General features: G+C 33.4%; 1 protein-coding gene, 2 long non-coding RNA genes and 1 pseudogene across 6 annotated transcripts; 1 reads left to right on the top strand and 3 right to left on the bottom strand.

Moving 5' to 3' along the window:
- The first annotated feature begins 24403 nt into the window (after positions 1-24403).
- On the top strand, positions 24404-53873 carry LOC120127343. The gene is made up of 3 exons (XR_005516529.1): positions 24404-24416; positions 31289-31294; positions 53720-53873. It is a non-coding gene; the product is annotated as an uncharacterized LOC120127343 (long non-coding RNA).
- On the bottom strand, positions 46315-53826 carry LOC120127350. Its single transcript, XR_005516530.1, has 3 exons — positions 53697-53826; positions 48597-48605; positions 46315-46325 (listed from the first exon to the last, which is right to left on the bottom strand). It is a non-coding gene; the product is annotated as an uncharacterized LOC120127350 (long non-coding RNA).
- A 3618-nt stretch (positions 53874-57491) lies between the features above and the next one.
- Positions 57492-60288, bottom strand: LOC120127307. 4 transcript variants are annotated; one of them, XR_005516528.1, is made up of 3 exons: positions 58125-58277; positions 57808-58043; positions 57492-57684 (listed from the first exon to the last, which is right to left on the bottom strand). XR_005516528.1 is itself a non-coding variant. In XM_039145246.1 (3 exons), exons 1-3 carry the CDS (start codon positions 60235-60237, stop codon positions 57677-57679), a joined length of 279 nt encoding a protein of 92 aa, XP_039001177.1. In that variant the 5' UTR covers positions 60238-60288; the 3' UTR covers positions 57492-57676. The 4 variants fall into 4 exon arrangements, 3 of the variants coding, with proteins under 3 accessions (XP_039001177.1, XP_039001169.1, XP_039001173.1); XM_039145246.1 differs by lacking the exon at positions 58125-58277 and adding an exon at positions 60079-60288 and having other exon boundaries at positions 57804-57915; XM_039145238.1 differs by lacking the exon at positions 58125-58277 and adding an exon at positions 60079-60288 and having other exon boundaries at positions 57808-57915.
- A 5497-nt stretch (positions 60289-65785) lies between these two features.
- Positions 65786-72089, bottom strand: part of LOC120127333 — a 10024-nt pseudogene continuing 3720 nt past the window's right edge.

Genomic DNA, 72089 nt, shown 5'->3' with positions numbered 1-72089 from the left:
AAATATTTTAATAATAAATAAATTATTTTAATATTTTAAAAATAATAATATTAAGTTTTATGATAAATAATATTATTTATTGTATTTAATATTTGTAATAAATAATTTTTAAAAAACCCATCAACTAGTGGAAAAAAGGTTTAAACATCTTTCAAACATTGTAAAAAGTTTTTAAGAAAATGTTTTTCAGAAAATGTAATTTATTTTACGGAAAATATTTTCTGGAAAACGTTTTCAATGAAACAAACGGACCCTTAATACTTTTAAAAAATAAATAATAGGATATTTGCATCATCTTAAATACTACTTTTGAGATTATTTTTGGCATAATATTAAAATTTATCTTTAGTGTTTGTTTGAATAATCACTTTATTTTTTAAATATATTAATTCTCGACATTTATTTTAAGATAAAATGATCGTCATTTGAGAAGAATCAATTAATTGAATAACAAAGAACATTTATTACTGACTAATTGAATACATGTAAGCTAAAATGCTGATATAACATTATCATAAGGTTTTTTTTTCAGTTAATAGTCTTTCACGTCATTCTATTAGAAATTGTTTATTGTCGTCAGTTTTTGCTCATTGTACTTTGCAGGCATTTGTTGATTGGATAATCGTAGTTTATTTTATATACAAGTTATCTAATTCATAATATGCATGAAAATATCCATCAATGTTCAATGAACTACTTTGCCAAAAGTTTTAAAAAAGATGATCAAGTAGAAACGAAGGTTTACCAAAAAAAATAATAATAAATTAAGCAAGTTTTGTTTCTGTTCCATTTAAATTTTTTTTGTCAAATATTTTTAACTTTGACTCATTATTATTTAAAAATTAATATTGATAAAATATAAAAAATTATATTTTAGAAATCATTAGTTAAGTAGTTTCCAAAAAGATATTTAATAAAATTTAAACTTTTTTAAAATAATCGTAATCAAAGTTTAAAAGATTTAACTTTTAAAAGGTCGATAAAAGATATTTTTAGTGGGATGAAGGTAATATTAGGGATTAGACAAAACGAGTCAACTCAACAAGCACCGAGATTGCATTTAAACAATGCCCGCGATGATGATTATTGGCTCATTGAATTTGGAACTACCAAAGTATTTAATTAAATTGGAAAATGGTGATTTGCAGCAGCACCTAATTGCTTTTTACATTCGAAGACGGTCCTAATTCTTCAATCTCATTATACAATTTTGGATTCAAACTTTGAGCTCAACGCCTTTATTCTTTCCTTGTCTACCAAAAACACTTCTTCACATACTTGCATTCCATGATTTCCATCCATTTTTCCTTCATCCTTATTTGTTATGTATTTAGGCTCCATAGATCTTGTATTTTTTGGAATACATTCAAGTGTGTATGGTTGAGTTAATCGATCGTATGAATCGGCCAAGAGGGGGTGAATTGACAATTAAAATTTTGGTGGAAGCCTTGACAAAAAATTGCAAATATTTGCACAGCGATTTAGAGTGGTTCGACTTTCTCAACCAAAGTCTACGTCCACTACCTTAGCTATCCACACTAAGGATTTTCCACAAATTCACTAATTTGTCTTTCTTTTGAGGACAAAGAGTAACCTTACAACTCCCTAAAGAATTATACCCTAATTCTTGAGAACAATCTCTTCTCAAAGAGAAACTTACAAATTTTGCAAACTCACAGAAAAACCTCACAAGGTAGAATGTTTGCACAATTCTAGAACAAAGAAAGAACACTCAAAGGTAATACAATTGAGCACAAAGTGTGTTCTTGAAAGAAAAATGAATATTGAAAGGATTTTGGCTTGAATTGCTCAAACTTGAGGTTTGATGCTTTCTCTCTTGTTTATATCTCAATTCTTGTGTAATTCTTGATCACCAATGGCTTCAGAACTTGTTTAAATACACCTCAAATGAATTCTGAACGTTGGAAATCTTGGTGGAGTCAATAGAGCCGTTGTGGTGTGAAATCCACTTCAAAAAGTTGTTGGGAGCGTATGGGTATCGGTACTCCATAGGGGTATCGATACTACCTGTATAAAATTCAAATATTTCGACCGTTGCAAAACCAATGGTATTGGTACCTCTCAAGGGGGTATCGATACTACTATGTAAAGAGGTATCGATACCTTTCATGGTATCAGCACCCATTTTGCATTCTGTTATTTCTCGAAGTCAAAATCAAAATGAGGGGTATCGGTACCTTTTGGCTAGGTATCAGTACTACTATATAAAGGGGTATCGATACCCTATAGGGTATCAGTACGTCTTTTACGTTTTAGGGGTAACAATACTCGTTAAGGATGTATCGGTACTTCCCTATTAAAAACTCAATTTTGACTCGATTATAGTTCGAAATACTTTGTAAAAATTATTTCAAAACTATTTTAAGATTGAAACACAATTTTTCATTTAAGTAAGGAGTAAAATTATATTTGAAAACTTGGAGTAATATTTGTGATATTAGAATAAGTGAATCGAATATTATATTTTAAATCGAATATAAAATCTTAAAATTACTTAACACTTTATTTGTTATATCGAAATATCAAAATGTTTTAAAAAATCTCCCCCTTTTTGATATAACAAAACATTTTTGAAATTTTAAGATTTTGTTTTGAAAAATCATTTTTGTAGAATTTACTCCCACTCCCGCTTACTATATTCTCCCCCTTTTTGTTAAATCAAAAAGACTCTATGTATATAGCTGCTAAGATCAAAGTCAAGAGAAATATTAGCCATTAGTCCATAAAATCAATATTCATAAACAATATATGATAGTAATTGGTCATAATTTATCTAAAATGTAAATTATGCATAATCTAACATAAAATTTAATTTTAAGTTCAAAATACTAAAAATCATTCGTAGTAATTCAAACAAATCACACCAAAAATCCAAAAACAATCAAATATTCAAACATCCAAAGCATCAAAATGTTTAAACAATAGATGGTTCAAAGTTCAAACTAAGAAAACTAGCAAGATTGGTTAATCATCCGTAGGAGGATCAGGATCGAATCGATGTGCTCTAAGGAAAGCTACATCGCGAGTGAGTGCGTCGAGTCTCTCATCTACTGCATTGAATTGAATATCCATTGCTTCACGTTGAGATCGAATTTCCCTTTGATTCTCCAACTGTTGAGTTCCCATAGTAGTCAAATGAGACTCTAAGGATGTGAACCTTAAATCAAATATCTCCATAAAAGACTAAAAGTATGGAGGCATTGAACTGTCTTGACTGGCTGGCTCATCATTGGTCTGGTTTACGGGATCATCGACATCCCGTAAAAGGTATTCTAGCTCTTGAGCCGGAGCCGAAGCAGGAGCAGCTTGTGAAGAGCTAGCATTGGGGGTTTTCTTTGTTACTCGAACCCATTGGTCTTTGTCTCCAGTCCATCCCGATTTTCGTAAAGATTTGTTGATTTTTATGGTTAGAGGGATTGCTATGTCTAATTCTACCTTAAGACCAGTTTTCATAAACATATTACTAAGTAGACTGCCGTAAACTAATGTTTCAACCTGTTTAGAAGGAATGTTGTTTACGGTTTCTACGAGTTCCCCAAAGATAATTTGAGGGAGATTTATTTTCTTATTTTGTTGGATACAATGTATCCACCATAAGTCAATAGCTCTAAGAGTGGACTATTTTGATCCGGATGGTCTAAACCACCAAGAGATAATAAGATGAAGAAAACGTTCGTGATAATCTAAAACATTCGCACTAGACTTGGCTTTATAAGGGGTAGGTACTAAATCTCGCTCATTATCTAACCCTCGATTATCTAGACCAAATGCGTTAACTATATAGTCCGAGTATATAAAGATGTATTGCCCCAAGAGATAAGAGCGAATACTTTCGGTTGAGATTTGGGACTCATTTTGTACACACACCTCATTGGAGTAGAAAATACGAACTAATTGGTGATAAACAACTGGTTCTATCTTAAAAAGTTTATCAAATTTCCATGATTTGAGGGTAGAGAGGTATTTGAATTTCATCTCTTTCATATCTTGGAGAAATGGGATACGCTCTTCCCTAATATTATATGAATCAAAATGATTTACGAACCTAGAGTAGAGACCTCTACGGTTAGGTTCGTTAAAGCAAGAGTTTAGAATGGTCATCTCGAGTTCATTAGGGATAGGATTTTGTGGTGGGTTTGGAGGTGGGTTTGATCAAATAGAAGATGACCTAGCTCGTTTAGACATGGTTTAGGAAATCGGAATGGTAAACCTATAATTAAACAATATGTATTCAACATAATTAATCCTAAAACTCAATATGAGTCCTCAATATTCAAGGTTCTCTAACTTAGTGTCTAATGGGCAATTTTGAAAACTATTTTGAAAAACTACGTTTGAAAAATTAAAATGTATATAGTTTTCATGAAAAACAACATAATTTAATCAAAAGCAACCATTTGAATCAAAAAAATTATTTCGAATTATAAATTTTTTTATGAAAAATAGTGTTTTTGTTAAAATTTGTTGTAGATTCTAGTGAAATACCATAATCTAAGAAATGCCCGATCACTAATTCGAACTAGAACTAACTAAAACTAGTCATATGTTCAAAAATCAATAAAACAGTGGTTTAGAAAAATTACCTTGAAAAATTGGAGATTGAGTGGAATGTAGTGTTGTTTGCACATTTTTAATGAATGTAGTAGGATTATGAGTTGAAGAACTATCGAAGTTCGACTTGAAATCGTTGGTTTTGAGTAATGTGGTTAATTTGGGGTTGAAAGAGAGATGAACGGAGGAGTGCTTGATGTTTTTGGGGTTTTTTGGCCAAATAAAATTTTAGGGATTTTAAAGCCTAAACCCGACAAGGGGTATCGGTACCCATCGAGGGGTATCGATACATATTCAAGGAGAGTATCGGTACTGTATGAACAATATTGATACCTATTGAATCAGTATTGATACTATGCTAGTAGTATCGATACCTAGCAAGAGGGGTATCTATACTGGGTGGCCAGTATCGATACATAGTGCACAAAAATGTCAAAAAATCTGCAACTTAAACACTTAACATGCAAAATTAATCAGCTCTAGTGGTATTGACAACTCATATTATGAAAATTAACTATGTTCAATCAATCAAATTTATACTTAAGCATAACTTGAACATCTTATTAATTTTCACTAAACATCATAAACTCCCCCAACTATTAGAATAAAAGACATTCAAAAATGTTATTTTTATATGTATTTTTCTTTTTATTCATTAAAAGTGCTAAAATTACTCTAAACACAAAATCAAGGTAGGTTGGTTAAACCTAATTCTCTCCTAAGTGTCCAAAATCTTTCTTTGTCTAAAGTTTTTGTAAAAATGTTTTCTATTTGATGCAAAGTATCTACAAATTCTAGAACTACATCTCCTTTTGTGACATGATCTCTAATGAAATGATGTCTAATTTCAATGTTCTTAGTTTTAGAGTGTTGGATGAGATTTTTAGTGAGACAAATAGCAACAGTATTGTCAAACTTGATAGGAATGGTACCAACTTCAATTCCATAGTCAAAAAGTTATTGTTTCATCCATAAAACTTATGCGCAACAACTACCGGCTGAAATGTATTCCGCTTTAGTGGTAGATAATGCAACACTATTTTTCTTCTTTGAAAACCAAGAAATTATAACATTTACTAGGAATTGACAAGTACCGGAGGTGATCTTCCTATCTATTTTGCATCCTCCATAATCCGCATCCAAGAAGGCATGAAAGCTAAAGCTAGAGTCCTAGGATACCAAAGTCATATACTAGGTGTGTCCTTAAGGTATCTAAAGATTCTCTTAATGGCTTGTAGATGTGATTCCTTAGGGCATGATTGAAATCTAGCACATAAGCAAACACTAAACATAATGTCCAATCTACTTGTGGTTAGATAAAGTAAAGAACCAATCATTGACCTATATAATTTAATATCGACACATTTACCTCCTTCATCTTTGTCAAGCTTTGTAGAAGAACTCATATGAGTGGCTTGGGGTTTTATATTCTCCAATCCAAACTTTTTGAGCATATCTTGAACATACTTTGCTTGATTGATGAAGATGTCATCTTTCCTTTGCTTGATTTGGATCCCCAAGAAAAATGAAAGCTCCCCCATCATGCTCATCTCAAATTCACCTTACATTAGCTTAGAAAATTCTTGGGAAATAGCATCATTAGTAGAACCAAATATTATATCATCAACATAAATTTGAACTACTAATAAATCTTTACCTTTTCGTTTCAAAAACAATGTAGTGTCAACCTTCCCTTTTGAAAAACCTTTTTCAACTAAAAAGTTTGACAATCTTTCATACCAAGCTCTAGGAGCTTGTTTTAAACTATATAATGCTTTTGTCAATTTAAAAACATGATTTGGAAATTTTGAATCTTCAAAACCAGGAGGTTGTTCCACATACACTTCTTCATTTATAAAACCATTTAAAAATGCACTTTTAACATCCATTTGGTATAATTTAAATTCATTGAAACATGTAAATGCCAACAACATTCTAATTGCTTCCATCCTAGGTACAAGAGCATATGTTTCATCACAATTTATACCTTCTTCTTGAGTATACCCTTGAGCAACAAGTCTAGCCTTGTTCCTTATTATATCCACTCTCATCTAGTTTGTTCCTAAACACCCATTTAGTACCTATAGTATATTTATTATTAGTCCTTTCAACTAATGTCCATAATTTACTTATCTCAAATTGATTTAACTCTTATTGCATAGCCATAATCCAATTTTCATCGGTTAATGCTTCTTTAACATTTTTAGGCTCTATGCATGAGATAAATGCAACATAATTATAAATGTCCCTAAGAGAAGAGCGAGTAGTTACCCCTTTGGATGGATCACCTAAAATATCACCATCCTTGACATAGTTGCACTCTCTTGGGTATGTGATTTCCCTTTCTTCAATGGTTAGATTCTTGAAGGCATCTTGAGTTTCCTCATCCTTTACTTCTTCCTTTGATGATGGTTCTCCAATGTCAATCGTATTTATAATACCTACATCATCATCAACACAAGAATCCTTCCTCAGAAGGGGATTATCATCGAAAACAACATGAATAGACTCTTCTGCCACTAAAGTTCTTTTATTAAATACACGATAAGCTTTAGAATTTAAGGAATAACCCAGAAAAATTCCTTCATCACTTTTAGCATCGAATTTTCCAATATTGTCTTTACCGTTGTTTAAAACAAAACATTTATATCCAAAAGGATGAAAATAACTAATGTTATGCTTTTTATTTTTGAAAAATTCGTAGGGAGTTTTCTTTAAAATAGGCCTAATCATTACTCGGTTAATAACATAACAAGCGATATTTGTGACTTCCGCCCAAAAATATTTTGGAAAATTATTTTCACAAAGCATGGTTCTAGCCATTTCTTTTAAAGTTCAATTTTTCCTCTCAACAACTCCATTTTATTGAGAGGTTCTAGCTGCTAAAAAACATGGCTAATTCCATTTGAATTACAAAATCAGTAAATCCAAGATTTTCAAATTCAGTACCATGGTCACTCCTAACACTTGAAATAGAGTAACCTTTTTCATTTTGAATTACTTTTGAAAAAGTGATAAAATTTTCTAATGTTTCATCTTTAGTACTTAAAAATAGAACCCAAGTAAATATAGAATAGTCATTTACCAATACAAAGGCATATTGTTTTCCACCTAAGCTAGTAGTTCTAATTGGCCCAAAAAGATCTATATGGATCAATTGTAATACTCTACTAGTTGATACATCATTAATGGATTTAAAGGAAACTTTCTTAGGTTTACCTCTTGTACATGCAATGCAGATTTTATCAAGATTAAATTTTAGTTTTGGCAAGCCTCTTACTAAATTACCTTGATTTAGTCTTTGTAAAACACTCATGCTTGTATGTCCTAGTCTCCTATGCCATAACCAACTATCATGTTCATCATTGGCAACTAGGCATAAATTAGTCATATTAATAGAATCTAAATACACTAAATATATGTTTCCTATTATATGACCAATAAGCATAATCCTACTAGATGCAATGTCGATAACTTTATAACCATTTGTTTCAAATAAGACATTGTAATACTTATCACATAATTGACTAATACTTAATAGATTATGCTTTAACCCATTCACATATAAAACATTTTCTATTTGTATGGAATAGGTATTACCTATAGTACCTATACCTTCAATGTAACCTTTTGAGTTGTAACGAAAGGTTACCACTCCTCTATTTTTGTTGTTAAGCTTAGTAAACCGGATCTTGTCTCCTATCATTTGTCTCGAGCATCCACAGTCAAGATGCCATGAATTTGATCTTGAATTTCGTGCCTTGAAGAAATGCTCATTTTCCTATAAACATAAATTAATTTTTTATTTTTGGTACCCAAATTCTTTTGGGTCCATATTCATTAGTCACTAAAAGCCTTGTCCCCTTGGGTATCCATTGTTTAGGATATCCTTATCTTTAGTAGTATTGAGTCCTTTATAAACCCATATACTCCTAATAATTTTACCATTTGAGGTTCTTTGGGGACCTCTATGATTGTAAGATTTATAATTCTTTCTAATATAGTTGGATTTTGAACTTTCTCATTCTTCAAAACGTTTTGATCAAACTTTATTGAAAGAAACTTTAAGATCATCAATTTCCTTTTGATGATCATCATGAACTCTAGAAAGTAAGTTTTGCAAATCAGAATTTTTCTTTTCAAAATCATCGATTTTGACTTGAAAATCTTTTATCTTACTTTCGAGTTCAACGTTGGTCTTGTATATGAGATCCTTTTCGTTTTTCAATTTTGAAATATATTTCTTGTATTTTGAAAATAATTTCTCATAATCCGAATTCAACCCATTATAGTCCTCTAATAACTCATTAAATGAATAATCTTCTAAATTAGATGAGTTAGAGGTTACATGAGAATCCTCCCCGAAGGCCATCAAGCAGAAGTTTACTACTTCTTGTTCCTCTTCATCGGATGATTCGTCATCGCTCCAAGTAGCTACCTGTGTGTTATGCTTCTTCTTTGAAAGACCATTCTTCTTTAATTGTGGGCAATCGTATTTAACATGCCCAGGATTTTTGCATTCATAGCAAATGATTGGGTCCTTATTCTTTGACTCATTTTTGAAGCCTTCATTTCGTTGGAATTTTCTTCCTCTATTTGGCTTCATTAATTTTCTAAGGCTTTTGGAAAGCAAAACCATTTCTTCATCTTCGTTATCGTCAGAGTCACTCTTATCTTTGGTGGATTTGAGAGCAACACCAACATTCTTCTTTTTCTCAGTCCCCTTCTCAGTGGTGTCATTCTTCTCAAGTTCTACCTCATCTTGAATCATCATTTCATGAGTGAGGAGAGAACCAATGAACTCATCGAGAGTTAAAGACTTTAGGTCTTTAGCTTCGATAATCGCAGTCTTATTCGATTGCCAAACGTTTGGAAGAGAATAAATTATCTTCCTCACAAGTTTCTCGTTGGGGATTATTTATCCAAACGCCTTGAGGCCATTGAAAATCACCGAGAATCTATCCGTCATAGCTTTTATATCTTCATCTGGTTTTATCCTGAAATTTTCAAAGCTATGAGTAAGAAGACTAATTTTGGATTCTTTTACCTCGTTGGTTCCTTTATGTGTAACTTGAAGTTTGTCCCATATTTCCTTGGCGGTTGAACAAGATGATATTCTCCTGTATTCATCTGGTCCAAGTGTACAGAAAAGAATATGGATAGCTTTTGAGTTGAGCTGGAATAATCTCGTCCCTTCTTCACTCCATATTTCTGGATTTATGGATGGTTCAGAGTATCCTCTCATCATGATTTTCCATGCTCCCATATCACTAGCTTGAATGAAGAACTTCATCCTATTCTTCCAATAAGCATAGTTAGCTCATTGAAGAAAGGAGGATTGTTGACGGGCTAAGAATCAAGAACGAAGTCGAAGTTTGATGTAGAGGTCATTGATGACTTGTATATCAATTAAAATCTTCCCAAATCTACTCAAGAGGTGGTAAAACCTTCAAATAAGTATAGCTATGATACCAATTGTTGATTTAATCGATTGTATGAATCGGCCAGGAGGGGGTGAATTGGTAATCAAAATTTTGGTGGAAACTTTGACAGAAAATTGAAAATATTTGTACAACAATTTAGAGTGGTTCGACTTTTTCAACCAAAGTCTACGCCCACTACCTTAGCTATCCACACTAAGGTTTTTCCACAAATTCACTAATTTGTCTTTCTTTTGAGGACAAAAAGTAACCTTACAACTCCCTCAAGAATTATACCCTAAATTCTTGATAACACCTTCTTCTCAAAGAGAAACTTACAAATTATACAAACTCACAGAAAAACTTCACAAGATAGAATGTTTGCACAATTCTAGAACAAAGAAAGAAAACTCAAAGATAAATACAATTGAGCACAAAGTGTGTTCTTAAAAGCAAAAGAAATATTGAAAGGATTTTGGCTTAAATTGCTCAAACTTGAGGTTTAGTGCTTTCTCTCTTATTTCTATCTCAATTCTTGTGTAATTCTTGATCACCAATGGCTTCAGAACTTGTTTAAATACATCTCAAATGAATTCTAAACATTGGAAATCTTGGTGGAGTCAATAGAGCTGTTGTGGTGTGAAATCCACTTCAAAAAGTTATTGGGAGCGTATGGGCATCAGTACTCCTTCATAAGGGGTATCGATACTACCTGTATAAAGTTCAAATATTTCGACCGTTGTAAAACCAATGGTATCGGTACCTCTCAAGGGGGTATCAATACTTCTATGTAAAGAGGTATCGATACCTGTCATGGTGTCGGTACCCATAATGCATTCTGTTATTTCTCGAAGTCAAAATCAAAATGAGGGGTATCTGTACCTTTTGGCTAGGTATCAGTACTACTATATAAAGGGGTATCGATACCCCGTAGGGTATCAGTACCTCTTTTGCATTTGGCGTTTTAGGGGTATCGATACTCGTTACGGAGGTATCGATACTTCCCTATTAAAAACTCAATTTTGACTCGATTATGGTTCGAAATACTTTGTAAAAATTATTTCAAAAATATTTTAAAATTGAAACACAATTTTTCATTTAAGTAAGGAGTAAAATTGATATTTGAAAACTTAGAGTAATATTTGTGATATTCGAATAAGTGGATCGAATATTATATTTTAAAGCGAATATAAAATCTGAAAATTACTTAACACTTTACTTGTTATATCTAAATATCAAAATGTTTTCAACATGTATGAACCCACAAGTTTTAAAAGGTACTGGCCCAACATAGTTCAAGTTAATTTATTTTGCTTTCCATTGTTTTTGGGCTCTGTAGTTCATACCCTAGGTTAAATCAGTAAAATTAGGACAACCACAAGCGAATATAGTCCTAGCCCTATCTAGGTTATGGCTTACAACATGTCTAAAAAAGTAGAATATAACTAAATTATATATATATATATATATATGCCGGGCTAAAATGTTATAATGATTTAGTTGATATATTTTCTCTAAATTAGCATATATATAGCTGTTGTTAAGGGTGTTTATATCTGGATACCTACATTTTTTGTATTTGAAATATTAAATATCAAATATCCGAGATTTTTGGATAAAATACGGCTCCTGAGAAAAATATGGGACATGGTTCGTTTACACCTAATATATATAGTTGTTATTAAGGGTGTAATCACAATGTACGATTTATTTATATGATATTCGGTGAACTGGTATTTTTCTTTAACTTTTGAGTCTAAATGGGAATCATTTTTCTTTATAAATCTTTCCATCGTACTTTTCAACACTTTGAAGAAAATTCATCTTTCAAACAAGACATATTTTCGCGAAGATTAATTCAAGAAATTGAAATGAAATGGGATAGCTCCGAAATCTCCTCCTCTTCCATCAATGTTGCTCTTGATGTGGTTCCACTCAAAATCAAATGCCACATAGAAGAATATTGCACAATTACTCATGAAAAAGGAAAGCTTCACAATATTTGAGTCAATTACAAAAGAGCTTTGCACGCAACAAAGAGGGAAACCTACTTATGTGCCGAACTTGAAGATATTACATATGAATGCAAACCTTGATGGTAATAATGAGTATAAAATGATTAACCTTGTTACAAGGTTTCATGCAAGCAACTTGAATCATCTAGGTTGTTTGACAACTTTAAGATAAGGCAATCGGGATGCCTACTAGTTGTCATTTTTTCTTCCATACATACATCAGAGAAGCTTGTCCCATGTAGTAGGAGTATTCATTAGTTTTTAAATCAACCTAGGAGATCTCTAGCACGATATTGATTTACGATCAAATCCTAGCTCGTCAAAGTAGCAAAGATTTTGGTGAAGCCAAGGTTGAGTGAGTGCCTCAAGATGTGAAGATAAAAGTTAACACTTTCGACCAAGAGTAGAATATTTTTAAATTGAGAACAATGGTCATCTTATAATCAGAAATCAATGTCATCTGATTTATAATGACTACGTCAATTTTGAGGCAAAATTAGCTTCAAGAAATATCGGGGAAGATTAAGACTAACAGAAGAAGATCGAGACTTCTCTTTGAAGATAAAAATGCCAAAAGAAGACACATTTTGCATATGCATTTTAGGCATACTCAAGGACATTACATTACATACATGTATTACAATTTTCCATATTGAACAAGATAATTTCAACATCATGATGAAGAATATTGTGCTCGAAGCACACACGGGATTGACTTAACTCGTGATGGAGTACATAACTTAACTCAACAATGAGGTGTTATCTTTCAACCAAGGGCTTCAAGGCAAATTTCAACTTCACGATGAAAGATATTTGAAGAAAATCCAAAATTGATGGTGATTTATCTTAACTCAATGACGAGGAGATACTCCTTAGCCCATATTTCGAGTAAAATTTCAACTTAATGACAAAAAATATCAAGCTCGAGTCACCAAAGACTGACTTAACTCGTGATGGAAGAATCATCCACAATCTAGCCTAACTCGGTGATGAAGAGCTAGTTTCCAATTGAAGTTTTCAAGCCAAGCTTCAACTTCATGATGAATGATACTTGATTTGGAAGCGTATTCAGAATTGATTGCAATTTGGCCTAACTCAGCACCGATGATCCATCTTTTAGTCAAAACTTTTCAAAGTCAATTTTAACTCCACGACGAAGGATATTGAGTTCAAAATCTAATTCAAAATTGAATACAGTCTAACTTAACTCAGTGGCGAGGAATTGGTTTCCATTTGAAGTTTTTAGGCTAAGTTTCAACTTCATAGCGAATGATACCTGATCAGGAAGTGCATTCAAAATTGACTGCAACTTGGCTTAACTCAACGGCAACAAGTCATCTTCCAGTCAAATATTCTAAAAGTCAATTTCAACTCCACGACAGAGAATATTGTTCGAAAGATAATTCACAATCTATTGTAGTCTAGCTTAACTCAGTGGAAGGAGCTAGTTCCAGTTGAAGTTTTCAAGCCAAGTTTCAACTTCACAATGAATGATACTTAAGCCGAAAGCGCATCCAAAACGGATTGAAATTTGATTTAACTCAGTCAAATCTTTTCAAAGTTAGATCTGAACTCTACGAGGGAGGATATTGGGCTTAAAGAACAATCATCTAGAACTACATCTCAAATTTTAACTTCACTTCAAAATGAAGGATATCGTTCGAAGAAAGTCCAATTTAGCAGAAGTTTGATCTGATTCCTAAAAAAGAGCTAAACGTCTCAACATCATAAGAACAAGCTTGCTTTTGGAATCCATTTACTCTGAAAATCGAATGAAAATTCGTGTCTTTTTATCTGTTTTATGTTGTTACACGATATTAGACAAATATAGGAAGATGTGGATACAAATTTTCGTCTGGGGTTATGTAATATAATGCTTAAATATATATATATATATATCTTATATATCTGAAATATAGTTATATATATATTATATTTCAAAAATAAGGTTTTTTAAATATATCTATTTTAGAAATATATAGTTTCTTTTTATAAATACATATATTTTAAAAATATAATTTTTAAAATATATAGTATAAAATATTATATAATTTTGAAAGTATAAATTATATTGGGTACATTACTATTATTACAATATTATTATCATTAATATTATTTTTAATTTTAATTTTTTTAGGTTATGACCAAATTTAAGCCATAATCCAAGTTAAGGTACAAAATAAAGGTATAAGTCACTGTTCAAGTCTAAGAATAAGACAAGAGTCCAGCACATGTAATAACCCAAGACCAAACTCGGTCAGCCTGACCCAATAAACTTGATTGGTGTTAAGATAGGTGGTCCAGCAAAGAAAGATACGAAGCAAGCCTGTTAGGCCCAACCAAGCAAGCCCAAGGTGTCTAACCCAGTACCCTAGGGTTTTCACATTAAACTTCAGGCATCGTATTTTCGGAGTCGTCTGATGGAAATGGGAATCAAGGCCCCATATTAAGACATGTTAGGGTTATGAAACCTTAGACATAAGTAGACTCGCGCAGACAATCTACAGTAATTGGACCTGGTTTAATGATCTAACAACCATAAATGCACCAAGGGAACTCAAATGTCACAACTGGCCACTAAACGACACGTGAAGACCACACGTCGGCAAAAAAACACTAAATATATCAACACGCACCGACGGAAGCACTATCACCAAATATTTCGGTCATAATTTTAGCAAGAACGACTGGAAAATTTCCATAAACATGAAACCTGAGCATATTAACAAATCAACAATCAAATCAAAGGAAGAGAAGGAAACACATCCAAATAACAAAGAAAACATAAATCATAATCAAGACATGAAAGGGAACAAATCTCTCTACCATCCCGAATGGATCAAAGAAAGCAAAACAACCATATTTCATGCATATTTAACCCCGATGATTTCAGGACCGAACGATGAAATCAATAATCCAGAGCCTTCTATATAAACTCTGTGTCGTAACCGTACTTTGGGTGGTCCCGAGATCGGATTCCGACATGAATTGATGTGTGTGTTGAAGCCGCCACCGATCATTTTAAATTAGGTTGATCGGACACCTTAAACTACCTTTTATTTTATCTATGTTTTACTAGAAAATTTTCAGATTTGGCAGTCGATTACAATCAGGGAAAGATTATCACCCCTGTACTGCCCTTTCGATACCAATTTGATTTCTCGGTTGTCTTGATTGTGAAAATTAAAAGTTAAATTAAAATTTAAAGGTTCGATCCGAATACTTGCCTTTGAGGAATTTGAAATTGTCCTAAAAAATAGTTCAAATTAATGTTAAGAAATAAAATAAAATAAAATAAAATAAAATAAACAAAAAGGATAATAGATGAATAAAAAAAGAAAATTCAAAATTTCTTAAAAAAATAAATAAAAAAATTAGAATTGGGGTTAAAATAAAATAAAATGATAAATAAAAAATATATATTAAATCAAAAGAAAATAAAAATTAAAGAAGGATTAAATTGGAAAACATTAGAAATTAAAGGTCAAATTGATGTTAATTGAAACTGCAAGGAGAAAAATAAAAGTTAGGGGGTTAATTTGTGAAATATAAAAAATATAAATAGGGATTAAATTGAATATATTTAAAATTCAAGAGCAAATCTACAATAAGTGACCAAATTGAATTGCACATCAGAATTAGAGGGACTGTAAAAATAATTAAAATATTTGCTATTTACCCTTCGGTGCACCCTATAAATAGCCAAAAATCCCCAAAAAATCATTTCACCCCCCCACCTGCAAAAAAAAAAAACTCTCCCCGACTACAAAAATTCATTTATGTTATGTGTCTTCCTCCGATGGGTTTGCAGGTATATATAGCCCCTCGTCGAGGTTGTTTTCCCTTTAAATCAAAGATAGTTCAATCTCAATTTTTGTGGGGTTTTTGGTTAGTTGATGCACGTTCGGAACCCTTCATTGATCTCGTCACCAAAAATGGGGGAGAATGTCTCCTCTCTGCTCCAATTCTGCGATTTTTTTGGTTTTGGTTGTTGAGAATCTCGGTCGGTGAATGACTTTGCTGGTGCGTGTCCATCACACGCCGTTGAATAGTGATCGTTGGGTCTCTTGATGTAATCTAGACTGTTATATCACAGGGTCTGATCTAACGGCCCACGTGCGGCTGTGCATATGATATAATTCTTAGGGTTCTACAACCTTAGTTGCCTATGATCTGGACCCTTGATTCACATTCTGATCCAACGGCTATAAGCTATGCGACGCTTCTGGCTTGATATGAAACCCTAGCCCCTGATGGGTCAGGCATATAGGCTTAATTGAGCCTCTGGGTTTGCTTGTTGGGTCAGGTTATTGAACTTCAACCTAAAAAAATAAAAACATTATTAAAAACAAATAAATAATGAAGTAAATATAAAATAATAATACTATAAATAATAAGTACACTATATTTATTTAAAACTATATTATATTTTTCAAAAACTATAATATGTTTTAAAAAATTATTTATATTATATACGCTTTCAAAAACCGTTTTAAAAACTATATATATATATATATATGTGTGTGTGTGTGTTTTCAAAAATATGTTTTCAAAGCTATATCATATATGTTTTCAAAAGCTATACTATATATTTTCAAAAAACTATATATATTATATATTTTTGAAATTATTAAATATATTATCATATATATTATATAATATAATAAAGACCCTTGAAGTCCCGAAAAAAATAGGTGTTTATTATTACCCCTCTTTACCCAATTCTTTGCCCATTTATAAGAAATTGGGCAAATATAAAAGGACACAAATTTTCGTTTGGTAGGAATGGATTCCATGAGCGAATTTGCTCCTATGAATCTGATATCTTTTATTGCAATTAAAATCTTACTTAATGTTCTAGTCGACTCTCTTATCGAATATCATTCATTGCGGAGTTGAAATTCGACTCGAAAACTCTGACAGAAAAAGGCTCCCTGTTGTTAAGCTGAATTACGGATAACTCGTTCGTCATGAAGTTGGGTCGATCTTGGATGATTTTGAACATGATATCCTTCGTCATGAAGTTGAAATCGTGGTTGACCCCTTCGTCGTGAAGTCGAGTCAATCTTAGTTGCTTCGAGCTTGATATCTTTCGCTGTGAAGGTAAAATGTAGCTCGTTTCTTAGGTTTTGCGGCAATCCCTCGCAGTTGATTTGATATTGTGCCTTCTTCTAGTCCAATTTCCTTCATCATGAAGTTGAGATTTGACTAGATGACCTTAGTTGAGAAATAGTTTCTCGTTGTTGAGTTGATCTATATTGTAGATGACTCATTCGCCGTGAAATTGAGTCGATCTAAAGTGTCTTGGGCACGATATACTTCATCATGAAGTTGAAATCGTGGTGACTCATTCATCGTGAAGTTAAGTCCAGATTGAATATTCTTCTGAGTTGGATATGCTTCATTGTGAAGTTAAAATCCCACTTCGATAACATGAGTGTTCTTCGAGTTCAATATTCTCCGTTGCGAAGTGAAATTGAATCTGACAAAGATCTACAAAATTGTACCCATATGTGCAATGCTATAGATGCAATGTTCTTATGTATGCCTAAAATGCATATGCAAAATTTTTCATTTTAGGATTTTCTACTTTAGAGAGAAATCTCAATCTCTATCTGTCAGTCTTGGTTTCTTGACTCTTGCCAATCCTGATATTTTGATTCTTGGTTCTTGGTTTTCTAATCCTTAATAGATTTTGAACTGGTACCATCTTAGGAATTTTTGTTTAAGAAAAAAGTCTTGATTTCTTCTATGAATTTGATTTTGATTTTAATCGATGCCTTTTCTACTCATCAACGAGTTTTGATCTAACATCTGTGTCATTCTTTTGAGTATTGAGAAAGAACCTCTAAATGCTTTCAAACACCTGTACTTCTCAGAAAAGCTTTGTGCAGTAATACGCAATTATCTTTTTTAAGGTGAATAATCGTTCTTATTTAAATTCAATCCAAGATGCTAAGAAATTGGGTTTTCTCAGAAAAATGGCCATATTTATTATTGAGTAAAAATAAAATACATGGCAAACATTCTGAAAAGAGAAGACATTCAAAAAGACAAATAGGTGCCGTAGATCTCGATGATATAGATGCCTATGAACTGTTAAATGACTTTGAGTGTAGCTTTTGTCAAGAGGACTTCGAAGATTGTGACAATTTTTAAAGAGTGCAAAGTTCCTCCCAAATTATTAAGTCTCCGAAGACTTGGTTGCCATGATGCTTTATTGCCTTGATCCAGGACTTTCCCTTGCACGAATCCTATATTATTACCCAAGCAACCCTTTCGGGTTTTCAACTTGGATCCTCCCTTGGTTTCAAGATGCCCTTTGTGGGTTTTCATCTTGGACCCACATTTTATTTTCTTTTTTCCTCTTTCTACAATTTGGAGCACCCTTTCGGGTTTTCACTCTAAACATTTTCCTTTTTTTAATCTTCAACTTAGGGTGCCCCTTTAGGTTTTCAACCTAAGCAAAGTATATTTTGACTGCATCAGATTTAACTGGATTGGGTGGTTTTGGCCCATCCATTTCAGTCAAGATTAATGCTACTCCAGAGAAAGCGTTTTTACGACGTAAGGCCCTTTCCAATTCGGCATCCACTTTCCTCTGAAGCCTTTTTGAATTGGCCAAATCTTTTTCTGTATGAGATATCCTTCATGAAATATTCTTGGGTGCACCTTCTTATCGTATGCTCGAATCATTCGTTTTTGGTAGAGTAGACCATTATGAATGGCTTTCAACCTCTTTTACTCTATAAAGTTCAGTTGATCATAACAAGTTTGTGCCCATTACGCATCATCAAGCTTTACTTCTAAAAGAACTTTGAGTAATGGGATTTCATCCTCAATGGGCAACACAACCTTCATCCCATATGATAATGAAAATGGGGTTGCCCCAGTCGAAGTCCGCATCGAAGTTTGATAAGCAAACTTCTCGTGCCAGTCTTTGTACGTCTTAGTCATTTTCTCCACTATTTTCTTGATATTTTTATTTGTTGCCTCTATTGATCCATTCATCTTTGGTCTATAAGCAGTAGAGTTGTGATGCTTCATGTTGAATTGTTCACATGCATTATCCATCATCCTATTGTTTAAATTGGTTGCATTATTGGTAATGATCTTTTCTAGTAAACCATACCGACATATGATCTCCTTTTTCAAGAATTTACAAATAGTAGACTGAGTGACACTAGCACATATGTAGCCTCGGCCCATTTATTAAAGTAATCAATTGCGAAAATGATAAACCGATGACCATTTGAATCTTTTGAATGGATTTTTCTGATAATATCCTTGCCCCACATAGAAAAAGGCCATGGAGTTGTCATCACATGATGAGGAGAGGCATGACATTTATTTTATATCCATAGACTAGGAATTTATGACATCTTCTAGCATAGATGATGCAGTCACTCTCCAATGTAGACCAAAAGTATTCGTATCTCATGACTTGTCTTGCCATCATATGTCAATTTGCACGAGTTCCATATATTATGTCATGTACTTCCTCCAAAATCATCTTTGCCTCTTCTACATCCACACATCTTAACAAGACTTGATCATGACTTTTTTTGTATAAGACTTCCCCATCAAAGACATATCTTGCTGTCATTCTACTTATTGTTCTTTTGTCAGTTTTTGTGGCTTCCTCTGGATAGCTTTGATTTTTAATACACTGCAGAATATCATGGTACCATGGTTTTTTATCTCTCACTTGTTCGATGTGATAGAAATGTGATAAATATTCATGTGAGTGCATATCAATTGGCATCATGTCAAACTCCACGCCAGCCTTGAACGTTGCTGCCAAGGTGACTAAAGCATCTGCCATCTGGTTCTCCTCTCTGGGCACGTAATGAAAAGTGATTTCATCAAACTCTTTAAATAGATCCAAGATGAGCATTTTAAACTCTATCAGTTTGATATATTTTGTTTCCCATTCTTCTCGTAGATGATAGATCACTAAGGTAGAATATCCATACACCCTTAAAGTCTTTATGTTCTGTCAAATAGCAGCCCGAATCCCCAAAACACAGGCTTCCTATTCTGCCATGTTGTTAGTGCAATCAAAGTTTAATCTGCTAGTGAACCGGTAATGGTTTTCTTTGGGTGAAATCAATATAGCCCCAATATTGTGCCCTAACGCATTCGATGCACCATCAAAGTGAATTTTCCAGGAATCATATGAAGAAGTATTGGTTTCTTCTAAAGATATGACCCTCAAGTTTTCATATAGGAAGTTGAAGTCCAACGATTCATAATTTTCATAAGTTTTGCTTACTAAAAGTCAGATATGGCACTACTTTTTGTAGCTTTCTGACTCACGTACTCAATGTCAAATTCCGATAGTACCATCTTCCATCAGGCTAACCTTCTAGAAAGAGCAGGTACACCAATCATAAATTTAAGCGGATCCAACTTGGAAATTAACTAAGTGGTATGATATAACATCAATTATCTGAGTCTTCGTGTAGCCCATACTAAAGCGCAACAAACCTTTTCAATTGGTGGATACCTATCCTCACAATCAGTAAACTTCTTACTAAGGTAGTAAAAGGCTATTTCCTTTCTCCCATATTCATCATGTTACCCTAGGATAAATCCCATCAAATTCTCAAAGATTGACAGATATAGAAACAAAGGCTTATCTGGGATGAGAGACATTAAAACGTGAGTGCGAGATAAATACTCCTTTATTTTCTCGAAAGTGAGTTGGCAATCATCATCCTATGCCCCAATAGTTATTCTTCCGATTGAGCCAAAAAATTAGATCGAATTTATCTATCAATTGAGATATGAACCGAGCAATGTAATTCAATATACCCTGAAAACCTCAAAGTTCATTTTTTATTCGCGGGAAATGAAAATTTTGGATGGCTTTGATTTTATCTGGATCAATTCCAATGTCTTTCTTGCTAACAACAAAGCCCATCAGCTTTCTGAACGTTACTCCAAAGGTGCACTTGTTTGGGTTCAGTTTCAATTGAAATTTTCTTAATCTTTGGAAACATTTTCTCAGATTCTCGATATGCTTGTCTTCAGTTTGTACTTTTAGAATCATATCACCAACAAAGACTTCAATCTCCTTATCCATCATGTCATGAAACAAGGTCACCATGGCTCTTTGGTATGTTTCCCTAATATTATTTAATCCAAAAGGCATCACCTTGTAACAAAATTTTTCCCACATTGTGACAAATGTGGTATTTTCCATGTCGTCTGGATGCATCTTAATAAGGTTGTATCAAGAGAATCTATCTATGAATGAGAAGAAGGAATTTTCTATTGTATTATCCACCAGAGTATCTATGTGGGCAATGGGAAGTCATATTTAGGACTTGCTTTGTTGAGGTCTCGATAGTCAAAGCACATGCATACTTTTTCATCCTTCTTTGGTATCGACACTATGTTAGCCACCCACTCTGGATACTTGGCTACTTGAAGAAAACCAACATCAAACTACTTCTTGATTCTTTTATCTTAAGGAGCATTTCAGGCCTCATCCTCATTAGTTTTTATTGTACGGGTTTGCATTCAGGCTTGATTAGTAATTTGTGGAACACCATATCTGTGTTGGTACGACCATGCAAACACGTCTTTGTACTCCTAAAGTAAGTTTATCAAACTTTGCCTTACTCCAGATGAAAGTATTGTGTCGATTTTAACTTCTTTCTTTTCTTCTTTAGTGCCTAAATTTAAAATTTCAATTTTCTCTTCATGGGGCAAGATTTGTTTGTCTTCTCTTTCCACCATTCTTAACAACCAAGGAGGTAAGTTGCACCCTTCTTCATTGTCACATTCATCGATTTCCCCGAGACACTTGAGTTGATCAAAGTCGACCTCTGGTCAGAATCATCATTATCCACATCATTAATATCCAAAGACCTGAAAAGAAAAGAGAGGAGTAATACATATATACGAGAGGAAAATATCCCACATAAAATGTAGAAACAAATTTATTATATATATGAAAGAAGGAATGAAAATAAGAAATGTTTACCAGAAAAGAAAATTGCATCTTTTATTGTAATATAAATAAAAATAGTTCATTAACCCTTAAAAAAGATCACTTATTGGCCCAGGTATAGGTAAATAGGGAAAGTTTCAGTACTACTTTTAAAGAGATTTAAAATCAGCAGTCCAGTTGTTTAGCATGAACCCTGGCGGTAATGGATGGATTTTGGATCTATCAACATCCTCAGCGTCATATGTTGTTATGACCTTGATACTTATGTCTTCCAGAGCTTCATCCAGATCAAGTAAGGCTATCCTTGCTTTTTTTCTCTCAAAAGCATATCCACTAGACCTGAATGTACTGTGAAGAGGTGGAAAAACCATTGGTTCCCATTGAATTTCTTCCCCAGTCAATCTTGCCCTTCTTCTTTATTGACATTTCTTAATTTCCTTCATTATTTGTTGATGACAAGACTGATATCCAAGCCCAAATTGATCCAGTTTGGCAAGAGGAAAAATGAGGTTGATTCTTCCTTGTACAAAACTCCCAAACCCTCTTCATATATTTGCACCACTCCCCAAAGTGTGCTTGATTTCTGTTGAACTATATTTTTATATAACAAATTAAGGCAAAATATTTTTAGACTTGAATTGAATTTAATCAAAGTTTCAAAAATAATTTAGTCCATTTATCTTGGAATTGAGCACAAAATGTTTTTTTGAACAAGAAGTATCGATATTGTTGTTACAGACAGTATCGATACCTCATGAACAGTACTGATATTGTTCATATGGTACTGATACCCTAGGCAAGAGAAGTATCGATACTCTCTTGTTAGTATCTATACTACCAGTATTGCTCAAATTCCATAATGCAAAAATGGTACTGATACCCAATGGGGTACTAATACTACTTTACATAATAGTATCAATACTATAGGTTTAGTATCGATACCATCAAGCCCAACGACTAGTTTTATTTAAAAATAACAAAGGTAGTACCGATATCCTCTGTACTTGGCAATTTTATTTTTGTAGAGAAAAACATCCCCAATGGCTCCAGATCACTCCCAAAGGCTAGAAACGACCACAAACTCATTCCAACATATAAATACAAGTTGATGACAATTGAAGAATGTTTAGAACACATATCCAAGCATTCAAACATAATAGAAGAGTTTTTCATTCTTATTTTATATTCTCTTGTATATATATTTGTTCTTGTGAGCTTTATTTTCTAAACAACCTACCTTTAAGAAGTTTTATTTTTTTTACTTTTTTTATCCTTTCTTAAAGGGGATTGGTTCTAGCTTAGACAAGTAAAAAACTAAGGAGTGTAAAGGTTATCTCTTTGTCCTTGAAAAATAAAGAACAAATTAGTGAATTTGTTAAAAAATCCTTATTGAAGAGCCAAGGTGGTGGGGGTAGACTTAGTTGAGAAGTCGAACCACTATAAATCTCTATGCCAATTTTTATATTTTTCATTCTCCTTACTCCCTAAATAATTTTTTCCAATTCACCCCCTTGTGCAAATTTTCAGTTGATCAAATTGAGCTTCAAAAATCCCAATAATTGGTATCAAAGCTTGACTCATTAGAAGGTTAACCACCTTGAGACGTTCCTAGAAGAAGCTCTATCGATTCCCGATGCAATTAACAAAAATATGGTTTCGACCTTTGACTCTTACTATCTTGAAGATTCACAATCGATCAACAAGCCACCATATTTCAATGGAGAAAACTACGCCTATTTCAAGAATAGGATGATTGGAGTAATGGAAAGAAGAAGTTCCAACTCAATGCTAAGGCAATGCACATCCTCTTTTGTGCATTAGGACCAGATGAATATGGAAGAGTCTTCTCTTATTCCAATGCCAAGGAAATATGGGACAAGCTCCAAGTCACTCGTGAAGGAACAGATGAGGTGAGGGAAACCAAGATAAGTCTTCTCAACCATAGCTACAAGAATTTCAAGATGAAACCTGATGAAGTTATCAAAGCTACGACGAATAGATTTTTTGTGATTGTCAACGGTCTCAAGGGTTTCGGAGAAGTAATCCCTAATGAGAAACTTGTGAGGAAGATGATATACTCTCTTCCAAAGTCTTGGCAATCGTAGAAGATGACGATCATTGAGGCTAAGAATCTAAAGTATCTCACTCTTGATGAGATTTATTCTCTTCTCACTCATGAGATAATGGTGTAGAAAGAGGAGAAAGATGAAGAGAAGCAAAATAAGAAGAAGAATGATGTAGGCATTGCCTTTAAGTCCACAAATAAGAGCAATCAAGATTAAAATGATGAGATGGATGAAGATGATAATGAAGAATAAGAGATATCCAAGCTCTTCAAAAGATTCAAGAGATTCATGACTTCTAAGGAAGTGAAGCATGAATCGAGTAAGAAGAAGAGTCCCCCGGTGTGCTTTAATTGTCAAAGAACGGAGCATGTCAAGTATGAATGTCCCCTCTTAAATAAAAAGGGATCAAACAAGAAAAATATATTTGTGGCAGCTTGTAATAATGAAGATCACTCCAATGATGAAGATGAAGTAGCCAACCTATGACTCATGACCATTCAAGAATACTCAATAGTAACTTCTAACTCAAATGACTTAAATTCTTATTCTTTTGATGAGTTACAAGTTTTTTACAATGGGTTGTATTTGGAACTTGAGACCATGAATTCCAAATATAAGAAATTAATTTCAAAACTTAAAATTGAAAATGATTTGGTTTTGAAAGAAAAAAATTGATTTTGAAAAAAAATGAATCTTTGAAAAATAATTTAGAGCTTTCAAAAGTCAAAATCAATGATTTAGAAAAAGAAAATTTTGATTTGAAATTTAAGCTTGAGAGCTTAACAAATGAAAAAGAATTAATTTCTAAAAATAACTCATTATGTTTAAAAATGGAAAATGCTCACATTACCATTTTCATGGTCATATGGAACATACTCATCCTTTGAAGAAAGGAAAACATTTTAAAATTAGACAAGTATGGGTTCCTAAGGGAACAAAGGGCATTGAAACTAACGTCTAAGGATCCAAAGCAATTTGGATACCCAAATGCACTTAAATTACTCTTGTAGCTGCGTGGGAGCAATGGTGATGAAAATGAAGATGTTCAAATGCTCTATCCACACTTGAAAAGGAATGAGTAACCTCTAAGCTTAAAAGCTTTTTGATTTTGCATAATTGGTTGCTCATTTAGTTTATGCATTCATGAGTTTTGATTTTAACTAATTTCATGTTTTCTATCTTATGTATGTTGAAAAATATGTTATGATAAACATTCTAAAGCTTTAATGATTTTTCATAATTTTTAGTTCATCATAATAAATTTCGGTCAAAATTAGTTTTAAATGCAAATGATATCTCTCTAACAATTGATATCAATTTTTCAAATGTTTTGATATTATAATTTTAATTTTTGACCTAAATTTAAATATTTATGCATGTGATTTAAAATGCAAATGATATCTCTCTTACAATTGATATCAATTTTTTTAATTAAATAACATTATGCATATGCAGTTAATTTCAACAATTGATATTGCATAAAGAATTTTGGACTTGGATATATTGAATTTCATGTGTTACTAATATGCTTTCTATTCTTTGTTAAAATTCAATTTCTTTTAAGTGTCATGCTTTTAAAGTCAAATTTTTTTTGGAATGCACTTTTTGAGGGGAGCCTTTGATTTTTCAAATGTTTTTAAAGTCAAACTTACCACTTACTCTCTAATGTTATTTTTGAACTTTAAAGTTGAATTATTTTGATATAACAAAAAGGAAATAAGTATAGGTTTAAAAAATTCAACTTTTCAATGAAAAAGGGGAGCTGAACATTTTCCAACAATTGATATCTTTTTAATTAAATATTTTATTAAGCTGGAGTTTTACCAAAAACAATTTTTCAAATGTTTTGTTATATCAAAAAGAGGGAGATTGTTGAACTATATTTTGATATCACAAATTAAGGCAAAATAATTTTGGACTTGAATTGAATTTATTCAAAGTTTTGAAAGTTTTCAAAAATAATTCAAAGTCCATTTATCTTGGAATTGAGCACAAAATATTTTTCTGAACAAGAAATATCGATATTGTTCTTACAATATCGATACCTCATGAACAGTACCGATATTGTTCATATGGAACCGATACCCTAGGTAAGAGAAGTATCAATACTCTCTAGGTAGTATTGATACTAACAACATTGTTCAAATTCCAAAATGCAAAAAATGGTATCGATACCTAATGGGGTATCGATACTACTTTACATAGTAGTATTGATACCATAGGCTTAGTACCTATTTCGTCAAACCCAATGGCTAGTAACAACTAGTTTTATTTAAAATAACAAAGGTAGTATCGATACTCCCTATAGGAGTACCGATACCCTCTGTACTGGGTAATTTTATTTTGTAGAGAAAACATCCCTAACAGCTCTAAATCACTCCCAACGGCTAGAAACAGACACAAACTCATTCCAACATATAAATACAAGTTGAGGACACTTGAAGAAGGCTTAAAACACCTATCCAAGCATTCAAACACAAGATAAGAGTTTTTCATTCTTATTTTCTATTCTCTTGTACATATTTGTTCTTGTGAGCTTTATTTTGTAAACAACCTACCTTTAAGAGGTTTTATTTGTTTACTTCTTTTTATCCTTTCGTAAAGGGGATTGGTTCTAGTTTAGCCAAGTGAAAAACTAGGGAGTGTAAAGGTTATCTCTTTATCCTTGAAAAAAAAAGAACAAATTAGTGATTTTGTTAAAAAATCCTTAGTGAAGAGCTAAGGTAGTAGAGGTACACTTAGTTGAGAAGTCAAACCACTATAAATCGTTGTGCCAATTTTTCTATCTTTTATTCTCCTTACTCCCTAAATATATTTTTGCCAATTCACACTCTTGTGCAAATTTTCGTTTGATTAAATTGAGTTTCGAAAATCCCAACAATTTCCATTTTGGTGTATTCTGAGAGTCTAGGTGTGGAAATCTTACCTTCTTCTGCCACAAATATGGCATTGACAAATTCCAACGATCGAAATGAACACTCCATAGCTTCCTCGCTCACATCAATGTAAGGGGCATCAGTGGACATGCTTGCCACTATGTCTTCCTCAGCATTAATGATTATAAGAGTCCCATCGATAACAAACTTGACTTTCTGGTACAGTACTGATGGTACTACCTAGGTTTGTTGAATCCATGGCCTTTCTAAAAGGCAGTTGTATGAAGGTATAATGTTCATCACTAGGAACTCTATGTTATATGTGGCAAGCCCAATAGTCAATGGTACTTCAAATTTGTCGAGCACCTTCCTCTTTGTCCCGTCAAAATATCGAACCACACTCTCACTTGTTCTCATGTGAGAAGTATCAATCGATAGCCTTTTAAGAGTGACCAAAGGCATTATATTAAAGGTAGAGCCATTGTCAATTAGTACACTTGGCAAAACATGTCCCTTGCAATTAGCAGTAATGTGTAATGCTTTAGCCCGACCCTTTCCTCCAAACAGAATCTCATCATCAGAAAATGAGATAAGGTTATCGGCTTAAATGTTGTTAACCAGTCGATCCTTCTTATTTATTGGCATATCATTTGGCATAAATGTCTTATTTAAGACCTTCAAAAGTGCCTCTCTGTGTGCTTCCAAACTCAGCAGTAGTGACAACATTAAGATGCGTATGGGCAAGCTATGTAATTGTTCCACGATGTTATATTCGACGTGCTTTAGAAACTCTAAAAACTTCATAGCTTCCTCATCTTTTATGGGCTCGTTCACTGCTGGTTCATCCCCTTTGAATGGTTTAAGCGTTCTCTGGGGTAGGCTAGATTTTTTGGAGTAGCACTTCCCAATTGAATGCCCACTTCATTGACGTCTTTTACAGAGTCCACTTGGCATCCATACTTCCAAGGCACTTGTTTGCTATCTTCGTAGGGGAAAGGTCTTGGTGCTACTATCACCACTTTTGTCGGTACCTTATTTGCCATCTTCACCTTGGGGGTGATTATCAAAGGGCGACCTGTGTCGTATCCCTTGTCATATGAATCTCCAGTTGCACAAACATATGCTTCTGGAGTGTCCTTTACTTCCTCATAGAATTCCAGCTCATTTCGGTCCATCATTAGCTGGATCAAAGCTTTAAATTATGAACATAACAACAATGACTACCACCTTCGTATTCTGATGTGCTAGAATACAGTGCAAGAAATACTGCCTTTATCATTTGCCTCCATACCCAAGCTAAAAGAGACTTTACTTCAGAAATTTTGGTCTTGACTTCCTTGGTTTTCTCCTCGATGATTATGTTAACCCTATTTTCATGGTGATTAGGTAGAGGATTCTATGCAACATTAAGTGATTCTGAATTATTAAAGTGGATTCAGTTCTTGTTGCGCATTCTTTGGACAATCCTCTTAAAAGTGTGGCAATTTTCAATAGCATGCCCCAAGACACCACCATGATATTCACAATGGGAATTTTCATCGTACCACCTAGGGTATGGGGCTTCATAGGTTCCACTGGATATGGTGACACCACATGTATGTCAAAATACTACTAGTAAAGCTCCTTATACATCATGGGAATAAGATCGAAATGCTCTTTTTCTGTCCTTGGTTCCCTCATATCTTGTCTAGAAGTACCTAACAGTATAATTGCAATTGGTTTTGACTTAGAGATTGTAACACTTTTGTTGGTATTAAAAGTATTGATGTTATTGATCTTTTATTCTCTCTTCTGCATAGGAGGTCTTCTACTATACTCACCTCTATCTATCTTTCCTTGTCTTATGGTTGTCTCCATCATTTCTCCAGCCATAATTAAATTAAAAAAGTTACCTGATGTGATCGCAACCAAATACCCAAAGAAGGGAGCCTTCAAAGAATGTACGAAGAGCTTCCTTGTTTTTTTCTCATCTAGAGGTGGATGAACCTGCGTGGTTAAATCCCTCAATCATTGTGCATACTGCCTGAAACTTTCATTTTGCTTCTTCTCCATACTTTTTAGCATAACATGATCTGGTCTCATGTCATTTACATGCTTGTATTGCTCTAAGAATGACTTGGTAAGATCTTTCCACGTCCTGATGTGAGAGTAGTTTAGTTGATTGTACCACCTGGAAGCAGTGAATTAGGAGGTGGTTTTTCCTTACATATCATGTCATCTTTCGACAGAACATGGTGATATGAACTGAGGGGGAAACTATTCTCATCAAACTTCTCAAAATCTGGGACTTTAAACATAGGAGGAAGAATCAAATCTGGGACCAAACTTAGTTCCAAAGCGTCAACTCCATAATAATTATCCTCTCCTCTAATTGTATTCATTTGATCTTCTAACTGCTTGATCTTTTCCTTCATTTTATTTTCTTTGGCTTCCTCGTCAAAATATGGAATACAATAATCATCTAGATTTTGAGGTTTGGTTATAGAGGCATGTGTTTTTGCAGCAGATGAATCCCTTTGAAGTCCTGGTAAGATTTCAGGTGAAGTAACCAACTGTGAATTAGGTGGTACATCCATCCCTTCATATGTCTCTTCCCCTAAGAGAATTCATTTGATTCAGGCCAGACAACCTTGCAATAATTTTGTCAACCAATGAATCTTGGTTCCTAGTGATGGGATCCAATGTATTTTTTTATTCTAACTTATTTTCTCCTAAGTTCCTTTTGTAGTCTCAGCATGTTTTCCTCAAGTTGAACAATATTTGCTTCTATATTCTTTTTTTTGTAAGGGTACTGTGAGGATGATGTGTTTCCAGTGCTTGATGAGGTGTGTTCAATGTTTGTTCCTTTGTTTGATGAGACATTTTCTGTTCGTTAATTTGAACGTAAAGAAATTAAAATGCAAAAAATATGCGGAAATGAATTATGCATGAAATTTTTGAGCTATTGATCCAAAACATGTTTGTTATTATAAATAGTCTTTATTAGGACAAAAGTGTTACTCTAAGAGACTAAAAACAATTCAAAGGTACATTCTAGCTATATCTTCTATACCTCAAACGACTTCTAATAAGTTGACAGTCTTCTTACTTCTTCTGTCACTGGTTTAATACCTTATTGAACCACCCCATTTTCTCTTGCCAAACCATGCAGGTGGCATGCCACTTTCTGTACCTGCTATAAGAAGTCCTAAATGTCTGCATCTCTAGATTTTACCCTTTATTGAGCGTGTCCCCAATGGAAACGCCATTAGAGCACTCCATCAAAACGAACTATTTAGAGTTCATTTGCCTACTTCTTGAATGTCCACTTCTTGAATTGATCCATGGTGACCTTCAGTTCAGTTATAGTTTTACCACCCTGTTCATGTTGTTTTTGAAGGGACTTTTTGAAATCAATTACCTTGGTCTTCAACCGCTTGTTCTGGTGTTGAATTTCTGAGAACTACCTTTGGGAAATCCTTAGCTGATTCTTCAATGTTTCCCTATCATCATGTCTTTCAAATTTCCTTTTCAAGCAGCCAACTTCACCTTTCCAATACTCAGAAGATCTTTTCAAGCTTGTATTTTTTCTGAACCTACTCTTGATACCCTTTTCTAAAATCTTCTAACTCAAAGCTGACTTTTTTTGTTTCTTCTCTAATATGTCTGCTCGATCCTTTTGAGTATCAGTGTCCAGCTTACATTGGAACTTTTTAGCTTCTAAATCTCTTTATTTTTGCTTCAGTTCCTCTTTTTCAACTTTAAATTCATTCTTCACAATTTCCAGCTAAGAGGGAACAAGTTTAAGATGCTCTTCAATGGTCCGAGTGTCCTCATGATCTGGTGTGGGAACAGTTTCATTCTTTCTCAACTTCCTCCATTCTATATAGTATGGGGTACACATGTCATTGGCAGCCACAACATATGTACGTAATATCTTCTTCCATGACTCAGCTATATCTTTAACTCTTTTCTTGTAATTATTTTCATGATATATGAACTCGGATCTAGATATCTCATGTGTAACTAGGATAAACTGAGGTGCCTTATAATGTCGAAGTGCTAAAACTGGAGAATAACCAACTCCTCCTCACAGTTTGAGTAATATTACTATGCTTGAATCTCTGCACCGTACAAAATGTCACTATGAATTAGCCAAGGGGCTCTCCATATGATGTCTTTATCCTGGAGATGCATAAATATCTTCGCCCATGTTTCTTATGGAGCTCCTTCTCACTATTTTTGTGTAAAGAATTCCTCTATCGGTTAACACGTTGTACTGAACTAGTGGTAAGAAATCCCATCAGTTTTCCAAAAATGACTATGGATCCAAACCTGAAGTAGTTGTGTACATCCTATAAAACATCCTCCACCAGTCATTCTACAATGGTTTAGTGAGCAGAAAGTTTCAGCTTGGATTACTGGTGCAGGATTCACTCGTTTTGGCAGTTGTTTAAAAAATTCCACCACAACTGGCTCAATGTGTCCCAAAGTTTTTGGGAAGATAACCAGCAATAGATTCTCAATGAAAAAATATCGATCATCTTCCATTCATCAGGATGATTCTTCATTAACTGCTTGATGTGAATCTAAGCAATTCTTTCACCTTTGCCTTTGTGTTGGATATAGTCAGTTACCAAGTTTTTGTCAACTCCTACGACCTTGGCCAAACTATTCTTGAAAGGCTGACTTTTGATGTATTTGATGAAGACTCGGTCCGTTCTGATTCTTTCGCAATGTAGCAGGGTAGTGCACTCCTTAATTGTGGGCACCATGTCTTCTTGGTTGAATGTAAAACATATGTATCATGGATTCCAAAATAGCACCAGGGCTCAAATTTAGGGTTCATATATCTTGACATAAGGCAAGTTTGCAATATCACCATATCGCTGGCTAAACTTCTATTTTCTTCAGTTATCCAACTGTCCCAAATGTTCTACAACTCCTGAGTATCATTCTATTTGAGGCTGATGGAAGCGTAGGCAGCCAGATCTGACTCATAGTTGTCTTAGAGACTGTCCCCTTTTTCCTTCTGAGTCTTTTCTGACCATAGTTGTACTTATGCATTTTTAACCTCTTGCATTATAACCCCTTTGTCTATTAATGCAAACTATTTAAGTTTTAACAAACACTTTTCATATCAACACCTCTTTGAATGATGCAAATGAAAAAAATGGAAATAAAATATAAAAAATAAAGGAAACAAGTTAGTAAAGTAATAATAATAATTAAAAATAAAAACTCCAACCCCACATAATATTTATCGCACATGCTTTTTACTCTTATCCGTACATGATATTTATCTTGCAAGTTATTTTTTTTGAACAAATCCTAACCGCGTATATCTCTATTTTGAATGCTTTGAACATAAATAGACCAGGAAATAAATCAAGCATCCTAGGTTATGTTGTCACGTCTACCTTGGATCCAAAAGTGATGCCTCAAGGTCCCATTACTAGATCAAGGGCCAAACAATTCAGGGAAGTACTCTTAACTAAGTGTCTTGAAGCCTTCAATTCATTTGACAACATAATACAATCCAATGTTAAGTTGTATAATGTTTTAATAGTTAAAGAGTAACTTAGCATATCCACATCTTTTTAATTAATGCACATTATATTTCAAGTATGTTAAGTATGTTATAATAGTCTTGCATTCATTTAAGCATGATTCATTACATTCATGAAATTGCAACATGCTTAATCATTTATTTGTTAGCTAATGTGCATTCATTTTAGCTCTTAGGCCTTATACATTAGCTTATATATGTTATATCATTATGTACTTAGCTCATGACATGCATACAGAGCTTGCAAGATCATATTCATGCACAAAAGCAAGGTAATTAGATCCTACAAACTCAATGCCTTTGATTTACCTTGTTTTCTTTGCACATATATATACATGGAACCATGGCACACATTGGGGAAGCTTGTTGGAGTATTTAGGATCCATATTTAGGTCACAATTAGCTCATAAACATCATGGAAGCTCGTGCAACACAATGGGAAGCTCAACTCAGTTGGAGGAGCTCAAGGCTAGCTAATCTTAGCTAGTTGTACTATTTGAAGACAAGTTGCTAAAAGTGACATCAAATGTAGTTGAATGTGATGTTAGAAAGCTTGGGAGATCACGGCTAAGAAGATCCTTCACCACCAACCCTTGCATTGCTACCTAGCTAGACATATACAAGCTTGAAGATAGCTCAACTCACGCCCAAGGCTACTGCACATGTTTGGACTTCATCCTATGCATAAGGCTACACTATAAGCCTCCTAGAGTACCATGTGCAAGCCTTGTGACCAGCCAAGCCATGTGTTATGCGTGTGCCTCTTTTAGGTGCTAAGATGAATGGTTGCATAACCATTCGTCCAAACAGCCCTTACCCTTCAAATTGACACCAACTTGAAAGGACTCAGGCACTATTCGGGCATGAGACATGCCCCCTCCATTCAACCGAACCAGAACCTATGTTTTCATGTTAATTTTTTAATTAATTATGCCATTTTAGAGGGACACAAGGGCTGGCAGAACCACCATGTATCCATTTGGCCATGTCCCTCCAAAAACTATAAATAGGCTAGTCCTATTCATTTGTAAACACACATTTCATTTAATATAAGTAAGATTATTCTCTTTTCTCAAGTCCTTGTGACTTTTATCGACTTATCAAGTAAATTAATTACTTGTGGCATCAACCCCTATTCATTGATACTTATGGTTCCTATCTCCTTATAGATAGTGGCTCCAAGTACTTTTTTACCACCCCTTAGAGATATTTGTAAGGTTGGGTCTTTGCTCACTATAGCATTGGTTCTTCCTTAGTCTTTCTAATATATTATCCTCACCAACAATTCTTTCTTTCATAAACCATACCATAGCCATATCAACATACTTTCGCTACCAATCTCATAACATAAATAGCCCTCCATTTTGCATTTACATCTACTACCTAGCCATCTCTTTGAGCCATTCACTTATACAAGTTGTTTTGCTTCCTTCCTAGATCCACAATCAATTTATGGTAGGAGTACCTTACATCACTAGGTTTTGAAATGAAGTTTTGGGTTGGGTTCTAATTCCTTACACCATCACAGTTTGGTTCTAAAAAGAACTACCCGAGCTCTCCTTGTTGGTGCCCCTTTGGCTTACCAGACCCTCAATCCTAAGCCCATTACAGGCTCATGTGGACTGAGTTAAACTCGAGAGGACACATTCTCTTATGTCTATATAGAGAATAAATTCACATGAAGACATAAGGTATATGAATCACGAAAGTTACTTGTTAGGTCTATACATAGAATAAATTCTCACGAAGGCATCACTTACACCCCCACTTAAAAAGGGTTTGGAGCTCGAAAATAGAGCCTGAGATGAGTTTTTTGAAAAAAATCTGAAATTAAAAAAAAAATATGTACAACTATTTATTCAAAAATAATAATAATCAAATGTAAATAACAAGGAATGAAAGGATAAAATATAATCCAAACTTATAATTTTCGCTTAAGAAGACAACTGGAAATCAATTTTGGCCTGACTCTCTTACATGTCCCTGATCGCTTGTGAATGTATATGCTAAGGCAAGCAAATCTGTGCAAGTGTACACAATCGATGCAAGTAATATAGTAGTGAGTGAGTATCGTCTCCACAGGGATAGGAAGGCTTTTAAAAGATTGCTACAGCTAGGAATAGTTGTCACTAACTAATCCTAAGTATCTAAGTCAAATTATATAAACAAGGAAAATATGCAGAAAAATTGTAAAGTGAAGTGAGCAGAAAGTGTTGTCGAGGCAAGAAAAATATGCAAAGATAAATAAATAAAAGTTGTCAAGGTTAAAGTTATCGAAACTCTATAAATAAACTGGAAACCTCACAGAATCAGACTTATAAAGGGGCACTTGGGTTGGATTTGTTATAGTGATAAGTTATTTAATCCTAAGAATGATTTTGTATGCTATGCTGAGGCTGCCCGACAAGATTACTGAGCATTCTTAGACGGTTTCTATGGCAATACCACTCGGCGTGAGCTACAACCCTTAGATTATCATACTGTTATTGTGGCAATACCTCTAAGCGTGAACTATAGTGGTTGTCTATCCTACTCAAGCATTTATCCCTTTTAGTCGATTGAAACCCTCTCCTTATCCCTATGGTAGACAAGTTAGAACATCACCATCCCAGGTCCATTCCATTGTTCACAAAGATCTATCTTAATTCTCTCGAATGTAATAATCAATTTCTAGAAAAAATGGCAATATCTCGAAAGCTCTTACAAGGTCTAGAAATATTCCTCCTAGGCACCAGGCAATCTCTCGAAGCTCTTACACTGTCAAGGCAAAAGGTTAAAACAGTGAACAAAACAACACTTAAAAAAAATAAACTTAATCGTTCATTAACGGTAAAATAAAATATCATCCAAGCATTCCCAACACAAAATAAAATAGTTTATGGTATCGTCCCAAAAATAATCATTAAGTACAAGCCCTTCGAAAAGTAAAACATGAAGAACAAGAGGAAGAAAAACTCTCAGAACAGAGCTCTGTCGTGACATCAGACCACTACCATGACTGCTCCGACGCACCAGCCTCTCTCGAGGGTCTGGCCCTCGCCCCGACGAAGCCTGGTTATGAAGGGCACCAAGGACGGATGAGTGGGGACAGTGGAAAAAAGGACGCCGCGATCGCCTTTTCTAAACCTGAGAAATTTTCTCTGTATGATTCTCCCCTCTCCCTCTTTTTGGCGATTGTGACTAGTATTTATAATGGGAATTTTCCTAGGGTTTCACATCATTAAATGCCCCCTAAATAACCATTTTTCTTGTCTAGCTAAAAATAGAAAGGTGGTTGGCTGTTGTCAGACTTTTGGGGGATTTCTTGCACGTGAGGTCAATCAGGCAGCTGACAGGTGACGTCAGCAGTTCGTCATATTCGTGTCAGACTTGCAAGATTTTCCTTGCCTTGGAAAGGAAAATATGTTCTTCATTGTCTTCATCTTCTGTGTTCCATTGTCCCTATCAAATTAATTTGTGTCGGCAAATAAATTTTTCATCAGACATTTCCTGCATCATCACAATCAACAAACAACCTTTCTCATCAGCAACATTAGTTTAATCAAATAAACTTTTCCTCAACAAAACTTATCCACCATATGAAAATATGTTCTAAATGCAACTATATGAAGCTAAAATGCTTTGTCAATGGCTTTTAAACAATCAATAACTTAAGTAAAAGGACCTAAAATATAGTCTTTTTACGGAGTTATCACACCCCCAAACTTAAGGTATTGCTTGTCCTCAAGCAATGGATAATAAGCAATTGAGAAATAAGTTTCCATGGCAGAGCAATAAATTAAGACAATCATGTGGTTTAAAATTTTAGCCCTTAGCAAAAAGTTTAGCCTCAACGTGGTAGATTGTACGAGAAGTCAAGTACCTTTCCTAGGTCAGGATTCTTTGTCGGTGTGTGTGCGTGATTGTATAGCAGTCTATCCTTTAACGTAGTTAGAAAACTTATAAGTAAGTGCTTCTGTTTTGCCAAGACATCAAATTGTTCATCAAGCATAGTTTCACTCCTAATTTATTCAACATATAACTTCAACTTGTTTTTCATACTTCAAGGAGAGTCAGCTCATCACACTACCATCCCACACTATAGGTGAAAAGGAGCATACCTTCCACCCCCGAGCTAGTCAAGTAGAGTTTTTTTTAACACTACTTCGAGGTGAGTCAGCCCATCACACCTACCATCCCACACTCTAAGTGAAGGGAGCATACCTTCCTCCCCCGAGCTAGTCAGGTAGAGCCATCCTGTGGCTGCTTTCATTCACTCATATGCCGAGGTAACCATTTATTTAAGGGATTTTTCCAGGTCATGCCATCGTACAGAGGAGTGTCCCTCTACAATTTTACCGAGACATTTATTTGTAATTCAACACAATTCAAAACATTAAGGAGTTCAATTTAGCCTTTCAAACATTTAATGCCACGACGAGCAAAAAGTTCTTTACTAAAATTTTCTAAGCACCTTAAGTAGAGAAAACATACAATCGTGTTCAAAGAGTTACAAAGAATCAAGTCCTAAGGTCGGTTCTAGCCTTCAACAATCATGTAAAATAATTCTGGCCTAGGCAATAAATTTTGATTTCATCATTGGGCATCATCAACTTTTTCCAACAACTATCCTAATGAAACTCATGCCATGACAACAAATATTTCAACCAATTATTATAAAAAAAATTAAGTATGGAGTACAACACCTCCCCTAAACTTGAGAGATGTATTGTCCTCAATGCATGAAGATTAAACTAAAGATGAAATGTAATGCAATGTACCTTGACTAACATCTACTTTAATGGTGGTGGGGTTGTTTTGCGCAGATTCATTAGGTGGAGAAGTTAAAACGTGATTGTTTGTCATCTTCAGGTGAATCAAAAATGTTGCAAGTCGCCTTGGCATTTGTGCAGATGGGTGGACATCATCAGTAATGTCATAGTTTATGCCAACACCAATTGAGTCTTCTTTCTAAGTGGGTGCAACATCCACAGGGGCTTTACTCTTGTCCACATGCTTGGGAGATTGTTCTTATAAAAAAAGCTAATATTAAAAGTAATTAAAGAAATAAAGCAAAGAAAAACAAACACACAAACAAACAAAAAATAATTTTCCATGACAAAAAAAATAAAGAGGGTTGAAGGGATGCAAACTCTAAACATCCTGAAATGATATGGCAGTTTTGTCGCATTCTATCGGAGCACCAATATAGACCAAAGTGCCCCACACATATAACAGTTCCACCTTCAAAATATTTTATCCTGCCAGTTTGTATCTTTCACATCTGAATTGTAGGACCTTTGCAGTAGTCCTCTCTCCTTTAAAGTGCTCTCCGCATGAAGTTGAATTGTAGTTGAATATGATCTCTTCGTTATGCTCCTTCAATCGTTGAGGGAAATGTGGAGGGGGCCTGACTTCATCTGCTGCAGGTGGGGGTAAAACTTTTATCGTGGCAATAAATTTTCCACCATCAGTAGGATGACTTGTTAAACCCTCATCCTTTTCCTTCTCCATAGGAAATTCTTCTTGTACAACAAGTTCATCTTGACCTTCAGATTCTACTGGTATAGTGTCGTGGAAAATATTTTCTTGATTCTTCCCCCCCAAACTTGTCTTCTTGATTGAGCTGGGTACCACTCCTCGTTATAAGCGCACTACATTTCTCCTTTTCGTTAGGCTTAGTGACCTCAGTATCACTAGGGAGGCTTCCTTGTAGGCGAGCATGTAATGCCTTGGCAATTTGGCTCACTTCGTTCTCCAATACTCTCAAAGATGAGCTATGACTTCGTAATAAAGTTCTCTGACTTTGCAACAGTATGCCTTAACTTTTAATTATTGAAGAGTTTTCGCGCAGCAAGGCCTTAGTTGAAGTCGTTAAATCTTTTGTCAAGGCCATAAAATCTTGCAGTGAAGCTTCGAGGGAATTAGAATTTGAAAAAGATATTGAATCCTTGTTAATATGTTGCCAGGGCATCTGTTGATGCTGAAAATTTGTAGGTTCAGAAATACTTTGTTGTGGAATGTTAAGGTTGCATGCATGGTTGTTGTTGGTCTCTTGGTTACCCCACAAAAAATTTGGATGTTATCGCCATCCAGGACTTTATGTATCAGAGTAGGCGTTGTTGTTGCTTCTATTAAAATTACCCACGAAATTGATAGACTCCAGGTTTTCTGAGCATTCACTTTCTTGATGGTTTCCGTGGAAAAAATTGCATGTTGAGCTGGTTACCTTGACTTCCATCACCTCGTTGGAACGCTACAAATTTTTCAATATATTTCTTATGGCAGAAAGTTGGGCAGACACTGAATCCTTATCATCAAGTTCAAATGCCCCAGAAATTTTTCTTCTGGTTCCAAGCCTTGTAGACGGGAATTGATAATCGTTATTGGCTATCCTATCAAGAATATCAAAGGCTCCCTCGGGTGATTTGTCAAGCAGAGTACCATTCGTCGAGGCATCCAACATCATGCGAGTGGGTGCGTTGACTCCATTGTAGAATATAACAATTTGAGTCCAGTCTTGGAATCCATGATTGGTGCAATTGCGAAGCAAACTTTTGTATCGGACCCAACACTCGTACATAGACTCTTCATCGCCTTGGTAAAAAGATGCTATGGCATTCCTAAGATGACTGTTCATATTGGGTGGATTATGCCATAACAGAAATTGTTTGCACAAGTCTACCCAAGACCTTATTGAGCCAGAACGTAGTCCATTAAGCCATGCCTTGGCGTGATCTTTCAAAGAATATGGAAATAACTTCAATTTCAGGAAATCTTCATGCACACCTTGCTGTAGAAAGGAGTCACGGGCCTCCAAAAATGCTCAAACAGGTTACCTTGCATCCTCATGGGGAGCTCCACCAAACTGTCCAATCAAGTCCAACATGTCAAGCCTAACTGATTTGAGCTCGAAGTGGTTTGCTTGAATCTTGGGAGCTATAATAGCAGGCTTAAGGTCATCAAAGGTGGGAGCTAAGTGATCTCTAATAGTTCGTGGTCTTGCAACATTCTTCGCATTTTTATTTGTCATGACCTTTAATTCTTCAGGTTCCTCCACTTCATTTTGAACTTCGTATATAGCTTTTTGAGCTCCTTGAACATAATTTCTTTGACATAATTTTTTTTCAATCTCAGGTTCAAAATGAGATAATGGTTCCTTGGGACTTTTACAAGTTATACAACCACTCAACACCTGAAAAGGGTAAACAAAAATAGCGAATAAATCCATAAAAATAAAATAAAAATACAATAATAAAGTAACACGTTAATGCTATAACAAAACTTTTAAAAACACCAATTGTCAATCCCCGACAACGGCGCCAAAAACTTGATCGCTTGTGAATGTATATGCTAAGGCAAGCAAATATGTGCAAGTGTACACAATCGATGCAAGTAAAATAGTAGTGAGTGAGTGTTGTCTCCACAGGGATTGGAAGGCTTTTAAAAGATTACTACAGCTAGGAATAGGTGTCACTAACTAATCCTAAGTATCTAAGTCAAATTATATAAAACAAGGAAAATGCAAAAAAAATTGTAAAGTGACGTAAGCAGAAAAGTGTTGTCGAGGCAAGAAAAATATGCAAAGATAAATAAATAAAAGTTGTCAATGTTAAAGTTATCGAAACTCTATAAATAAACTGGAAACCTCACACAAACAGACTTCTAACGGGGCACTTGGGTTGGATTTGCTATGGTGATAAGTTATTTTATACTAAGAATGATTTGGTATGGTATGCTTAGGCTACCCGACAGGATTACTGAGTATTCTTAGATGGTTGCTATGGCAATACCACTCGGCGTGAGCTACAACCCTTAGTTTGTCATACTGTTGTTGTGGCAATACCCCTCAGCGTGAACTATAGTCGTTGTCTATCCTACTCAACCATTGATCCCTTTTAGTCGATTGAAACCCTCTCCTTATCTCTAAGGTAGACAAGTTAGAACATCACCATACCAGATCCATTCCATTGTTCATATAGATTTATCTTAATTCTCTTGAATCTAAGAATCAATTTCTAGAAACACGAAAATCTCTCGAAAGCTCTTACAAGGTCTATAAATATTATGCCTAGGCACCAGGCAATCTCTCGAAGCTCTTACAGTGTCAAGGCAAAAGGTTAAAACAGTGAACAAAACAAAACTTAAAAAAAATAAACTTAATCATTCATTAACGGTAAAATAAAATATCATCCAAGCATTCCCAATACCAAATAAAACAGTTTATGGTGTGGTTAACATCATCCCAAAAATATTTATTAAGTACAAGCCCTTAAAAAAGTAAAACATGAAGAACACGAGGAAGAAAACTCCCAGAACAGAGCTCTGTCGTGACATCATACCACCACCATGACTGCTCCAGTGTACCAACCCCTCTCGAGGGTCTGGCAGTAACCCCGGCAAAGCCTGGTTATGGAGGGCACCAAGGACGGACGAGTGGGGATGGTGGAAAAAAGGACAGCGACCGCCTTTTCCAAACCTGGGGAATTTTCTCTATATGATTCTCCCATCTCCCTCTTTTTGGCGGCTGTGACTGGTATTTAGAATGGGAATTTTCCTAGGGTTTCACATCATTAAATGCCCCCTAAATAACCATTTTTCTTGTCCAACTATAAATGGAAAGGTGGCTAGTTGTTGTCATACTTTTGGGAGATTTCTTGCACATGAGGTCAATCAGGCAGTTGGTAGGTGACGGCAGCAGTTCGTCAGGTTCACGTCAGACTTGCAAGATTTTCCTTGCCTTGGCAAGGAAAATATGTTCTTCATTGTCTTCATCTTCTGTGTTCCATTGTCCCTATCAAATTAATTTGTGTCGGCAAATAAATTTTTCCTCAGACATTTCCTGCATCATCACAATCAACAAACAACCTTTCTCATCAATAGCATCAGTTTAATCAAATAAACTTTGCCTCGACAAAACTTATCCACCATATGAAAATATGTTCTAAATGGAACTATATGAAGCTAAAATACTTTGTCAATGGCTTTTAGACAATCAATAACTTAAGTAAAAAGACCTAAAATATAGTCTTTTTACGGAGTTATCAGTGCCCAGTGGAGTCTCCAAGCTGTCGTAATTGTCCTTCGGGTGGTCTGGATTGGGTTCTGACTTGAATTGATGTGTGTTTGAGTCGCAACTGATCATTTTAAATTGGGTTGATTGGACACTTTAACTTACCTTTTATCTAATCTACATTTTACCAAAAATTTGTCGGATTTGGGAGTTGATTACAGTTAGGGAAGGATTAACACCCTTGTATTACCCTTGCAGTACAAATTTGATTTCTCGGTTATCTTAGTTGCAAAAATTAAAAGTTAAATTAAAATTTGAAAGTTCGATCTGAATATCTTACCTTTGACGAATTTAAAATTGTCCTAAAAAATAGTTCAAAATAATGTTAAGCAATAAAAAAATAAACAAAAGGGATATTAAATGAATAAAAAAAGAAAATACAATTTTTTTAAAAAAAATATATCGAAAATAATTAAAATTAGGGTTAAAATAAAATAAAATGATAAATAAAAATATATATTAAATCAAAAGAAAACAAAAATTAAAGAAGGATTAAATTGGAAAACATTAGAAATTAAAGGTTAAATTGATGTTAATTGAAAGTTGCAAGGAGAAAAATAAAAGATAGGGGGCCAATTTGTTAAATATAAGAAATATAAATAGAGATTAAATTGAATAAATTCAAAATTCAATGGCAAATCTAAAATAGGTGACCAAAATAAATTACGTATCAAAATTAGAGGGACTACAGAAATAATTAAAATATTTGCTATTTACCCTTGGGCCCCCTATAAATAGCCAAAAACCCCCCAATAAAATCATTTCACACCCCACCTCCAAAAAGCCTCTCCCCAACTACAAAAATCCTCTCAACCCAAATTGACCGGCCTATGGCCAGCCATCCTCCTAACGAGCACGTCCGCCGCTCGGCCACAGCTTCGGCCGAAAATCTAAAATCTACCCTTTTCGAAAGCTCTCAATACCCCTAACCTAAAATTGGAATTAAAATGTCCTAAAAACATCCATACCAACATAGATCTAAAAGTATAACCACAGGTTTACCTTTTTTCGACTAGCTCTTTCGTCTTCCGGCGACTTTTGGTTTTCCCGTAAATGTTCTCTGTTTTTTTTTTTTTTTTTGCTTTTATGCGATGTTGGGTTGCTCAACTTTTATTTCTTTTTTACTTTTTGCTTGATATGTTTCCTTTTTGTATTTCACTGTATGTTGCTTGTGGTTTTTGCTATATATCTTCTTCCTATGGGTTTGTAGATATATATAGCCCCTCGTCAAGGTTGTTTTCCCTTTAAATCGGTGATGGTTCAAACCCAATTTTTATGGAATTTTTGGTTCGTTGCTACACGTTTGGAATCTGTCATTGATCTCTTCGCCGAAAATGGGGGAGAATATCTCATGTCTGTTCTAATTCTTCCATTTTTTCAATTTCGGGTGTCGTGAATCTCGGTGGATGGGTGAATTTGTTGGCACATGTCCACCATGTGCCGTTAAATGGTGATCGTTGGGTCTCTTTATGTAATATGGACCGTTAGATCACAGGGCCAGATCTAACGGCCCACGTGCAACTGCGCATGTGATATAATGCTTAGGGTTTTACAACCCTAGTTACCTTCGATCTAGTCCCTTAATTCACGTTCTGATCCAGTGGTCGTAAGTTGTGTGGTGCCTCTAGCTTGATACGAAACCCTAGCCCCTACTGGGTCAGGCAGATGGGCTCCGTTTTTAGACCCTGTTGGGCTTTTGAACTAGGACCTAAAAAATTAAAAGCATTTTTAAAAACAAATAAATAATGAAGTAAATATAAAATAATAATACTATAAATAATATAATATAATAAATAACACATACACTATATTTATTTAAAAACTATATTATATTTTTCAAAAACTACAATAGGTTTTCAGAAATTATATATATTATATATGTTTTCAAAAACCGTTTTAAAAAGTATATATATATATATATGTTTTCAAAAACTATATTATATATGTTTTCAAAAATCATTTTAAAACTATATTATATGTTTTCAAAAACTATATATATTATATATTTTTGAAATTATTATATATATTTTCATATATATTATATAATGTAATAAAGAGCTTGAAGTCCCAAACGAAAATAAGTGTCTACACTCTGCAATGTCAAAAGAGAAGTCATCATTGATTAACCAAGGATTCGAGAACTAAAACACAAAAAAAGAATATGAGGAGAGACTTATATTTGTTATATAGGAGAGAGTATCCACTAGAAGGAGAAACTCTGCCAAGAACAAGTCATCGTTTCCGTGAAAGGTAATTCCTAAGGCTTGCATGCGTAGATCTACACTAGTAGGGGTTTGTTTTGGGTGAATGGAGCTTGAATTTTGGGTTCAAGGGAGAAAGGGCTTTCGAGTGGTGTAGTTTTTAGGCCTCCGACCATCGTAGCCGGTGGCCACATAGGTGGTTTGGTAGACGGGGTACGGTGGCTGGCCTGAGTGGGCAATCAATTTCTGGGATGTGATGAGAGAGTTGAGAGAAGCTTTGAAAGAGAGATTTTGGAAGAAATATTACAAATGAACTAAAAATTGTAATTGGGGTACTTATAAATGAGGGGTCATTGTATACATACCAAAAGGTTGAATATTTCCTACAGTCCCCGATATTTTGATGTGTAATTTGTTTCGATCCCCATTTTTAATTTAATCCATAAATTTCATTTCTTTTCAATTTATTCCTTTTTATTTTATTTTATAATTTTTATAAATAAGTACCCTCACTTTTTTTTAAAATGTTTTAATTACACTTTTTATTGATTTTATTATTATTATTTTGTTATTTTATTTTTTATTTATTTTAACATTAATTTTATTTCTTTAAGGGAATCTAATTAAATATCAAACAATCATCAAAGGTAAATAATTTAGATCAATTTAAATTTAAATTTAAATTTAAATATAAATTTAAATTTTCATGATTAAGACAACCGCGTAATCGATTGGTACCGAAAGGACGACTCGAGGATGCTCATCCTTCCTTGATCGTAAATTACTCACAAATTCGACAAACCTCTGGTATAACATAGACTTGGTTAATGGTAAGTTTGAGGTGTCTGATCCACCTAATTCGAAAGTGGTCGGTGGAGACTCCTTCACACGATTCCAAGTCGAGACGCGAACCCAAGACCACCTGAAGGATCGTTACGACAGATACCATATAATGTGTTCTCATCCTCGAGGGTGAATTCAAGATTCTTTTTTTCTCAACTGAATTAAGGTGACTCTAGTAAAGGAGACTTCAAATTAAAATATATGGAAGTAATGATTATTGTAGTTGGATTGGTAAAAGGTAGTGGATCTTTTGTTGGAGTTTGAAATGGAGACGAGATGATGTAGAAAGTGAGGAATCATATGATAAACTTGAATCAAATAAAGACTAAGAGGAACCAATATTATAGAAAAAATATTGACTCGAATCTCATAAGCCATTTAACAAACAGAATGTGGATTAAATGTGATCACTATCTATAGATAGAAACCAATAATATGAAAAGATGGGTTAACTCCACACTCAAAAGAGTGATAAGTTTGATAGAGAAGATGCCACAAGTTAGGCATGATAAGCCTATGAAAAATAAGTGACACTTTAATACCATAAATTTTTGTTAAATACCAAAATATAAATTTTGAAAGTTTAGTGATCAAAGTAAAAAGTTGGAAAAGTTTAGGGACCAAAAAGGTAATTTTTAAAAGTTAGGTATTTTAAACCCGTAAATGAATATTTCAACCCCAAGAATGACGTTTTCATGGGAATTAGAATTTTGATATGAAACTTGTGTTAAAAGCTATAAAGTAGTAAAATCTGAAATAAAATCGGATAATCAGATCAAACTAGAATTTTATGAAAATTTTAAGGATGATATATAAGAGTTGTAAATATTATTTCCAAATTTTAGAACAATTAAATTGAATGCGGATCAATGGAATTGAAGTTGATTTTACATATTTAGTTGAAATTGGAAAATTTAGTGACTAAATTGTAGTTTTTCAAAATTTACAAGGGAAGAGGTGGAAAGTGGATTTTTATTTGTTCATATTTGAATTTGGAATATTAAAAGGTATGATAATGCAATGGAAAGTTGTCGACACCGTTGTTCGTCCGGGTGGGGAAAAACTAGTACGACTTAAGGTTTTTCTTTGAAAAGGTTTTGAAAAACGATGAGTCGTCACAAATCATTTTAAGGTGCGATCGAGACATCATAAAAATGGATGATTTTTAATAAAACATTTTATTTTTTTATCAAACTACTAAGTTTAGGGTCTATGAAAATCAAAAAATAAGTTTGGGAGTCAGTTACGCGTTGGGAAGGATTAGCACCCCCACAGTGCCCAAAAATTGGTACCTAGTTGATTACACTATATTTAGAATCGAAATTTTTGAGTTTTGACCTTTATCTAATTTAAAATTCATTTCGGATGCAAAGTTGAAAATGATATTCGTTTATTAAAGCTCATAGCATTCGCCCCTAGCATTAATGCGATAGATCGACTATTATTCCCAATAACTAGACATTGCCTCAATATTTTATAAATCATGGTGCAGTCTTGAAAAGATGTTAACCTATTTCGGGAATCACCAGTAGTCACCCCTGAGCATACTTGCGGGTGATATACTATTGACTCCCTAATAAGTGAACATTGCCTTAAGTTTTAAAACATGATTCAATCAAACAGTTTATTATTAACCCTAACTAAAATAAGGGTAGACTAAGGCTTTCTCTAGCTTAAAGTGTCAAATTATGAATAATTAAAGAGCCTAGAGGCACAAATCTAAAAATGTAAGCTCAAATACTAACTTAAATTAATTTTAATCAATTATGGACTATCGAATAATTAATTCGGAACCTCCAGCATAAGAGAGGACCAAATCGCAAATTCTCCTAAATTAAAAGTTTAAGGACTAAATATAGATTAGACCTAAAATCTAATTAATCTATATTAGTATTAAAATATTCTAAATATAAATCAAAAGGTTTAGATTAAAACCTAAAATTTTAAGACTAAATTAAATAAATTGAAATTAAAGATAAAAATTAAAAGCAATTAATGAATACAAAAGGACTAAATTAAAATAAATAGATAAATAAAACAAAGATGAAATGAAAACATTAAGTAAAGGACTAAAATCAAAGAAATCAGAATATAAAACTTAAATTATGACAATGCAGAAAATTAAAAGCTAGAATTGAAATGAAAAAAATGTAAGCAATTAATAATTTTAAGCATAAATTAAAATAATAGAATTTTAAAGGGTAAAATTAAAATAACATTAATTACAATTGAATATAAAATTATAAGTTAGGGGTAAATTTTTTATTGTTACCTGGAACATGAATAATACAAATCATACCCCAGGGCGGTCATCGCGAGGTCTTAATAATGTCTAATATTCGTATTTTAGCAGTAGGAACCAGAATATAATAAAATAAAATAAAAGTAGCAAAATCAGAATTTAATCAGTGACTAAAATAAAAAAAATCAATGTCAAAATAAAATTAATGAAAACATAAATAATAGTAACTAAGTTAAAACGAAATAAAACAGTGAGATAAAATAAGATAAGGGATGCTCAATTATTTAAAAGGGTCGAGACCAAATCCTTAATAAAAATTAGACGAATTGCCTCGACAAATTTAAATAAAAGAACATTTCCTTTTCCTTTTATTCTTGATTTAATTTAAACATATTCGATTTTTAGGTTGTCTAGTAGAGTAGTTATTTATTTTAAAATATCATAATAGAACATCTAGTTACCTTAAGATGATCCTTTCTTAATATTTTAAAATAAATAAATACTACCTTTAATCCAATTATGAAATTGGTCGAGTTATTCTTAAGAGGCTTTCATATATATTCGAAATATCAAGATCTAAATGCACAAACAAAATTAAACCTTTGAATTAAATATAATATTACAATCTATCTATTGTGAATATAACTAAAGAAGGCATGGATAAACATATTTTAGAGCTTAAACATATTAGACAAAGTGAACAAATATGCTGACAAATCTAATAAATCATGCTAGATGATAAAGGTTTGGACTTTAATGGAAAAATATATACACAATAAAAAGCAAAGACCAAAAATAAGTATCACAAATATAAGTGCTTACATAAAATAAAATCATAAATAGACATAAGGACCAAAATTCAAGATAACAAAATAAGGTATTTAATGTGATAACAAATATGAAACATGCATATATATATTCATGAGACTAAAATAAAATAAACATAAAATAAAGTGCAATAATCAAAGGGCTAAAATTAAAGTTCTAAAATAAAGGACATAAATAAAAAAACAAAAAATTAAGGTAATGAATTAGAGGATTGAAATTAATTAAATAAAAAGTAAGGGTAAAAAATCAAATGTGCATAAAATTTAAATAACAAAAAATAAAAGAGCAATAAAAATAAAATGTTATTGTTAATTTTTAATGTTTAATCCGGACCGTAAATAATGCGAGTAGTACCCCGGGCCAGGTCATCTCAAGGTCGTCATACTGTGGTTAAAACATAAAATAAATAAATAAATAACAAGTTAGCGGTTAGCGGTTAATGGCTAGATGTTGATAGAGTCCAGACCATAATAATGTGAACCGTACCCCGAATCGGGTCACCACAAGGTCGATTCGAATAATAGAAATAAATAAATATAACAATGATTAAAGTATAAGAAAATAAAATTTACTGGTTAATTAAAAATAAATAAAAGCATAATTAAATGATTAAATTAAAATGAAACAAAACAGAGGATCAAAATCATAACAAATAAAACAAAATAATATATAGTGACTAATATGTAAAAACACGCATAACTTAGGGGATCATTTTGTGATTTTTCCTTAAATTAAGTGACTAGAATGCAAAGAAGCTCTAAATAGTAGAGAACCTGAGAGTAATTTAACCCTAGATAGTGACTAAAATGCAAATAGGCACCTAAAGTATAGGGACCTAAACATGATTAACCCTTTATTTTGGTGACAAAAGCATGAAATACACCAAAAATGGAGGACCTAATGCATGATTTACCCAAAAGTTTTAAAACTAAACCCCCTATTATTGTCTTACAGAAGCATGTTAAACCAAACAAAAATAAACTTTCCCCTTTCTTTCTTTTTCTCTCCACGCTTTCCCTCCCCCTTCCATGGTTCGACTGAAAACCACCTAGACTAAGAACCAATGCCAACCACCGTCCCCCAACCCCCACCATCAATGGTTGGGCTCTACCCAAAACCGAGAGAGAACCAAACACTCCCTAAACCAAGACCCAAAATCCTAATTTAAGGTTAAAGATCTTGGCTGAAACTCCTTAAAACTACATGCTCACCGACGTTACCCCGACTCTCCGGCGAACTATACTCCGACAGGGTACCCAACCGACCAAAGGTAAAACTTATTCCCCTCTCTTTCTTCTTATTTGTTGTTTTAGAAATAAAAAAAAGGAATTACTAGAAGATAAAATGAAAAGGAAAAAACTTTCAATGTTTGTATTGTTTTTTTTTTTAATCTGGAAAAAATCCCCTCCCCTTTACAAAAAAGTTTTTGATGTGCTTTTATATTACCCTTGTACAAGTATAAAAAAAATATTTGCTGATTTTTTATTCCTTTTTGCTATTGTACAATTGTTAAACTGGTGAGGAATTGTTTATTCGGCTACTGTTGTGGCATGGATGCTGCAGCTGGGTTACTACAAACGGGGCATTGAATGCCCCAAATATTGAGGGATTTTTCACCCTTTTTTATTTTTATATTATTATTATTAATTGGGATAAAAAATGGTGATTACAAAAGTTGAAATTATCATGTTTCATTAAGGGTAAAATGATAATTTCACATTAAATGAATTTTAAATTCATTGATATTAGATTAAGCCAAGTGTATTATGTTTTAATTGTAGAAAAATCAGAAATTTTCAGTTTCTTCTAGCCCCAAAACTTGTACCACCATAATTACAAGGTAACAATTTTATTTTTTATTTTTAATCTTATTTGATTGATTTTTTTTAATTAAGCTATTAGATAGAGAATTAATCCCTTTGAAATTCTCTATCATTTGGTATAAATATTACATGGAGATCATGCTTATATGATGAGTTTGGAAATTAGGGTTTATGTAGGATTTGTTGATTTTGAGGATTTGTTGAAATATTTTCATGTTTTTGATGTTGGAGAATAATTCTAAAGCTTGTATGATGATTAAAACTACTTGAAATTGGGTGAAATTTCATTTGGACATGACCTAGGGTTTTGAGAAAAATATGATTTGGTTAAATTATGTTAGGCTATGATTGTAGAAGCTTTGAAATGTTGTTTAGAGGTGGAATCCATGCTTGAATCAAGTGAAAATCAAGAACCCTAACCACTATGATATTCGGCTCTAAGGAATTAATTGGGGAAATTGTGAAATATTTCCTTAGGCTTAAAAATGATGTTTGAAATGTTCTACAAGCTTTAGAAAGTTATTTGAGTTATTTTGTAATTTTATGAAAGTTAGGGGACCTATTTTAAAATTATGGAAAATATGGGTTTTATGTCAAAATGCTAGAAAGATGTTGTACTATGCTGGAATTGGAAGTTAGAATATTGAATTTGATGTTAGAATGTGAAATTTGACAATTTTGGAAAGTTGGCAAAGTTTGAGTACTAAATGGAAAATATTGAGAAAGCTAGTGACTTAAGTTGTAACAGTAGAGTTGTTGAGGTATTGAGCTAAAAATTAGATGCTGGAAATTTAATTAAGTTTTTTGAAACTTGAAGTGAATCTAAAAGGCAAGGACTATTTGGAATAAAATGGAAAGTTGGTATGAATTCTAAAAGAATTCATAAATTGTAGTTAAAATGGAAAGTTGCAAATATTATGTGAAGTTTGGGTGAATTTGGATAAAAAGGAATTTATTGGTCAATTTTAAGTATTAAGGTCAACATTGATGATGTGATACGAAATTCGTATCGGTTGAACATCGAAAGGTTTTTAGGAACTTATTTTCTATTGTGTGTCTATGTTAGTAAGATTCTAACATATTGTTTGAAATGTATATGTTATGTAAATAGTGTTCATTTTGATTATGATTGAAATCAATATCAAGCAATGTTAAAGCTAAGGAGAAGCTTAAGGACGTAATATGAAGTGTTAGAAAGGTTTACAAGCTAAGGACACCAAGTGAGTGCATATTTAATTCATATTTGTGTTATTGAGCAAACACTGACTTGCGATGAGCCAGTGACGGAATTACTATGGTAAGAAATAACTTCTAACTATTATGTGAATTATTATTCATACATATATGCTCAATTAATATGCTAATAGAATTAGTGAATAAGCTGAAAATATAAGTTAGTGAAATATGCCCAGATTTGTGTTATGAATAGTAAGTTTAGAAAACCATCATAAATTATACAGAAATTATTAGAGGACAATTTTTACACCGTTGGATTTGTATGTCAGTATAGTTTTGGTTAAAACAAACGGATAATGATTTCTATAGGTATACAAAAATATATGAATTTTTAATTAAGAATATGTCAAAAAGCATAACAACATATTCTTCTCAAAACAGCTTATGTAGGTCAACTTCAAAAATTCAATATAAATTGTATAAGATGAACTAGAACAAGTGCCATATATAGTTAGATTTTTATTCGAGTCTAGTTTCTAGTGGTATATATGGAATAATTTTTAAGTGTGTATATTAATACATAATAATATTTCTTTGCAAGTAGTGCATACTATCGTAATATAAAACTTGTCATAAATTATGTTTTCATGTTACTCCTATGTTATAGGTTATTATAAATGCTCGAAATAAGTCAAATTTATTGCATTTGGTATGATAGTTATGATATTTATTACATGATTAATATGATGTTTATATGTTATAGAAACATAATTGATGATGATTATGATATATAAATGTTACGTGGAAATGAAATGTTAGGGTATGAACTGCCCATTATGTTATGATATGAAGAGTTGGATATGTTGATATATTGATATCTTTGATAATTGAATAATATATAATAATTAATGTTAAAACTCATTGTATGTTGCACTGAGAGTCGTAAGTACATTTGGCATGTCATTAAGTTGAGTACTTTCCAGTTATGTTATGGTATATTCGTGTACATTATGATCTGCACCGTTGGTGCTCATGTTATGATTGCACTTGGTGTGCATTATATGTTTCAGTTAAGATTGGCACCATGATATGTTATGTGCACACCTTATGTTCTACTCACGTACCTTGCATTCTCATAAATATGGATTGGGCTATGAATTTGAAGATAAGTTATGAATCTGATAGTAAGCTATGAGTCTGAAAATAAGTTATAAATCTGGAAATAAGTTCTGATTCATAAAATAAATTCTGAAATGTGAAATTATTATAGACATGGAATATGAAAATGATATGTGAATGAATATGAAGTGGAAAACGATAATAAAATAGAAGTCTTTAAAAGTATTGAATGAAATAGAGAGATGATGATTTTCAGGTCTCTAATGAGGAAAGACGACTTGAATAAATCGGTTTGGATATTTAATGATTTTATTTGAATTTAAGTTTAATGCTTTGAATTGTTATGATATTTTATGTTAAGTTTTAGATAAAGAAAAATAATGTTATGATGTTGTTAAGTTGTTTAATATTTTATGTCACCTTAGTTTGTTATGATTTTCACGCGTAGGTAAAGAAAGACAAGTGAAGTAAGGAGTCGAGTTGGCATCAATCAACAAAGAACAACTACAAGTATTAGTAATGGCATCCTACTATTTTAAATTTTCTAAATGGCATGTATACGAATAAGAAATGTCTAAGATATATTACTAGGGTTATAAATATGAATCAAAGTTTTATAGTTTAGATAAGAAAAATTATATTTTACGAGAACAAAGAAATATTTTAAAATTAGGTAATTTTTATGTAGTATTGTTTACTATTGAACTACTAAACTTCTGCCTAAAGTTAAGCTTGATTTATATGATAATTATTATTTTATGATTTTACACTATTAATGGAATAATTGTAAAGTTAATGATGGAATGTCTTATAATGGAACAAAATTTTAAGCATTTAAGATCATTGAATGTTTGTAAATTTGATGTTACATCTTTAGCTCATATTTTGAGACGTACATGGGCTATGGGTGTAATATTTTTTGTTACAGAGACAAACTCAACTTTCAATTGATAATTTCACTAAGATAATTGTTGTTTACAACTGGAAGATGATCAATGTTATATAAGCATGCAAGAAATGTGAATAGTTGATAAGAAATAGAAACAAATACTAATAACATGGATGAATATTGAATCCATGATAATTAGGATGAAATTAAGATGCATTTAGGGTGACCTACAATGTATGTTCAAAAATGAATGATTCTTTGAATCTTCTTGGTTCATGAATGTATATGGTTGTAATCCATTGCACTTGGTGAATGGATGAATGACTTGAATGCTTCCTTGAATTTTTTTTCCTTTTTTGATTCAATCAAAGAAAAAAATAAATGCTATAAATATCAAAGAGGAAGATATTTCGACCTCAGATGACCAACCAACCCCTATGATGCTATCAGAAGAGAGGCTATGAAATAGGTGAAAAGGTTCAAAAAGTTGAAGAATAAATAAAAACTTGTGATAATAAGAAAGCACTTAAAATATGCATTTAATTTTCATTCAAGTATGTATGAAATAGGAAGCCTTGTGATGTGAACAAAAGCAAGCATGGTTACATTTCATGTAATAACCTTTTAGATTGCTTTTTTTTTAGTGTCAACACAAGAAGGCATGTCCATTCATACGTCCAGTACTTTTGCAGTGTGAACATAAGCAAGCATGTCACATGCAATCACCTTAATTCATATGTAGGCCTATAAATGAACTGAACATTCAGCGAACCGTTCATGAACCGAGCGGCGGGAAGTTCGTTTATGTGCGTTTATTTATTAAATGAACGAACATGAACACGATTTTGTGTTCGTTTAATTAAATGAACGAACATGAACATAGGTCTCGTTCGTTCATTTACGTTCGTGAACGTTCGGTTATGTTCGGTTATGTTCATTCATTTATGTTTAACCCAATCTTCTTAAATAAATTTTGGTGACCAATTTGTAAGTATCTTAAAAGTATTAATTAATCTGATATTCTGATGACCAACTCCATAATTAACCCAATTTTATTTGGAAAACCCAACAATATTAACATGGTTTAGTTCTCTTTGAACGATCCATAAGCTGCATACCCAGCACCGTCAACATCCACTGCACCGGAACCCTATGTGACTGCGCCACCAGCTGGTTATCCGATGAGCAAAGAGGATTCCCAGAAACCGGTTGCTTTTGAAACCAAGTCAAAAGGTGATGGATTCCGTAAGGGATATTAAGTATTAAGCACTGTTTCTTCCACTCAAATAATCTTCTTTTCTTTCATATATAATGGAGTATTCAAAATTTACAAGTAAATAGTGATCAACCAGCAACTCAAGTCAGCTTACTTTGAACTCAAGAACCCAATAATGGTAAGTCCTTATTCCATAGGTTGAGAAGTTCTTTAACGCATTTCATCAAATAAATTTTTTGCGCCATCCGGATATGGAAGTTTAGCCAACCTAATTCTCTCATCTCCCAATTTTCAACTTCTACATAGAACGAAGCTAAGGACATGTTTGTTTGATCCCCAAGGATTAAGGTCAGCAATCACATGAAACACAATTTGTGTTCATCTCGACTGTTGTTGAAGGAGATAGGAAGAAAGAAAGTGGAGGAACGTTATGCAATCCCACATCAGTAGCAAACAAGCAGCTTAGGGTTAGTAACTTATATAAAAGAAGATAAGGGAGAATAGGTTTAAGCATCTTTGCGCTTGGGGCAATGTCGAGCTTGAATCGAGCTCTGAATCGAGTTTGAATCGAGCTTCAATTGAGCTCGAGTCTCGAGTTTTAATTGAGCTCTTAATTTTTTTTTGAGTTCGAGCCTTTTCGAGTTCGAGTCGAGTTTCAATATTATATTTCGAGTTTGAGTCGAGCTTGATAATTTTAAGCTCTCGAGTTTTCGAGTCGAGCTGACTTTGAAAGTTTTCGAGTTCGAGTCGAGCTCAGCAATACTCGAGCTCGACCTCGGCTCGTTTACACCCCTAGGTAGGGTCTCCAACGTTTATGTTTGTTTATGTTCGTGTTCATTTATGTTCGTGTTCGTTTATGTTCGTACGCGTTTATGTTCGTTTATTTATTAAATGAACGAACATGAACAAGTTATATTCCTTAATAAACGAACATGAACAAAAACAAATTGTTCGTTTATGTTCGTGTTCGTTTATGTTCATTTATTTATTAAATGAACGAACATGAACATACCTCCGTTCGTGTGCGTTCGGTTCGTTTACAGGCCTAATCATACGTCTAAACCCAAGTAAGCAGCTCAAGCAAGTATCCCTCCAAAGTCAAGCAAGTATCACAAGGTTGCAATGTAGCAAGCCATTGTGGTAACAATTAAAATGCAACAATATGGGTTAAAATAACTAATTGGAACTCCAAGCATGTGATCACATCAATATGATGAAGGAGGTTCTTCTTTTAGCTATAGATAGGCTTTCATAGATTTAACTTTGCTTCAAATATCTCGGATTAAGCTCGGATGAGCTTCTTGAAGCTTCTTGAATGTAAACAGCTTGTCTCAATCAAATGGTTTCGAAAAGGTTGTCAACAACAACACATGGCGCATAGTAAATGTATGTTTCAATGACAATATTTCCAACATAAAAAATAAACTTTTTTTTTTTGCAGTGAGAATGAAAATCATTTTCAAGCAAAAATGAGTCTTTGTTGTTGGTGGAGTAATCCAATTAAACCACTCGTAGTGGTCCAACAAAATCCTGAAATAAGATGACACAATTGGAAAATATTGGGTTTTCGTTTGGCAAATTTTCTTTCACTTTCAATTGGATTGGAGTGTTTTCCATTTGCTTTGGAGTCTTGAGAATGAGATTAGTCGGCCTTCCATTAAACTTGATTGGACACTTGATTGAAATTTCATCAAGCAAAATCTTCCTCTCGTATTACCAAGGCCTCTCTCAGAAAAACTTTTCTTTCATCAACCAACTAATTCGAAAGGTTGAGGATGTCTTTGATCAAACTACAAACAATCTCATCAATGTTTCAATTAGTTTCAAAGACATTTACTCGTTGTTACTCGTCATTTATAATAATGCAAACGATCATGGGTTGTTCAGATCTTGACGAATCTCCTTCAATTGGATAATTGTTCTTGTTTGTCTCTGTCTTCGGAATCATCCTTGGTTACAAATTTGCTTAATTCTTTTTTCAGAATATCTTACTCGCTTGCTTATTCTTTGTTCTTGTCTTTCGGTTCGTCTTAGGTGACAACTTCCGTAACACCTTTAGACATCGCGGTGCTCTAATTAGAATATTGACTTGGATTGTGTCCTTTTCTCAAATACCGGTAACAACCAACACATTGAACATGTAGAGACTTGATCTTGTTTCCACTTGAAGAAATTTTCTTCTTGTGTTCTTTCCTCCTAAAAATAATTTTTTCAACTTTCTCCTTCAATAAAACTAATCGACGTTGTAGAAAATTTTCCACTTCTTGAAGAAAAACTTGATATAATAAATAAAACTCTCAAAACTGCGTACCTTAATTAACTAGCTATGATTGGATGAAGTTGAGACATTTGTGTTCTTGATCGATTAAGGTGACCTGAGTAAAGGAAACTTCAAATTGGAATTTCGATTGAAATGAGCAAAAGAAGTTATTATTATGATTGGATTGATAAATGGTCGTGGATCTTTTGATGGAGTTTATAATGATGACGAGATGATGAAGGATGTGAGGAATCGAATGATAAACTTGAATCGACTAAGGACTAACATAAACAAATATTATAAAACAATATTAACCCGAATATTATAAGTCACTTAACCAACACAAGATAAATTGGATGGATCGTGACCCGCTATCTATGAAAGAGATAAGAACTTATGATATAATATGATGGATGAATGTCACACTCAGGAGAGTGACAAGTTCGGTAAAGAAGACTCAAAAGCTAGGTTTGATAAGTCTGATAAATAAGTGACACAAACTCAACTTTCAATTGATAATTTCCCCACGCAAAATAGATTTTTAGCGGCGTTTTTATCTCTATAGCGACGTTTTCAAACGCCGCTAAAAACTTTCCCGGGCGTATAAAAAACGCCGCAAGAAGCGCCGCTAAAACTAACATCGCAAAAGATAGCGACTTTTGTGAACAAAAAACGTCGCAAAAGGTCCAGTTCAATAGCGATGTTTTCTTTAAAACGCCGCAAAAGGTCAAGCTCATAACACTGTTTTTAAGAAAAACATGCAAAAGGTTATCGCGGCGTTTTTAAGAGCGTCGATAATTACCTTCTCTTTAGTGGCGTTTGTTTTCTAAAACACCGCTACATGTTATGATATTTAGCGGCATTTATGATAAAAACGCCGCTATTAACTATGTATTAATGGCACAAACGCTGCACATGTATGGTCATTAGTGGCGTTTCCTTCACAAAACGCCGCAAAAGAACCTGGTGGCTTTTATTTACAAACGCCTCTATATTTAACTGATTTCGCATATATCATTTTCTACTTTGTAATACGCAAATTTAATATTCTCTACCATTATCTAATAACAATAAACTTAAAATTTAATTATGACATTATGTAAAAAAAATCAAAATTTATAAAATTAAATTAAAATGTAACATAGTTCAACATTGTTCACTAGAATTTAGTCTAGGTTCTTTCTCTTTCAATTAAAAAACACATTGTTCACTAGAATAAAAAACAATCTTCTAGTAGCAATTTGTATTGATCTCCAACTTCAGTTGATTCTTTTAATGAGGAATGTACCTTCAATTCAAACAACAATGAAAACAAAGCATTCAGAGACAATATATTACAAGAGGATAAAATAAAAGAAAAAGCAAAATAAGATATTTACTCGTACCCACTAGGAAGCAATTCTCAGACGAGTTACAACAGAAAAAACTAAACAAAATACTTTCATAGAATATACTATATCAAAATGTCCACCAATCCCAATACGAGGGACATTTCCCCAAGCCAGTGTGTCAATGGTCCCCTGAAAATCATCCAAAACTTCAGCCTTAGCAGCTTTGACAAAGCAAGCACTAGTATTCTGCCACAAATTGTATAAAGTTAAGTTGACTATAAAAATGTCTTACTTAAGCATCAAAGTAGAAAAAAATGACAGAATTAACCAAAAAGCATCAACGGAAAAAAGAAGATGAATATCACCAACTTGTGTGTCAGTACTGGACATGTCCAGCAGATTCCTGGAATGAAGCACATACAAATCGCTAAAAACCAAATTAATCTCCTTCCTCAAGATAATTGCTGATAATATATTCTGCAAGCACATTTGCAGTTAAATCCTTCAATTATAGATGAAGAAGGAATATGAATTGCCCATGGCTTTTTCAAAATTTGCCACAAACTGATCTTCACAAACTTCTGTTGTCAAAATAACACATTTTCCTGTCATTTATTTCGAAATAAGTTTTCAACTTTCAGGAGACCATATATTAACTAACTGAATAATGAAAGGGAAAGGCTTACCTTCACTCTTAACGTAATATTCAAATTCAGTATCTCCTTCAAGTTCACCATCATCTAAATATTGAAATTCAAGTTTCCGAACAGAAGTAGAGCATCACACTATCAGAGACCAAATTCACTGTTGGTGGATGACATATAATGTTTGAAATTATTAATAATACTACCACTAACAAAATCAGAGACGTACAGAAATTTAAGCAGAAGCACAGCTGAACAGAAGTAGAGCATCACACTATCAGAGACCAAATTCACTGTTGGTGGATGACATATAATGTTTGAAATTATTAATAATACTACCACTAACAAAATCAGAGACGTACAGAAATTTAAGCAGAAGCACAGCTTTTCTTTTGTGTGACCAAGTTAGCATCTTCATATGTTTTCTGTGACATAACTGAATATTCATGATATATAATGAGGCAAATAATAAGAAAAGACACAACAGAAAGTCACAAGTACAACTAAGAATATGCCGCACAAATCACCTCCAGAGAACTGTTTCAAAGTGGAACACCCTTGCTAACTGGAACTAGAAAAAAGGGCCAACAAGTAAAATGGTGTCATGCCCGATATGGAAGTGCATAAAGTTTTAAATTCATTACCACTTTCTATTCTTCTACCGTTACACAGTTAGCACCCTTACTGCAAACTTCTAAAACATGCTTAAAGCACACAGACAGTCCACCATGTTTATTATTATAAAGCATTTTAGCTTGCAGGAAAAGCAATATCTTGAGAAATTAAATATTCCGAAATTAACAATAGACCAAATCTATCTTAACAAGTAAAACTGTAAAAACAACCCTTCTAAAATCAATAAGCAACATGCAATCACATATAATTGATTGGTCTCTCTTTATAAATAAAGATAGTAGGAAACAATCCTTCAAAAAAAAACCTAAAAGGAAAATGTATAAGAATACAAAATTAAATATGGTTTCACATTTTATTTATTTATTTATTTTTACCAAAGTTTTGCCTTTTATTGTTGCTGTACATTATATCAAATATATAGAAGAATAAACTATTTAGCACCAGCACATCATGTTAGAATAGAATGTTTCAATCATGTTAGAAGTGTAGTTACTAGTTACCGCCTTTGATGAATTGAGATAATAATCACAATGTAAAAGCAAAAACTTTCAATGCAAAAGTAAAACCCTAATTCTGTTAAATTCTTTGATATTCCTCACTAAGAATGAATTCCTAGGAGAAATAATAAGTGCCAAAATCTACAGAAAACAATAGAATTTCTCCACAGGGTCATCTATTTATCAACCAAGTATATAATGGTAAGCAATAAAATGAAGGGAATGGAAGCCATAAGTTGTACTATGCCTGCAGGGAAATAAACGAGGCCAAACTGAATTCCCAATTAGGATGGCTTGGCCAGTTATTATCATAGAAATTTAGGACAGAATATTGATTTTAATAATGCATGAATCTTAAAACATGTAGCTCTCACAAACAAGTTTCTTCCACGTAAACAATTAAACTTCACCAGTTAAATCATTGATCTTACATACAGCACCGATGGCCATTTATATTAAATCATAATTCTAAAGCTTTTCCAGAAGAGTCGGCAGTTAAGAATTTGATGGTCAAAAAAATATAAATTCCATTCGAGTAAATGAAAGCTTGTAAAACTAATTAATTCAGCTTTACACAAACCTAAAGATGTTCTTATATATAGAAACTTGATTTCTAATCAGACACAATCAAAGGGGGAATAGGTAAAGCTGATCAAATTATAAATATTAAAAAAGCAAAGAAATCAACCAAGATTTAAAACCCTAGGATAAAACATTAAAAATTGTAAAGCACGACCAGAAGATTTAAAAAATGCAAGCATCTTCCAAAAGTAAATACAATTGAAATTGAAAAAAAAAATCAGATTGAATGAACGATAAATATCTAGAGTAAAGATGGGAAGGGAAATCGGAATCAAGCATACCTTGATCCGAGACCGTGGATTTGAATGTTTTGAAGACGAAGCGGGGGGAGAGAGTTTTGGGAGAGGGGCGATCAAAAAATGGGGGATAAAGGGAGTAAGGAAGGAAGAGGAAGTTTGTTGAAGGAGTGAGAGAGATAGCGCTAGCGTAGGAAAGCCCATGTCTCCTTTTCCCTGCTGCTTCAGTTGCTTCTAGCGTTGTAAAAACAAGGATTTTAGATTTACCCTTCTTTTCTTTTCTTATTTAGTGGTTTTTTTAAACTTGCCTAATTAAAGATTCTTTTATTATTATTTTACGATTTTTTTACTAAACTTAAAAAAAACATTGCATTAAATACTATTTTTTTATATTAAACGCATATTTTTAATTACCTTAATGCATTTTTAATCCTTAAAAATATTGAAATTTTTACTACTATATTGCGGCGTTTGTTGAAAAAACGCCACTATAGATGAACTCTTTTACGACATTTGTGTAAAAACGCCTCTAAGGTACAACTATGTTGCGACGTTTGTAGAAAAAAAACACCACTATAGATTATAACTATTGCAGCGCTTGAGTAGAAACGCCGCTAAAGTACTACTCTATTGCGGCGTTTGTTGAAAAAATGCCACTATAGATTAACCCTATTACGGTGTTTATATAAAAATACCGCTAAAGTATTACTTTTTTGTGGCTTTTGTTGAATAAAACTCCACTATAGATGACCACTATTGCGGCATTTGTATAAAAACGCCGCTAAAGTACTACTCTTTTGCGGCGTTTGTGTATAAACGTCGCTAATTGTACCATTTTGTGGCGTTTGGAATGAAAATGTTGCTATACGTTTAAAGTTAGTGGCGTTTACTCTAAAAACGCCGTTGTAGAGCAGTTTTGATGTAGTTACAAATTGAAGATGATGGCCTTTATATAGGCTTACAAGGCATGTGAATGGTTACTATGAAATAAAAATAAAAACTAAATACATGGATGAATATTAAAGCTATAATAATTAGGATAGCATTAAGATACATTTAGGGTGGCTGACCAAATATGTTCAAAGATGAATGGTTCTTTGAATTTTCTTGGTCAATGAATGTATATGATTATCATCCAATGCACTTGGTGGATGGATGAATATCCTGAATGCTCTCTTGATTTTTTTTTCCTTTTTCGATTTAATGCATTCAATTTTCGTCCAAGCATGTATGAAATAGGAAGACTTGTAATGTGAACACAAGCAAGCATGTCACATTTCATGTAATAGTCGTTTAGATTGCATTTTTAGTGTGAACATAAGCATGCATTCACAAGAAAGAATGTCAATTCACATCTCTATTGCTTTTTTAGTACAAGCATATGCAAACACGGAAGCTTGTGGTCGTGGGATTGAGTCTCACGGTGGGCAATTCATAATTCTGACTGCTGGAGGTCTTTTACGGAAGCTGCTCTCAACCTGGCGTTGGAGGCAGCCTACTATCCTACCTCCCCCTCACCCCATTACATATGAGAATAGGGTCAGCTAATTTTTTATAAGCAAGCACGTCACATGCAAGCACCTCAAGCAATGACCTTTTCAAAGCTAAGTAAGCACCTCGAGGTTGCAATGTAGCAAGTCATTGTAGTAACATATTAAAATGTAATAATGTGTATTAAACTAACTAATTGGACCTCCAAACACGTAATCACATCAAGTATGATGGTGGAAGTTGTTTTGCATTGAAATAGGCTTTTATGAATTGACACTGCTTTGAACAACTCGGACTAAGTTCGGATGATCTTCTTGAAGCTTTTCGAATGTAAATAGCTTGACTCCATCAAACATTCTTGAAAAGTGTGCCAAAAATGATGTAAGGCGTGTGTTGTGTGCACACATCACTATTGGTGATGGAGTCCTCTTTGGGTGAAGAGGATTTGTGCTAGATTGAAAAGGTCTCCAGATGATCAGCGCTTCAGAAGATAGAGGATAGACTGTGAATTTTGATGATCTTTAGTGGTTCTTCAGGCTCTATTCTAGTCTTCTCTATGGTTTTCTTGCCAAATATGATTATCGTTTTCTTTCTATCTTGGTGTAAGTAACTAGCGCCATGTTTTGTTTTATAATTTCTTTTTACTTTTCAATTTTTGATGCTTTCTCTTCCCTTCATGTTTTATTTCATACACTTCAATTGTTTAAGCCTTGGACATTTGAACAGTTGTTAGGAGTGGTGCCTAGTTGGGCGCTTTTTATATTCCTTTATTAATAATAACGGTTGTTTCAAGTTTAAAAAAATATAAATATTTGAATTTTCATGTTTTTTTTCTGATTTTATGATATTTTTACACTTTCTAAGGATTTTTTTCGTTTTCTTTTTCTAATTTCTTATATTTTTTATTTTTTGACACGTGATAATATTTCATTGGACATGTCATTTTTAACAGTTAACAGATAAAGACGAAATTGAAGGAAAGAATAAAAATTGGGGACCAAAATGATAAAAAAAAATAATAGGATTAAAGTGAGAGACATAGGACTCAAGTATTAGAAGGTTAGGGTGAAATAATTTAAGAAATTTGGAGTTTAGAATGTTAGGATAAAATAATTTGAGAATTGGAAATGAAAAATTTAATATAAAATAAAAAAATAATATAGGGAACAGGTACCCTCCGACCCAACTAGCTAGAAATTCAACCCATGACCTGACTCATGACCTATGAAAAATAGCTTTTTTAGATACCCGACCCTGGAATGTGAATATTTTAAAAGAAAATATTCGATTATTTTCATCTTAGCTGATGGATTAATGGATCGAGTATGTCAAGTCGTATAATTTTGAACAACGCTAATTAAAAAGTTTCATCTTTTATGAATCCCAATAAATAATTGAAACAAAGCATCATTTTTGGAGTTTAAGAACTCAACACATTGTTCATGATGAGGGAAAGAAAATGGTTGAAAGTTGAAACTTCGTAAAGTTACCACCTTGAAAGCAAGTTTCAAGATTGAAAAACAATAGAGAAAAGAGGGAAAGTCTAGAAAATACAGACTAATTTAAAGTTAGAAAACTGTAAAAATAGATACGGTTGGAAACGTGAGAAAATATATAATAATTTAGGTCAAGTGCGATCGAAAATGTGACCTTATTTCTCAATTTTGTGTTACAATCATTAATAAGTAAAAAAAATAGTAGAATCGAGAAACTGATAAAACTGGTAAGTATCAATACTTATATAAATATTGGTACTTGCGTGTTTAAAAAAGTTGGAGCCGAAAATAGTTTATTTAAAGGAATTATCTCTACTTTCATAGTTTATTTAAAGGAACAGTTGGAGCTGAACTTATTTTGTTAACATGGCTATTTTCTTTTATCCATTTGCTAAACTCCAATAACATTTTTAGTCCAAACCGGATTTGTTAAAGAAACTTATAACATTCTCGATCTCAACCTAATTTCTTAGTGATCGATAATATTCTTGAGCACAACTGGATTTGTTAAAGCAAATTATAACATTTTCGATCTCAACCTAATTTTATAGCGACTGATAACATTTTTGGCCGCAACTGAATTTGTTTACGCGATTGATAACATTTTCGGCTTTCAAATTATTTTGTTACCAAGGCTATTTTCTTTTACCCGTTTTCTAAACTCAAGTAACATTGTTCGGTTCAAACCAGATTTGTTAAAGTAACTTGTAACATTCTCGATCACTACATAATTTCTTAGCGACCAATAATATTCTTGGGCACAACCGAATTTGTTACAACAAATTACAACATTCTCAATCTCAATCTAATTTCTTAGCGACCAATAACATTCTAGGGTGTCATCAGATTTTTGCCTCCATGTATAACATTTCTTACTCAACTTAGTTTGTTATCATTCTTATTTCGTCGGCCTAATTTTAAGAACTCGAGTAACATTTCTGGGTGCAATCAGTTTTGTTATCGTGGCCTATAACAATTTTGGCTTCCAACCTAATTTTTTATCGTTTATATTTTGTTTGACTCATTTTACAACCAATGGTAACATTTTCATGTACAACCGTTATTGTTATCATAACCTATAACATTTTCAGTTTTTTAATTATCACGTTTTATATTTTATTTATATCAATAATCTGTAATCGTTATAACCGTCTCGTTGTTTATTAACCTTGTTTTAATGGCCGCAGAGCAGAATCTCCCAGGAAAAGGGAGTTTTAGAAGGAAGAATTATGATGGGTGCTGAGTGCAAGGGGAATGAGTAATGTACTCGGCTTATCACCAATATAATCCACATATAGACAATAAAAATTCATCCCTGTGCAATCTTTTTCCACAAAGATGGTTAGTTATTCTTTAAGACCCTTTATAATGAGCTAACAATTAAAAACACATTTTTTTGTAATTTGCCCGACTTTCCATTAAATTAGACCCAAACTCTAGTCCAACAACCTAACTTGATCCCTTGATCGTTCAACAAGCACTTTGGTCAATATGACAATATTAATCCAAAATTTTAGTCCTAGAAATAGTATTCCTCTAAAAGTTCATCTATTTTTTTTGCACCCAATAAATTATCTTAGTGGTTAAAAAATGATTGTTATCTTTAGAGGTTTTGGATTCGAGCACTAATGATTGTTAAAATATTTAAACATTTATTGTCAAATGATTAAAAATTTCTAGAACAGATCACTTCTAATCACAATTATACTTTTTAAGAAGATATATAATCACAATTCGATCAATAAAAAAACTTTCATTTCTTTCCGCCAAAAAGAAAATTCCTTTTTAGGATCGCATCACCTCGCTTTTTTCTATTCAGTCTTAAGGATGGGTTAATGGAGCATTCTTCTTATATATCAAAGCAATTGAATGTTCGGCATATGCACATATGACATTGTCAATCAATAGAAATACATATATAATCTGTCGTTTAATAAAATGGCATGAAAGAATTCTCTCTACTTTCATAGTTTATTTAAAGGAGAGCTGAAAATAGCTGTTTTGTTGTGGTATATTAAATTAAAGGTGAGTAAAATTTAACTTGATTCAAAAAATTAATATTTTAATTTGAATTGATTAAAAAAAACTAAACTCAAATTAATTTGACCCGTAATTTTATAAACTCATCACAAAAAATTTAAATTTGAGTCGAGTTATAAAATAAAACTTGAATAACTAAAAAATTTTAGTAATTAGTATGTTAGATTTTAAATTTGAGTCAAGTCTCTTAACTTCGTATGCTATATATCACATATGAAAAAACATATATGTATTGTATGTAATTACAAAAACAGTTTAAATTGAAATCAAATAATACCATAATATTATAAATATTTACAATCAAAACTCGAACAACTCGACCTGATAAAATTTCAAATTAAATTTGATTTGTAAAACAAAACTAATTAACTCGAATAATTCAAAATTTTAACTCGACTTGATCGGACGTTAATCCCTAATACTAGTGATATTTTAGATGAGAAATATAATCATCTTACACGTATGTAATTCCACAAAATTTGGAATTTTGTCCAACTAGTCTAGTATTCTCTATTTTTTTTATAAATAAACATTTTCTTTTTGGAAAAAGAAATGTGAATAAAATTAACATTGGTGATGCCAGCACCTTTTTTCTTTTCTCTAAGATTGAACAATAGGTTGGTGTATTTTATATTAAAATAAAATAGGATTGAACAAACAGCACTTGAGATTCTCACCGTTCAAACTGAACTTGGAGCAATAGAAATCTGCAGTTCAAACTCGATTATAGCACAACAGACGATGTTTATGATGATGTATTCTTATACAGATGATTATACCATTCACGATGACAAACCTGGGTGTTACCATGAACCTTGCTCCTATAAACTTCATTCGTCATCTGCTCCCTTCCATATGTTCCTACGTTTCGGCTATTTGTCTATACACAGTAATGCTTAGCTTTCGGCCTTTGGCCCTTCATTCTCCATAAAACTAGGAGATTATCATCATAGCATAGCACTTCCGAGTATACTCTTCCCAACCTAACACCACCAGAGCCCGGAATCCATCAACTCAAATCGAAACCCGCCTCTGCATTTATCGCATACATCAATTTCGCTTCCAGTTGCTCTTTGCTGCACACATGTCAAACTTAATCACTCATCATGTTCATGAGCTAGTACAAGCATAATGGCTAGTCCCAATATTTTGCAGGCTAACTTACAAGTTACTTCTGAATGATACAAAACCATAAATAGCAATTTGATTCTCATGTCAAGATATAGAATAGAACTTCTTGTAAGCTATTCAAAGAGAGACAAACCTTCCATATGGTGGAAGCTTTAGAAGGTTCATACAAGTAGCTGACGTCGGTAATCGGTCCAACGTTTCTTCAGAGGCGCTTCCAGCAGCTCTGCAAATGAACAACAGAAAAATCTTCAATTCCTGATTGAATTTTTAAAAGAAAAAAGAACATTTGGTATGATTATTACCTTTGTATGCAAAATTGAGGCTCAAGATATTTGAATCCCAGCAGTGGACCTCGGGAACATCCAGTTGCAAACCTAAAAACAATCTCATCTGGTTATTATCCTCTCCTATGTTCATTATTCTTGAAGCTAACAATTGACGTAGACAACATAGATCACAGATCATTCAACTCACTTCAAAAATTTCTTTCGATTTTCCAGAGAAAAGCTTTTGAGGACTTCCCAAAACATATCAATGACATAATGGTCCTGTTAAAAGAATAAATAAAATTAAGCTTTTGAAAGCAAACAACCTGTTGATCAATTCAGTAACAATTTTACACTCCTCAGTCCTTCCATTTCACTTAGATACAACTTGGAACGAAATCATTACAAACCAACAAATAATAGACAAGTAGGTAAAAACAACTTACGCTGTTATAACCACCCCCATAATTGGTGTTGCATCGAAGGTCATCAACATCCAAGCTATCAAGTGAACCCGATATCAGAAGCTGCAATGAAAAACAGATTTCAAGTACTTATAAAGCTCAATATGACATTGGCACGCAAGTGATAAATATTTACACTTCGAAAGATAAGTACATGTTTATCCACAGTGACTGTAAGAATACTTTTATGACCCAAAATCATCAAAGGAAAATGTTAAGAATTCTAGTCAATGGCTTACACATACCGAGTACAATTTAATCAAAATCAATACTAATGTTAGGAAATATCAAAATAAGTTTAAAGGCATTTTGGCATGATAGAATTAAAAATCTCAAGCAAAAACTGCAGTTCACAAGGACAAAAAGTTTTAAGGTTCGTCAACCTTTGGAAAAATGAGCAATCATGCCACTACAATGCCGGTGAAGCTAGAAGTCTGCAATTATGCCTTGACTTGGTTGAATTTTGTCACTGTGCTTCTATTTCATTCGATTTTAGGACAAAGTTCACAGAAACTGTCATTTCTCATCTATCTTTTACTCTAAACAATATATATATATATATATATATTGGGACTTATGAGAAAAATGAAACAAAATGGAGGGAAATTACCTCTATCCAGAACAACAGGAAGACAAATGGAATCACATTGCTTTTTTCCCAAAGCAAAGAGAAAACACAGAAATAAGTAATTTCCTCTAGGCCTTTAGCATGTTTCATTAATTTGTTCTAAATTCCTTTTTGATTTTTAATTTATTCTATCAAATTTGAAACATTTTTCCCTGTAAAAATGGCTTACGGAATTCCTTTTTATTACAAACTTTAAGCTGATAGGTCAGACAAGCTTGACTGACTTGAAGTCTAAGCCATCAGTAAATATAAACCTGACAGCAAGGAAAATATGGAATATACCTGCAACTCATGTTCATTGAACATATCAATCCAATCTTTCTGCATAAGCTTCTGAAATCCCCTAAGGAAATGAGAACTTTGTTGACGTATCTGCAAGGCACCATATCATTGTGTCACCACCATGCAAGGTAAAAGACAGATACATTAAACTAATTTGAAATGAAGGATCTCACTACCTGAAAATTCAAACGGTGATTAGATACAAGGTGAATAAATGTGATGACATTCTCATTAGTAACACGTATGTTTTTTCCTCCAGGAAGCAGCTCTTCTTCTGTTTGTTCTCCATATTCGTTGTTCACAATTATAAAGTAGAGCTCCAACTCTGAAATGTTCCCTTTATAATGCTGAAAACCGTAACAAAAAAGGGTGGGTAGAAGGATAGAAAACGTGAAATAAGGTCAAATTTTGGCCATGAAGTATGAAAACAAGGAAAAAGGGAACGCTGAAGAAAAAATCACCTTTAAGAAAATAAGATGGCGATATAATTCTGGATCCAAGGAAGGCAAGTCATTTAAATAATTGTACCTAATTAATTGCAAGGAGAAATATGCATATATCAGTATTTCTAAAATAACATTGATAAAGTGGTCTTCCAGAGAGGAGGAACTATTCACAACGTTACTTTTGCTTCAATTTGCTCAAGAAGAATGTTGCAAATGGTATATCCACAAGAATCCCTTCAAACATGGCCTACAAGAATGGTACCCCTCATCAAGCCCTTATGATATAAATTAGGCTTCTGTAATATAATGACATACCTTTGCTAGAAGTGTTCCCAAGAAATGGAAAAATTGGAGGTGTTGTTCATGTATCATTCCTGATCCAGGATTTGGATATAGGAGGTGATCAGTTGTTTCCTAGTTAAGGATGCCAAGTACATCAAGAAACATGTGTCATAAGAAAAAACAATACATAACAAGTGAGACAAATTAACATATACAATAGAATGGATCCCTAGCAGTGAGAACCAAATTCGACTTTAAATGCAAGAAGAGAAGATTATGAACTTCCCATAAAATGCTAGTCTCAGAAAACAACTACAAGCAGATGTTAATGATATTGTTTGGCTGAATTCCAGGAATTTTTTTTAATAGGAAAAGGGCCTCGTTAAAAACCCCCTTCTTAACCGTCAAGCTACATAGGTATCTCAACGGACATTGGGAGGAGGAAAAGGGTGCCCAAATTTTATTACTAAACAGAAAATACATCCAGGGTAAAAACCAACTTAAATACAATCCTTCCTCGCAAAACAAAGCCTCTACCCTCAAAAAACACCCAAACTACACACAAAACCAGATACACCCCACATTACCCTATGCCCGACTTATCTAAATTATCTGCTTCCCAATTAAAACATCTCTGAACCTGGACTATAATCTGAATTCCAGGATCCCTTATATGTATTAGTACCAAATTCAGGTTTCACCAAGGGCGTGTTTGAAAAGCCACCATGTGTAGATGGATTTGGATGTAATTACACAGTTGTGATGTGTTTGGACGACAATCATAATTTGTGATTCCAGCTGAATCGGATGTAATTGGGGACCTCCAATTCTTAAGGGGAGGAGTGAGAATCGGTGTAATTGTGCACGTAATAACACTTCAATTTAGTTAATATTATTTTAAAAATTAAACTTGTGTAACCGTGTAATTACAATTTGTATGACCAAATATGACAAAAAGAATTACAATGTAATTACACTCTGCCAGTAAAACATGTCTAGGGAATTAGAAATTCATTGTAATTACTAGGGTAGTAATTACATTTTCATGCAATTACACTATGATGTCCAAACACGCCTAAGTGTTAAATCCATCTTTATCATTCAACTATTCCATTGAGAGAGCATCTCTTGGTTTACTAATCATGCCAAACACACTCTTATATTATTCTTCATCTATCCCTAGTTCAAAAAGAAATGAATACCGATGTTCACCATCAACCTATTCAATCTGAAGAAGCAAAATCGTCTTCAATCCTACCATAACAGAGAGAGGTAAGGAAGCCTTTACTGCCATCTTTACCATAACAGTGTGTGCATGTTCCCAATCAGCTTATTAGAAAACCACTCATGTATAAGGAGAGAAGATAATGAGTAAACATTATTAACAACCTTAAATAACCCATATTGCACATCAAATGCAGCCCGAGTAATATTCTCCATAAAATCTTTGAAAATTCCACCACCATCAATACCAGCCTCCTCCACTCCAAATTCATTGACAAATGTTACACGAATCTGTGGGGAAGCAATAAAATTGATTATATCATTCTTAGACAGTATCAAGAGGGAATTTGGGGAAGATAACATCAAAGCTACTAAGATGATAAAGTTTTTATATGTCAAAAGACTTATGTAAAGCATACCAATCCTTTAAGATCATCTTCCGACAATGCACTCATCTGATTAAAAGCATCCTGTAGAATAGTATTCAGATACAAAGCAAAGCAAATAAGAAATTAAATATAACTGAAAAAGAACCCAAATGTTAAACAAAATCTCCTTGGTAACTCCCAACCTCCTAATTCAAGGAATTCAAATAAAGATAGTCATGTCAACATCTAGTTCTTCAAGATCAAAAAGTTTCCAACTAAAGACAGGAAGCAAAATTTGCTAATTACTCACAGTGTATATTTTAACTCTGATAGTGAATGGAATCAAGAAAGGTGCTTGCTTCAGTATGTCATGTGCTTTTGTGCCTTCCATTGCAGCCTGCTAGGGATAATTGATATCAGAACAAGAAGGATCATAAAAAAATTGATACTACGAACTAAAAGCTGCAATGAGATGCTATCACCTGAGAAATAAAATTGTCATTTACACCATCATCATGAAAATCACTGGGGGGAGTAAATTGTCGCCGGTTATTCCAATCTAGCAACTGTAAGCAAGAAACAACAAATCGTTTTTTTCATATTTATTGAGTAACACCCATATTATGTGTCATATAACTCACAAGACAAAATGCCAACAATGGGAAGTTAGAAATTCAACAAATTACAAAGGCATCTACCTGGGACAGGAGCTCAGAAACGACAGTACCAACCCTATTTTGACTAGCTTCAACAGGGTTTCTCTTATGAGCATAAGTGTTGGAGATCGATTTCCCATAACTAGGATGAGCTGAAGGAATCACCCATAGGAGCTGCCACAAAGCCTGTATTGAGGAGGAAAACAGAATTGTATGAATGCTGGTCAGACCATTAAGCAAGGTTACCCTTCTCTAGCAATTATGTGGTAGTTAGACAGTATCATGCTTGCTACCAATGCCATCATACAATTGATGGATGTCTATAGATCTTGTCCTCAATCTAATGGAAGACCAGCAAATACAAGATGTTTTTCAGAATGAAAAGTAAAAGTTATTCACAGTTTAAGTAGTAGTTTCTCGAACTAAGAATGTACAAAATGAATCACCTGTCTCAGAATGACAATTAGGCACCGAACATCCTTCAAAGACAATGGCTTCTCCTTCTCATAAAACTCCTCATTATCAACAATCATAAGCATGTGCCTAATCAACCACAAAGAATCCAGACTAGTCAGTCATCAACTTAAAAACACCATTTAAAATTAATAAAAAAAGCAAGTTAGGGTTGACACAAATAACAGGAAGCCCATAATTTATTTCTGCCAGAAATCAAACTAATCATCTTACTTGTACACTGGACAGAAAACAGACAGAGGCAGAAGCCAACCAGGTGCATCTCCCAAGAGATATGAAAACCGCTCAGGCAAGGGTGACCACTTTTGATTATGATGACATCGCTTAATAAAATTCCAAAGCACTGTAACAAGTTCAGTTCTATATGCCAGTACAGTCATGATTCTCTCTATGGGTAAAGTATTGAATGTAACATGCAGAAAAGAACAAGCAGCAGCAATGACCGCCACCTCCTTATCATCTGGTACTTCATTATCTGAACCACAGACAGCAGAAATCCCTCCAAATAACACATTAGTCTGCTCAGAAGAAACAAATTTTGAAACCTTTACTTGATATTGTAAAAGAAAACACCAAATTCATCAGGATAGCCAAAGTAATTTTCAAACTAAGAGTGTGTCGAGGCTGCTTACGAATTGCAGTAGAAAGCGTGAATCAATAGCATTGGTAATCTGCTGCTCCAAATTACTATCCAGAACTAGTTCCCCTATTTCATCACCTATGATCATATGGTCCTCCCCAACCGTAGAACCTGAAGCCAATACTCATGCATGTGAATTTCAATGAACAAGTTCAAAGAAGAATTGTG

The sequence above is a fragment of the Hibiscus syriacus genome, unplaced genomic scaffold (assembly GCF_006381635.1).
Source record: "Hibiscus syriacus cultivar Baekdansim isolate YM2019G1 unplaced genomic scaffold, ASM638163v2 tig00001478_pilon, whole genome shotgun sequence".
Taxonomy (NCBI): domain Eukaryota; kingdom Viridiplantae; phylum Streptophyta; class Magnoliopsida; order Malvales; family Malvaceae; genus Hibiscus; species Hibiscus syriacus.
The sequence above is the reverse complement of the archived record's forward strand: the minus strand, read 5'-3'. Positions and strand labels throughout refer to the sequence as shown.

What these genes read in the sequence shown, in the direction of transcription:
- LOC120127307 (XM_039145238.1), bottom strand. Translation starts at nt 60,237, where the DNA reads ATGGGCTTTCCTACGCTAGCGCTATCTCTCTCACTCCTTCAACAAACT. An exon ending in ATCCACGGTCTCGGATCAAG is followed by an intron (nt 57,916 to 60,078) that starts GTATGCTTGATT and finishes ATGTGCTTGCAG; the next exon opens with AATATATTATCAGCAATTAT. An exon ending in TGTCCAGTACTGACACACAA is followed by an intron (nt 57,685 to 57,807) that starts GTTGGTGATATT and finishes AATTTGTGGCAG; the next exon opens with AATACTAGTGCTTGCTTTGT.